The sequence below is a fragment of the Manihot esculenta genome, chromosome 3 (assembly GCF_001659605.2).
Source record: "Manihot esculenta cultivar AM560-2 chromosome 3, M.esculenta_v8, whole genome shotgun sequence".
Classification (NCBI taxonomy): Eukaryota; Viridiplantae; Streptophyta; class Magnoliopsida; order Malpighiales; family Euphorbiaceae; genus Manihot; species Manihot esculenta.
Genome location: NC_035163.2, coordinates 25,069,428 through 25,125,741, shown reverse-complemented (window position 1 = coordinate 25,125,741; position 56,314 = coordinate 25,069,428). Strand labels below are relative to the sequence as shown.

At 34.4% G+C, this 56,314-nt stretch overlaps 9 protein-coding genes across 13 annotated transcripts; 6 read left to right on the top strand and 3 right to left on the bottom strand.

Moving 5' to 3' along the window:
- The first annotated feature begins 12,992 nt into the window (after nucleotides 1-12,992).
- On the top strand, nucleotides 12,993-21,424 carry LOC110610743 (TBC1 domain family member 16). Of its 2 annotated transcripts, none has more exons than XM_043954900.1 (11): nucleotides 12,993-13,262; nucleotides 14,153-14,248; nucleotides 14,349-14,452; nucleotides 15,332-15,636; nucleotides 16,165-16,287; nucleotides 17,452-17,540; nucleotides 18,119-18,224; nucleotides 19,129-19,226; nucleotides 20,080-20,328; nucleotides 20,484-20,567; nucleotides 21,052-21,424. In XM_043954900.1, the coding sequence occupies exons 1-11, from the start codon at nucleotides 13,176-13,178 to the stop codon at nucleotides 21,064-21,066; spliced, it is 1,356 nt and encodes a 451-aa protein (XP_043810835.1). In that variant the 5' UTR covers nucleotides 12,993-13,175; the 3' UTR covers nucleotides 21,067-21,424. The 2 variants fall into 2 exon arrangements, with proteins under 2 accessions (XP_043810835.1, XP_043810834.1); XM_043954899.1 differs by having other exon boundaries at nucleotides 12,994-13,262; nucleotides 21,049-21,424.
- Nucleotides 21,425-22,314: 890 nt separating this feature from the next.
- LOC110612072 (DDRGK domain-containing protein 1) lies at nucleotides 22,315-27,697 on the bottom strand. Of its 4 annotated transcripts, none has more exons than XM_043954903.1 (9): nucleotides 27,270-27,697; nucleotides 26,911-27,044; nucleotides 26,640-26,745; nucleotides 25,239-25,346; nucleotides 24,768-24,869; nucleotides 24,520-24,681; nucleotides 23,831-23,887; nucleotides 23,470-23,506; nucleotides 22,315-22,761 (listed from the first exon to the last, which is right to left on the bottom strand). In XM_043954903.1, the coding sequence occupies exons 2-9, from the start codon at nucleotides 26,931-26,933 to the stop codon at nucleotides 22,556-22,558; spliced, it is 801 nt and encodes a 266-aa protein (XP_043810838.1). In that variant the 5' UTR covers nucleotides 26,934-27,044; nucleotides 27,270-27,697; the 3' UTR covers nucleotides 22,315-22,555. The 4 variants fall into 4 exon arrangements, with proteins under 4 accessions (XP_043810838.1, XP_043810837.1, XP_043810839.1 ...); XM_043954902.1 differs by having other exon boundaries at nucleotides 25,246-25,346; nucleotides 27,270-27,695; XM_043954904.1 differs by having other exon boundaries at nucleotides 25,246-25,346; nucleotides 26,916-27,044; nucleotides 27,270-27,695.
- Nucleotides 27,698-28,842: 1,145 nt separating this feature from the next.
- On the bottom strand, nucleotides 28,843-30,427 carry LOC110611614 (thiamine thiazole synthase, chloroplastic). Its single transcript, XM_043954901.1, has 3 exons — nucleotides 29,903-30,427; nucleotides 29,329-29,817; nucleotides 28,843-29,242 (listed from the first exon to the last, which is right to left on the bottom strand). The coding sequence occupies exons 1-3, from the start codon at nucleotides 30,323-30,325 to the stop codon at nucleotides 29,087-29,089; spliced, it is 1,068 nt and encodes a 355-aa protein (XP_043810836.1). The 5' UTR covers nucleotides 30,326-30,427; the 3' UTR covers nucleotides 28,843-29,086.
- A 2,462-nt stretch (nucleotides 30,428-32,889) lies between these two features.
- LOC110612202 (protein translation factor SUI1 homolog 2) lies at nucleotides 32,890-35,035 on the bottom strand. Its single transcript, XM_021752910.2, has 5 exons — nucleotides 34,866-35,035; nucleotides 33,724-33,805; nucleotides 33,413-33,618; nucleotides 33,288-33,341; nucleotides 32,890-33,195 (listed from the first exon to the last, which is right to left on the bottom strand). Exons 2-5 carry the CDS (start codon nucleotides 33,758-33,760, stop codon nucleotides 33,151-33,153), a joined length of 342 nt encoding a protein of 113 aa, XP_021608602.1. The 5' UTR covers nucleotides 33,761-33,805; nucleotides 34,866-35,035; the 3' UTR covers nucleotides 32,890-33,150.
- Nucleotides 35,036-35,978: 943 nt separating this feature from the next.
- Nucleotides 35,979-36,395, top strand: LOC110611613 (2S albumin). Its single transcript, XM_021752003.2, has one exon. The coding sequence runs from the start codon at nucleotides 35,979-35,981 to the stop codon at nucleotides 36,393-36,395; it is 417 nt and encodes a 138-aa protein (XP_021607695.1).
- A 903-nt stretch (nucleotides 36,396-37,298) lies between these two features.
- On the top strand, nucleotides 37,299-37,956 carry LOC110610399 (2S albumin seed storage protein). Its single transcript, XM_021750311.2, has one exon. It carries the CDS (start codon nucleotides 37,324-37,326, stop codon nucleotides 37,789-37,791), a length of 468 nt encoding a protein of 155 aa, XP_021606003.1. The 5' UTR covers nucleotides 37,299-37,323; the 3' UTR covers nucleotides 37,792-37,956.
- Nucleotides 37,957-43,246: 5,290 nt separating this feature from the next.
- On the top strand, nucleotides 43,247-43,684 carry LOC110611611 (2S albumin). Its single transcript, XM_021752002.2, has one exon. The coding sequence runs from the start codon at nucleotides 43,247-43,249 to the stop codon at nucleotides 43,682-43,684; it is 438 nt and encodes a 145-aa protein (XP_021607694.2).
- Nucleotides 43,685-44,808: 1,124 nt separating this feature from the next.
- LOC110611610 (trafficking protein particle complex subunit 3) lies at nucleotides 44,809-49,617 on the top strand. The gene is made up of 5 exons (XM_043954510.1): nucleotides 44,809-44,969; nucleotides 45,271-45,368; nucleotides 46,398-46,497; nucleotides 47,589-47,771; nucleotides 49,306-49,617. Exons 1-5 carry the CDS (start codon nucleotides 44,913-44,915, stop codon nucleotides 49,426-49,428), a joined length of 561 nt encoding a protein of 186 aa, XP_043810445.1. The 5' UTR covers nucleotides 44,809-44,912; the 3' UTR covers nucleotides 49,429-49,617.
- Nucleotides 49,618-52,836: 3,219 nt separating this feature from the next.
- LOC110612038 (protein NDR1) lies at nucleotides 52,837-53,640 on the top strand. Its single transcript, XM_021752677.2, has one exon. The coding sequence runs from the start codon at nucleotides 52,992-52,994 to the stop codon at nucleotides 53,613-53,615; it is 624 nt and encodes a 207-aa protein (XP_021608369.1). The 5' UTR covers nucleotides 52,837-52,991; the 3' UTR covers nucleotides 53,616-53,640.
- Nucleotides 53,641-56,314: the final 2,674 nt, after the last annotated feature.

Here is a 56,314-nt window from a genome sequence, read left to right as displayed (position 1 = left end):
CGGCTTAAGGCCGCCGGGACCCGTAGCAAGCCTGACACGCTAACCTGTAAACCTATTTAATCCCATACATGATCACAACATACATAAAAATTTAAAACTTTTCTTTCATACATTCTATCATACACCAAACTCAACCTGTGCATGCACTGAACATATACATAATCATAAACTTGACCCCTCTGTGGGATCTCATCAATGCCCCCAATGGGGCAATACATGCTGAGTTGGCTAGACATAAACATCAATAACATTAAGATCATGCATCAACAAGGGATTACATTATACTATGGTCAAGCACACTTCTAATCTCAATATCGTTACATTACATGTCTATACATCATTATACAATCTGTCATGTCCACATTCTAACTATTACATACATATGACTTCATTACTCTTCTTGACTTCTCTGTCTAACCCGTACCTGCAAACTTGGGGAATTTGGGAGAGGGGTGAGCTACTAGAGCCCAGTGAGCAGAATCATAAAGCATTTAAAACACATGCTATCATGGAATGCATCACATCACAACTAATCATATCAAGGATGAACTTGTCACCATTTAGCCCTTTACATAATCCAATCATGCCAGGGGCGTAGTGCAGGCCACACCTGGTCTTTCTCTTATACATAACATAACATAACATACATAATCCATGATGCCGGGGGCGTAGTGCAGGCCACATCCGGTCTTTCTCTTACATAGTGCCAGGGGCGTAGTGCAGGCCACACCTGGACTTCCATATCATATCATCATGTCATAACATATGAGGGCTAATGGATCATTCAACATTCATCCACATCAACAACATATTATGCAATGCAACATATTCGTGATTTCTAATGCAAGCATCCTAGAATATCACATGGCATCCGTGATGCATGAACATGCTCAAAACTGATTTATTTATTTATTTAAAAGCATAAGAGTCATTCCACTCACCTCTGGCTAGCTCTGACACTGACTGAAGCAGCTGACTCACTGCTGGGGTCCTCGGTTCCTCGGGTCCAAACCTACACAGGTGGACTCAAATGAGGGACCAACATACTATAACATAACTCTAAAACATCTCCCAAAAACCCCCTAAAACATCTCAAAACATCCATGCAAGAACATGCAAAGGAAGGCTGAACAGGGCACTTTCGGCGGCAGGTTCGGCGGCCGAAAGTCCCTCCAGAGCCGAAAGTCAGGTAGGTTCGGCGGCACCTTCGGCGGCCGAAACTCCCAGACAGAGACGAAACTCATGCATGTTCGGCGGCACTTTCGGCGGCCGAAACTCCCAGACAGAGGCGAAAGTCCTCTTTCGGGGGCAAGCTTCGGCAGCCGAAGGCTGCCTCCACAAGAGGGTTCGGCGGCCGAAAGTCCCTTCGGCTGCCGAACCTGGTTTCTCCCAAAAGGGCAGAAACTTGGTTCAAACATGCATAACCGCCTCAAATTCATTCCATCATGCATATAGCTCAACCAAAACAGGCACACAAGCTCCTAGGGGTCTCAAACTAACTTAAACCCCAACTACAACACACATACACAAGCATTTGCAAGCCACATTGTCCATAAACTCAAAAATCATCTAAACTCACTAAAAACCTACACATGCATTTCTACCCCATAGATCTTGCATAAAACTCATTTAAACATATAATGAGCTTAAGATCGGCTCTTACCTCTTGAAGATCGAGAGAGAGACGACATAAAACTCGAAGGTGGGAGAAGTTGGATTCTTGAACCTCCAAGCTCCAAAACTTTGCTCAAAAGCTCAAATCTTCAAAACAAAGTTAAAACACATGAAAAACTTGAAAGATCTTGAGGAAAAACATCTAAGATTGGTGAGAGACGGCGGAAAGCTCACCTTGGCCGAAAATGGGGAAAAGCTCGCCCGTTTTCGGCTAAGGGACCCTTTTATAGTGGCTGGCCAGGCCACGTTGGGGGCCGAATGTGCCTCCGCATGCATGTTCGGCGGCCGAACCTGGACTTCCCTCACTTGTGCTTTCGGGGGCCTAAAGGCGCTCTCGAAGGCATGCATGTTCGGCGGCCGAACTTGAGGTTCGGCGGCCGAATCTGAGTTTTCCTCCAAGGTTGTTTTTATTCAAAAACTCATTTCCTTTTTACTTGAAATCATCAAAAACATTAAAATATTTCATGAAAACATAGTTTTACCTATCTAGAGGTCTCCGACATCCGAGATTCCATCGGACGGTAGGAATTCCGATACCGGAGTCTAGCCGGGTATTACATTCTCCCCCCCTTAAGAACATTCGTCCCCGAATGTTCCTCAACTAGTACATGCCTAGAGTCACCACAACATACACATAACACACATAAAACATACAAGAAACTAACCTTAGAAGAGATAAGGGTACTGCTGGAGCATGGACTCCCGTGTCTCCCAAGTGCATTCCTCTAAATTGTGGTGGTTCCACAGGACTTTCACCATCGGGATTTCCTTGTTTCTTAGCTTTCTGATCTGGGTGTCTATGATCCGCACTGGCTGCTCAACATAGGTGAGATCCTCTTGGACCTCCACATCAGGCTCACTAAGAACCTTGCGCGGATCTGACACAAACTTCCTCAACATTGAAACATGGAAAACCGGATGGATTCTTTCCATTGAAGCAGGTAAATCCAGCTTGTACGACACATTCCCAATCTTTTGCAAGATTTCAAAGGGTCCGATGTATCGTGGGGCTAGTTTACCTTTCTTCCCAAAGCGAACCACTCCTTTCATAGGAGACACCTTGAGCAATACCAGATCCCCCTCCTGAAACTCTAACTGTCTTCTGCGGACGTCTGCATAGCTCTTCTGTCTGCTTGCAGCAGTCTTGATTCTCTCTCTGATTATGGGTACCACCCTGCTGGTGATCTCTACTAGCTCAGGCCCTGCCAAGGCCTTTTCTCCAACTTCCTCCCAGCAAACAGGTGACCTGCACTTCCTCCCATATAAAGCTTCATACGGAGCCATCCCGATGCTAGCATGATGGCTGTTATTGTAGGTAAACTCCACCAAAGGTAGATGTTGCCTCCAAGAACCGCCAAAGTCCAGCACACACATTCTAAGCATATCCTCGATAGTCTGGATGGTCCTTTTGGACTGTCCGTCCGTCTGGGGGTGGAAGGCAGTACTGAAATCCAATCTAGTACCCATGGCATTCTGCAGACTCCGCCAAAACCTGGAGGTGAACTGGGGCCCTCTATCCGACACTATCGAAACAGGAACCCCATGCAGCCTGACGATCTCATCCACATATACCTGCGCCAACTTGTCCACAGAGTAGCCACTCCTGACAGGGATGAAGTGAGCAGATTTGGTGAGTCTGTCCACAATCACCCATATGGAGTCCACTCTGTTGGACGCTGCCGGTAACCCCACTACGAAGTCCATAGCTATATTCTCCCATTTCCACTCTGGAATAGGTAGCGGGTTAAGCATTCCAGCCGGCTTCTGATGTTCCAGCTTCACCCTCTGACACACTTCGCAGACTGACACAAACTGTGCCACTTCTTTCTTCATCGCTGGCCACCAATAAACTTTCTTCAAATCTTGATACATCTTGGTGGCTCCGGGGTGAACGCTGTATCTTGCATTATGAGCCTCTTTCATAATGTCTCCTTTTAGCCCTATGTCATCTGGTACACACAATCGACTCCCATAGCGGAGGATCCCCTTATTGTCAAATCTAAACTCACTGTCCTTGCCTGACTGAACAGTCTTGGCAATCTTCACTAACTCTGGGTCCTCATGCTGTTTCTGAGCCACCTGCTCCAGAAACACGGGTGTTACTTTCATCTGAGCAACCAAGGCACCGGTACCAGACAACTCCAACTGTAGACCTTCATCAATGAGCTTGTAAAATTCCTTCACCACTGGTCTCCTCTCTGCCGTGATGTGGGATAGACTGCCTAGTGACTTCCGGCTTAGGGCGTCTGCCACGACATTCGCCTTACCCGGATGATACTGAATCTTGCAATCATAGTCACTCAGCAGCTCCACTCATCTCCTCTGCCTCAGATTCAGATCCCTCTGACTCAAGATGTACTACAGGCTTTTATGATCTGTGAAGATCTCACATTTTACCCCATAGAGGTAGTGCCTCCACATCTTGAGTGCAAAGATTACTGCTGCCATCTCAAGGTCATGTGTGGGGTAATTCAACTCATGCTTCTTTAGCTGCCTAGAAGCATAAGCAATCACCCTCTCATTCTGCATCAGAACACAACCCAGTCCCACACGGGATGCATCACAAAAGACTGTAAAGTCCTCATCACTAGATGGCAGAGCTAAAACTGGTGCTGAAATCAACCTCTTCTTAAGCTCTTCAAAACTCTCTTCGCACTGGTCGGTCCACAGAAACTTCTGATTCTTTCTGGTTAGTCTGGTTAGAGGAGCTGCTATCTTTGAGAAGTCCTGAACGAACCTCCTGTAGTAACCTGCCAAACCCAAGAAACTTCTAATCTCTGTCACTGAAGTGGGTCTAGGCCAGTTAGCCACAGTTTCTGTCTTCTTGGGGTCTACCTCTATACCATTCTCTGACACTACATGCCCCAAGAACGAAATGCTCCTCAGCCAGAACTCACACTTAGAGAACTTGGCATACAAGCCATGTTCCCTCAAGGTCTGCAAAACCAATCGCAGATGATGGGCATGCTCCTCTGCATTCCTGGAATACACTAAGATATCATCTATGAAGACAATAACAAAGTGATCCAAGTACTGGCTAAACACTCTGTTCATGAGGTCCATGAATGCTGCAGGGGCATTAGTTAACCCGAACGGCATTACAAGGAACTCAAAATGCCCATATCTGGTCCTGAAAGCCGTCTTTGGCACATCCTCATCTCTGATCCTCAGCTGATGGTACCCAGATCTCAGATCTATTTTGGAAAAACAACCCGCTCCTGCTAGCTGGTCGAATAGATCGTCGATCCTTGGCAAAGGGTACTTGTTCTTGGTAGTGACTTTGTTCAACTGTCTGTAGTCGATACAAAGTCTAAGGGATCCATCCTTCTTCCTGACAAACAAAACTGGAGCACCCCAGGGTGAGGTACTCGGTCGGATGAAGCCCTTGTCTACCAGCTCTTGTAACTGTTCTTTCAATTCTTTCAACTCAGCTGGAGCCATCCTGTAGGGAGGGATAGAGATCGGTCGGGTTCCAGGCATCAATTCTATCTCGAACTCTATCTCCCTAGCAGGTGGTAAACCTGGCAGCTCGTCTGGGAAGACGTCTAGAAACTCTCTAACCACTGGCACCGAGGCGGGCTCTCTAATCTGACTGCTAAGCTCTCTCACATGAGCCAAATACCCCTGACATCCCTTCCTAAGCAACCTACGAGCCTGAAGAGCTGATATCAGACCTCTAGGTGTGCCCCTCTTGTCTCCTCTGAAGACGACCTCTGACCCGTCCTGACCTCTGAACCTGACTACCTTGTCCCTGCAGTCCAAGGTAGCACCATGGGTAGATAACCAGTCCATCCCTAGAATGACGTCAAAATCTGTCAAGTCTAGAACCACAAGGTCGGCGGACAAGCATCTTCCCTCAACAAACACAGGACTACACTGGCAGACTGACTCTGCCACTGATGGATCACACTTGGGTCCACTGACCCAGAGAGGACACTCTAACTCAGAGATCATCAACCCTAACCTCTGGACGGCTCTCGGTGTAACAAAAGAATGAGATGCACCAGGGTCCATCAAGGCATACACATCTGAACAACCAATGACTAAATTACCTGCCACCACGGTGTTAGATGCATCTGCCTCCTGCTGAGTCATCGTGAAGATCCGTGCTGGAGCTGATGGACCTTCACCTTTGAAACCCGCTGAAGAAGAGGCTGCCCCTCTCCCTCTGCCTCTGCCACTGGCCTGAGTCATGGCTGGAGCTGCTGGCTGCGCTACACTGCCTGAAGCTGTCTGCTGGGACTGTGCCATTGGGGCCGCTCTTGGACAATCTCGAGACATATGCCCCTCCTGACCACATCTGTAACAGGCTGTCGTCCCAAACCGACATACTCCTCTGTGTGGCTTACCACACCTTGCACAAACTGCATTATCCGCACCAGAGCTTGGGCCACTCCCTAGTCCCAGACTGGACTTAACCTTGTTCCAAAACTTGTTCTTCTTAGACTTCCTGGGACCTTTGTCCCACTTCTTGCTACCTGAAGTTGCTGCACTCATTGAAGAAGAGCCTGGGGTCTTAGAACCAGAAGGCTGTGCCACTGATTGTTTAACTGTCCCCTGAACGATGGCACTGGCCTCCATTTTCCGAGCCATATCCACTATGGCATGGAAGCTCTCCCTATCTGCTGACTGGATCAAGGAGGAATATCTGGAGTGGAGTTTCATGATATACCTCCTTGACCTTTTCTGATCTGAGTCAAGGCTTTGCCCTGAAAAAGGCAACAGCTCCATAAATCTGTCTGTGAACTCCCTCAACTGCTCAAACTCTATCATCTTCAGCTCTCTTGAACTATCTGGGAAAGCCCAACCTGCAAACTCGTTTGCAAACTCTTCCCAAGACATGCTATCCACTTTCGGGTTCACATAATTCTTGAACCACTCTCGTGCCTTCTTGCACTTAAGTGTGAACCCAGCCATCTGAATGGCTCTACTATCATCAGCCCCAATCTCATCTGTGATCACCTTGACCCTCTCCAGATACACAAATGGGTCATCCCCTTTTTCATACTGGGGAGCACCCAACTTCATATAGTCGGTCATCTTGGCCTTGCTCCCACTGGCTGAGCTAGGTCTAGGAGGTTGGGTAGCTGGGGCTGCTGGTTCTGCTAGAGGAGGAGGAGGTGCAGCATCCCCTGGGGTAGGGTTTGTTGGATTTGGATAGTAAGGTGGAGGTGGATACATTGGGTACTGAGGGTATGGTGGATAATAAGGTGGGTATGGCATCTGTGTGGGATAAGGGCTAAAGCTGTGGTAATCCGATGTGCCTCCCATCGAATATCCAGGGTTTTGTGAGAAGGGTGGGTAGTAAGGTGGCTGAACGAATCCCGAGGCCTGAGTGCCTCCTTGGGATTCTCCCATTCCTTCTTCTGACATGCTGACTCCCAGACTGCCATCCCTTCTCTGCTCTACATCCATATCATCCGCCATGTCCTCTGACGCTCCTCCCTGAACTGTTCCTCTGACTGATCTGCTTCTTCCCAGATCCAAAGACCTTCTAGGGTCTCTTACTGCTCTTTCTCTACCAGACCTACTAGACATTGCCCTAGGCAATGCTGGAGGACGGGCGCTCGTGCCCTCGTCCTCAGGTGGTACTCCAGTCAATCTTGCTGATCGACAAGTTCCTCTCATCCTGTTTTCTGAAAAAACAGTACACATCACATAAACATTAGCATCATACGGTTCATGTGGGCACACATGAACCCGCATCACACATCATAGCATATCATTCATATCATAGCATTTCACATCATCATGTAAGACAGGACTCCACATCCTATCCTAGTGGACATGACCTTCCTATTGTGCTTGACCTTCTATAACATCTATGAGCCCGACACTCTAGGTCCGACCATATGAACCTAGGGCTCTGATACCATTCTGTAACGACCCGAAAATCGGACCGCTACCGGCGCTAGGATCCAGATCGGCTTAAGGCCGCCGGGACCCGTAGCAAGCCTGACATGCTACCTGTAAACCTGTTTAATCCCATACATGATCCACAACATACATAAAAATTTAAAACTTTTCTTTCATACATTCTATCATACACCAAACTCAACATGTGCATGCACTGAACATATACATAATCATAAACTTGACCCCTCTGTGGGATCTCATCAATGCCCCCAATGGGGCAATATACATGCTGAGTTGGCTAGACATAAACATCAAAAACATTAAGATCATGCATCAACAAGGGATTACATATACTATGGTCAAGCACACTTCTAATCTCAATATCGTTACATTACATGTCTATACATCATTATACAATCTGTTATGTCCACATTCTAACTATTACATACATATGACTTCATTACTCTTCTTGACTTTCCTGTCTAACCCGTACCTGCAAACCTGGGGAATTTGGGAGAGGGGTGAGCTACTAGAGCCCAGTGAGCAGAATCATAAAGCATTTAAAACACATGCTATCATGGAATGCATCACATCACAACTAATCATATCAAGGATGAACTTGTCACCATTTAGCCCTCTACATAATCCAATCATGCCAGGGGCGTAGTGCAGGCCACACCTGGTCTTTCTCTTATACATAACATAACATAACATACATAATCCATGATGCCAGGGGCGTAGTGCAGGCCACATCCGGTCTTTCTCTTACATAGTGCCAGGGGCGTAGTGCAGGCCACACCTGGACTTCCATATCATATCATCATGTCATAACATATGAGGGCTAATGGATCATTCAATATTCATCCACATCAACAACATATTATGCAATGCAACATATTCGTGATTTCTAATGCAAGCATCCTAGAATATCACATGGCATCCGTGATGCATGAACATGCTCAAAACTGATTTATTTATTTATTTAAAAGCATAAGAGTCATTCCACTCACCTCTGGCTAGCTCTGACACTGACTGAAGCAGCTGACTCACTGCTGGGGTCCTCGGTTCCTCGGGTCCAAACCTACACAGGTGGACTCAAATGAGGGACCAACATACTATAACATAACTCTAAAACATCTCCCAAAAACCCCCTAAAACATCTCAAAACATCCATGCAAGAACATGCAAAGGAAGGCTGAACAGGGCACTTTTGGCGGCAGGTTCGGCGGCCGAAAGTCCCTCCAGAGCCGAAAGTCAGGTAGGTTCGGCGGCACCTTCGGCGGCCGAAACTCCCAGACAGAGACGAAACTCATGCATGTTCGGCAGCACTTTCGGCGGCCGAAACTCCCAAACAGAGGCGAAATTCCTCTTTCGGGGGCAAGCTTCGGCAGCCGAAGGCTGCCTCCACAAGAGGGTTCGGCGGCCGAAAGTCCCTTCGGCTGCCGAACCTGGTTTCTCCCAAAAGGGCAGAAACTTGGTTCAAACATGCATAACCGCCTCAAATTCATTCCATCATGCATATAGCTCAACCAAAACAGGCACACAAGCTCCTAGGGGTCTCAAACTAACTTAAACCCCAACTACAACACACATACACAAGCATTTGCAAGCCACATTGTCCATAAACTCAAAAATCATCTAAACTCACTAAAAACCTACACATGCATTTCTACCCCATAGATCTTGCATAAAACTCATTTAAACATATAATGACCTTAAGATCGGCTCTTACCTCTTGAAGATCGAGAGAGAGACGACCTAAAACTCGAAGGTGGGAGAAGCTGGATTCTTGAACCTCCAAGCTCCAAAACTTTGCTAAAAAGCTCAAATCTTCAAAACAAAGTTAAAACACATGAAAAACTTGAAAGATCTTGAGGAAAAACATCTAAGATTGGTGAGAGACGGCGAAAAGCTCACCTTGGCTGAAAATGGGGAAAAGCTCGCCCGTTTTCGGCTAAGGGACCCTTTTATAGTGGCTGGCCAGGCCACGTTCGGGGGCCGAATGTGCCTCCGCATGCATGCCATGTTCGGCGGCCGAACTTGAGGTTCGGCGGCCGAACCTGGACTTCCCTCACTTGTGCTTTCGGGGGCCTAAAGGCGCTCCCGAAGGCATGCATGTTCGGCGGCCGAACTTGAGGTTCGGCGGCCGAACCTGAGTTTTCCTCCAAGGTTGTTTTTATTCAAAAACTCATTTCCTTTTTACTTGAAATCATCAAAAACATTAAAACATTTCATGAAAACATGGTTTTACCCATCTAGAGGTCTCCGACATCCGAGATTCCACCGGACGGTAGGAATTCCGATACCGGAGTCTAGCCGGGTATTACAGTATCACCTGTCGCTATCATACAAAGCTGTATGTACGGGTTTACCTGCCTGCCCCCATCTTTAAGCGGCCATTTAATTTCCTTCTGGCGCTCGTGTTGATATGGTCATGACTTATTTGGGCCTGCTCTCCTACTCCCCATCATGTCAGAGGGGTTGGATTCTTTCCTGATGAGTCCAGACCCCGGTCAGCTCGGCCTGCCATTAATTTGTGCATTAAAATATTTTGTATTTCGATCTCCATTTTTAAGCCAAAAGCACTTTGCCTGCTATTTAAGTCTAGCTTCTTCCTGCTCAAAGAGACGATTCCAATCTTCCTTTAAAGAGGCGTGAGAAACAGTGCTGGGTCTATTATCCAATTATCTCTGTATAGTCTTCTTCTTTTGCCAAAACTCTCTATTTCTACCCTTACCCCACAACGAAAGAGCAGAAACTAAATCATCACGTTTCATCAAAAGGTTGTGTGGCATAGAATTAATCCAAACTCCTTTAACAACCCTAGCCAGACCCTCATCACATAACCATACATTATCAAATCAAAATCTCCTTTTATCTCCCTTGTTATCCTTAGGAGCTGTATTAATCACCAACGATTTGTGATCCGATCTAGGAATATGAATAACCGACAGACAACATTAGTGAATTTACGAGCCCAGTCCTCGGTAGCAAGGACTCTATCAAGCTTAATTCTCCCTAACCAGATTATTTGACTCCCTACTCTTCTCCCAATTGGCGCACATTATCTTGCGATTAATATAATTATTTTGATTCCAATAAACCTTAGACTCAATAAATAATCGATTAATTAAATTAAACTCAAATCATAATTTTTCCAAAAAATTTTATAATATACTTATTATATATTTTTGATGCGACTCGAATGAAAAATTTACTAAAATTAATAATAATGGGTTCAAAAAGAAAGACGAGCTAATAATAAAATCATATTCTAAGAAAGAAAAGTTGGCATAGATTCTAAATAAATGTAATGATACGTAGACTAATATAATAAATGAAGAAATGAGTACGAGGTTTTCATTTTTCTCACATAAGTTATGATGTTTCTTAGCTTTTTCATTTTTGTGATATTAAATTTTGCTTAATTTATTTATTTTGTTGGAAAAACTGAATTTGTAATAAGCTACTAAATTATTTTAGTATAATTATTTGCCAATAACTTTATTACATTTTTCTATTGCAAATGGAAGAGCTAAGGAGAAGAGGCCTCTTCGCAATTTGAACTTTAATATATTAAAAATTCTCTGTATTTTTATAAAAAAAAAATTATTATTTAATCTTATAGAAAACTTAAAAGAGCAATTTATTGCAGGAGAGCATTGAAATTTCTTTTTTTTAAAGTGAGATCTATAAAATTTATCATCAAAATATGTTAAGTTAAAACATTAGTTTTTGAAATTTAATTCCTATAAATTTAATTTCTATAAATTTATAGGTCCCTCTCTCAAATAATTGAAAGAAAAAATATATTTTCATCCTTAAAATATTACATAATTAATAGATTTGTCATTCTATTTTTCAAATTCAACACTTTAATTTATAAAATTTTAGTTTATAAAGTTTAATTTTGTTAAAATTCACGGAGAAAATCTCAAATTCAATCTTCATAAATAAATAAATACAAATTTCAATAAATTTAATATTCAAATTGAGTAAAGGTAGTAAAAATTAAAATATATAAAATTTAAATTATTAAAAATAAAAAATTAAAATTTAATAGAAATTATTTTTATGATACTTATCGTTGTTAATCACTACTCGCCATTTGAAAAATTCATTAAAACGTGTCTGATATTTTAAAAAATCTACTAATTAATTTTTTTTTATTAATTTTAATTGTTAAGTATTATAAAAAAAATCTAAAATACCTTTGATATGGAGAGACTAATTAATAAACTTTTTAATAATTTGAAGGACCAATTAATAATTTTTTTTTAATTAAAGGATTAAATAGTAAAATATTTAGAGATAAAATTAATAGAGAAACTAACTAGCAGACCTTTTAAAATATTAAAAATATTTTAATATATTTTTTAAAATTAAAAGACTAAATAACGAGTTTTTCTATATTATAGAAATTAAATAATAATTTTTTTATTTTATTATTGATAAAAATATTTTTAAAATTATATTTATTATCTTTTGACTAAATAAAAATTATTAATTTAATAAAAATTATTTATGAAATATTAAATTTTAACGGAATTAAATTTTGAGAATAAAAGTATTAAATTTTAAAAATAAAAAAAATAAATTCATTAATTATACTATATTTCAATTTAAAAAATAATTTTCTCTTATATAAAAATAAAATTAAAAATTATTTTTACAAAAAATGTTTAATAAAAAATAAATAAAATAAATTACTCTAATTATATTCGTCATATATTTTTAAATTATATAACAAATAAAGATAAGTCCACCTTTTTGTGGAGGGCCAAATTATAATTTTACACGAGTAGATATTTCGAACCATTTCATGGTCTCGGAATATCTCAAGTCTTTCACTTGTTGGTGGGACCAGCTGAATCAGTCAAAGTCAATCCTTTACGTCTTCTCTTCTGGACCCCCACTTAAACTGTTCCCTTTTCATTTCCGTCTAATAAATGCCCATCGACATGTCCACCACTACACCTACTTGCACCTCCACTATCGGCCGCGAGTATATTCCACGCTCCACCGCAAGGCGACGTATTCCAAGCGCTTCTCCTCTTGTCTCCCGCGAAAACTGGTGCTCTAGTAACAAGTCCCTTGATCACGCGCTATTCTCGCCTTGAAGCTGAGGTAAAAATAGATAATTTACCCACAAAAAAAATAGTAATAAATTAAGAAAAAAAAATCTGAAAATGGAAATTGACCCATTTCAACTTATCCACAAAAAAGCAGTCTTATAGAAATGCAACAGGTGAACGATTAAGATTTTAATGAAATAAAATAGGTGAAATTTATTTTTTAGAAAATAAGAAACTAAAATAGTAAAAAAAAAATAAAGAGAGAGAAAATAACAAACTAATTACATAATTACAATATTAATATAGTAAATAAAAAAAGGAAAAAAAATAAAAGAGAAAACAATTGATAATATTTTTATTTATTTAGTTATTACCGGTTCTCGTTGCTTTGAAGTTGACGGTAATTCTTGTTGTTGGAAGCTTTGGTCCCCCTTTTGAACCTTCCGCTTCTTACATATTTCTTTCATCTTGAGGGGGTCCATCCAGCTCCTCGCCGCTGCTGGTTAAGGGATTTTCGAAGCTTTTTTTGTTTTTTTTTTTTTGGGTTTTGAATTCTAAGTGTCTTTGTAAATGTGGAGCTCTGGAGAACCTGCTGATTCTTACTACGAAGTCCGACCTGAGTGCACGGATGTTCCCAAATCCAAATTCAAAATCAGGGTATCTTTTTATTATTATTATTATTATTATTATTATTGATTTGGATCAATGCCTTGTAATTTTCTGTTTCATGGGTTGGTTTTGATGTTTTTTTTTTTTATAAGAATTCATATCTTTATTTTGGATCGATGCTTTATGGTTTATTTGCTTATGGCTCTATTTTGATAAGTACCCAGTTTGTTTATTTGAATAAATATGTCATCCATGTTGTTTGATTTGGATCAAGGTCTTGTAGGAAACGGTGAACATGGCCTACCAAGTTTCGATGAATCCTGCAATTAGATTGTGGATATGGAGTTCAAACAATTTTTATTTGGATCTTTGTAATGTGGTTAAAGAATATGCATATGGCTGTTATTTTAGGATCTGGGATTGTTCATGACTTTTGTATCGTTATTGAGTTTGATTTTTAAAATTTAATGGAAACATGTTCATTTGCATTTTTGGTTTAGCTTTAGAAGAAAATTAAGCATAATCATAGAATTATGTGTAAGCCCAAGGAACTTAGAGTACATTATGTATCTGAATTTGTATGGAAATAGGATTTTTTTATTACATAATTGATGTTCAAGCTTCATGCTAGTTTTATTTGTTTGTGATATTGATGAGATATATTACTGAAAAGGAGACAGAAAGATTCTAGCTTTAAGACTGGAATACACTTGTAAATTGAAATCTGACATTCAGACAATTTCTTGCCTGGTGATGCTTAAAAATCTTTACTTAGATATCAGATTGCTTTCTATTTGCATATTTAAGATTGCTGTTTATGTAAACTTGCTGCCAAATCTGTTTCAGTGAATGGACATTTGGTTAAGTTTCCTGTTTAAAAACCTAAATATATTGCTTGTTGCAATAACTGAAGCTTCTTTGATGATCTACTTACGCAGGCTGGTAAAACATTAAGTGTAAGGAAATGGCAGAGTGCATTTTCTCCAGAAGGGCTTCTAGATATAGGCAAGACTCTAAATCGAATCCAGCATGGAGTAAGTTTATATCTGAATGAAATCTTATGGTCAAACTGTAAGATTTAAAGCACAAGATTAAGTCTCTATTGCTCTCTTCCTCCTTTTTTTGTGTATTTAGGGGATCCATCCATCAATTAGAGGAGAAGTTTGGGAATTTTTACTTGGTTGTTATGATGCAAAGAGTACATATGAGGAACGAGAAGAGATACGCGAGCAAAGAAGGTAGTCTATTTTTTTACTTGTTTACATGAGTCATGCATAGTGGAGAAAAAAGTGGGAAGGATGAGAAAATATTTATTTAGGTTGTCCCTTCAAGTAATTTCATTTAGTACATTTGTTTATTATAGAATTATGATTTTAATCTTGTGACATGACCAAATTAAGCCAGTTGAAAATAAACTTTCCATGATCATCGTTTCTATCAATACAGTGACTCATTTTTGGAGTTTGGACTTGGTTCTATTGCCATGTTAGTTTGCTTTCTGGCTTTGGAGATCCTGTCTACAAGATTGTATTGAGATTCACGTTTGGAACATAATTTGGTAGTATTTAACATTTTTTAGCATTTTTTGCTGAAGTTGAGTTGAGTTCTGCAACTATTAACTACCTTTTGTGCATAAGAGTTTAAACTTCTGGTATGTCCTTCTCACCTTGTGTGAAGCTATGTTACTTGGACTCTGATATGAGTGTCAGAAATTGCTGCATATCCCTATGTTTGACTTATCAACTCTTTAAATAGAAAATATGGGAATATAGATCTAAATTTAAACAGGGGTACTTGGATATGTTATGTTATATAAAATAAACTAGAACAAAAATAATATAAAGTTATATAGTAATAATTATAGTCTAAATAGATGATCAAATACAGCTAAATACGTCATCCAAAATACAACCAAATAACTATTTTTATCTAAATCCATATTCTTCATCTTGAGAGAAAAGAATACTCTAGTCACTCAAGTTTCCGAGTACACAAACGTGTCAGACACATTTCATACCGTATCCAATGAAGTGTCGTGTGGACACGGATATAGCATAGCAAAATAAAGAGTCAGAGTATTAGAGCATTGAAGAGTTGTTCTTATGTTATGCTTTCAGGATACAATATGCTAGGTTGAAGGAAGTGTGCTGTGAAATATTTCCTGTTGTTGGAAGCGGCCGGTTTATTACAGCACCTGTTGTCACTGAAGATGGTCAGCCCATTCAGGAACCGTTAGTAGCTTTAGAGACAAATCAAGACAAGGCTTCGGCTTCACCTTCTGAAGATGGGAATTCTGCTGAAGTTGCTGGTTCATCAGATGCAGATAACATTGTTGCTACTTCTGAAATTGTGAAAGAGCTTACCAGTCATGGTCCTTTGGACAAGAAAATAATCCAGTGGTTGCTTACTTTACATCAAATAGGTTGGTGAAATAATGATAATGCAATTTTCTCATTTTTATGTGCAGATTCCATTCTCATTCTTCGATCCATGCCTTGTTATCACTTGAATTTTTGTAATAACATGAGAAGGATCTGCACCAACTGTTATATCCTTCAAGCAATCATTAATTATTAATTAGCATGGGATTTTTCTGGTTCACCTCAGATGCTCACAGAGATTGTGGCCTAAGCATTATTGATGCTCTGTCTCAAAATGCTTCATTCCAATAATCACCTTTTAAGCAGAAATCTCTCTCTCTCCTTCACTCTTGGAGATGCTAGTTTTGTGTTAAACTGGTCAACTTGCAGATTGGTTCTTATGCATGTTGATCCATGAAGCATTTTTGCATCTCTAGAGATGCACGCCTGTGCACGCCTGTCATATGCATGTCAACTGCTAATTTATATCACTTAAATCTTCTTGTGGTTCACAGCATAAATCTTATCCATGATTTATTTTGTATTTCCTGTAAATTGTGACTCTTTCTGCTTTGATTAATGTGTATTAGGTCTGGATGTGGTTCGAACAGACAGGACATTGGTTTTCTATGAGAAGAAAGAAAACTTGTCAAAACTATGGGATATTCTAGCTGTTTATGCCTGGATTGATACTGATGTTGGCTATTGTCAAGGTACATGATTAAATGAAATTTCCTCGTTATGAATGACCCAAATGATGAGATGGTTGATATGCTAGAAGTTTGTTCAATTCAGTTATGATTATTTGTGAAGATTCTCAATTTCCTTTAGCTCTGGTATTCGTCTTTCAAAGCCTTCAATATGGGACTATGGCATGGACATCATTATGGTTGGTTTGACTTGGTAAAATAATACAGGGGTTTGAGTTCAACAACATTTTTAAAATCAATTCAGCATTTGTAGGCTAATAGTAATAGCTTATTCTATGAGTAACAAAATGTGTGTAATAGGGATGACAGTAGGATAGAGCATCAACTCCTATACTCATAGCATTTTAGAGATTTTAGAAGTTTGATCCTGAATGTGTAATCCGAATGTTAAATTTTGTATGCTCAACTACCAAGTTGAAAGTACATTTATAGATCCTATTAATTTCAAACCGCATGTTTCTTCTTGCTTTAAGAGACCTTTCATGGGATGAGAGTATTAGAGAAATAACAATAAGTTTCAAATTGATAAGATCCAAGAAATTTACATGTTCATTTTCAGCAGTAATTTTTAGGGTGAATTTCCCCAAATACAATTTTTTCTTTCCTGTAGGTTTTCTTCATTTTTTGGAATTCTCCATTTCTGCTCTGATTTTATCCCGTCTTGCTTGCATGAGGAGCTAGAGGTGCTAGGACCAGCTTCTAATAACTGCAATGGTTGTTATTAGGCTAAAAGGTTAAATTTGCCCCTAAACTGTTCAGGGAAGACCAAAGATACCAAGGCCAAATTTGCCCCTTCTTGCTTGCATGACTTTTTAATGATAATTCAAGGGCATTTTTGGACAGAAAAATAAAATTTTATATTTTTAACCCTTATTGTATAATCAAGTAGCCTTTTTACCGCTGTTACCCATTTTTGTCTTTATTTTTTCTTTCTCACCATTTCTTTAAGTAAATGGAAGAACAACTTTTAATAACAGACTATAGGTCCTCTCATATTACGAAATTGTTGTGTCTTTGAGTGGTAGTTTTACAAGTGGATAATAATTATCTAGTTGCATTTATTTTTTATGATTTGCTTCCTATGAGTAGCTGAAGGTAATAATTACTATGAACCTACTAGTGCAATGATTTGAAATATCTCTGAAATCTTAACTTTATGTCATTCAGGGATGAGTGACCTTTGTTCCCCCATGATAATGCTTCTTGAAGATGAAGCTGATGCATTTTGGTGCTTTGAACGTCTGATGCGTAGATTGGTACTTATCAAAATTTTTCTTTGCTGTTTCCCATTTTTCATTTAAAGAATTATTATTTGGAGTATATTTGGTTTTGTGTAATGTTTTGCTCACCATTATTATCCAAATCCCTAGAGTAACAAAATTAAGAAAAAGATTAATTTCACTTCGGATACTTTCATGTCATCTTCATATCTTTCGTGTTGTGTGAACAGTTCTTGTATTGGAGCACAATTTATTCATAGCTGATGGTTACTTGTAATCTTACTTGCTGCCACTAGAACTTCTGTTTCAATAAAATAAAACAAAATCATTAAGAATTTCCATTGACTTACTATAACACCTTTTTCATCATTAACATTTATAGGTTTTGTTTTCTCCAATTCACTAATTGTTTTTTCTTATTCTGATGTTATTCCATGGGGATCTATCACACTCGTATGCCATATTTTTTGGTGCTTTTTGGAGATAGCTATACTAGTTTTCTTTCTATTATTTTATATGGCCAATTAGAATGTAATATAGCTGTAGCTCTATTATTTTTGTTATCTATTTCATTTCCACTTTCTTATGATTTGTTCTTATTTGAAATTTTAAAGCGAGGAAATTTCAGATGCACTGACAGCTCTGTCGGGGTGGAGACACAACTTACTACTTTAGCTTCAGTTACTCAAGTTATTGATCCAAAACTACATCAGCATTTAGGTATTTCGCTTGGATTACAAATTTTTCCTCTCTATTTTTATCTTCTATGTTTTATCTTATGTACTGAGTGATGATTCTTAGATTACCTCATTAGCGAGTGCATTATATTGGTCTGTAGTTTAGAACTTTTCATATTTTTATCAAAATAAGTTATAGGTTACCCAATAAAAGGGAAGGAAGTAGGAAAAAAAGAGGATCTATTATTTAGCTTAGAGTTTCAATCACAAGCAATGAGAAAGCCCGAGTATCACCGAATGCTGGGGTTGTTGCATAGTTGATAGAGAATAAAAAAGGAGCATTATCAATGCACAGGGCATGCAAGTTTACAGGCTTGAGGGAGAGAGTGCCGGGAAAATTTCTATAATTAGTTTTGCGTTACGGAGTGGGATTGCTATTCAAATCTGAGTTTAAGGTGGCTTGTTTGGGTTGCTGTCGGATTCTGCAAATCGAAAATTCCGGGTTTTAGGGGTAGTGGGACTGTGGGGGGACATTTCTATATTATGGTATTGTTAGGTTAAATCTATCCATCATGAAAAACTGAAAATCTTGGAATTTATTTTTATCCAATTATGTGTATGAAAGGAAAACGTTCTGAGAAGAATTCCCCAGTATGTTTCTGAATCTACAGAATGTGATATACAATCAAATACAAGACGGCCCGCCTATATGTGTATCTGAATTTGTTATTTTTTCTTTGTCACGGTGCAGTCCTGTTTTTATATTTAATAATTAACTTATATTGTGGCTTCCTGTTAGATGGCAGTTCCTCAGCTATGAATCCTTGGCATTTGATAATAATTTTAATATCTTGTGATTTCTTATTTTGCTTTACTTGTCTTGTGATACATATTCATGTTTCCTTTTGTATTTCTTGATTATTCTGTCTTTTGATCTTGTTCTGCAGATGCACTTGGTGGAGGTGATTATTTATTTGCTTTTAGAATGCTCATGGTTTTATTCCGCCGAGAATTCTCTTTTTGCGACTCACTCTACCTCTGGGAGGTATGATTCAACTTTTCTGAATTAAGTACCTTCTGAATTAACTGAAATAAAACAGAACTTAAATTCTAATTTGATAAATGTTGTGCTTAGCCTTAAAGAGTAGCTTCTGAGTTGATGATATGCATGCATATTCCTATGAAGGCTGTATTCAACTCTATCTTGCTCTTCAACTCCAATCTGTGGAGTTTATTCATACCATTTGAATGAATGACTTTGAAGACTAAAATTTAGGTTGCAGAAATCTGTCTTGTCAACTTCCCGTTCTGTCGAAAGATAGACTGCGCACACAGACCGCAACCACTGGATCCAAGTCCACACACACCTATGCACAAAAAACTTTGCGGCAAAAGAAAAACACTGAAAGCAACAGTCTACTATCTTTCAACAAAAAAAGAAACTTCTCGATCTGAATAATCTCAGGTTCTGGACTTAAAATTTGCAAGAGTCTACCAATAGGTCAGCACGTCCCCATCTTCCCTACTTGATAAGTTTCCAACACTATCCAATAGATGGCCACTATGTTTACTCAAACTGAAAACAAATACCCATCTTGAATGGGGTACGTGGGTTCACTTTCTTGGGAAATTAGGAAGAAGAGTTGAATAAATTTGTTACTTTGGCTGTGAAGTTAATGCAAGTCCTGTTTCATCTTTGGCCTATGCATTGCAGTTCTTTATTTGTCCTTGTTGCTTCTCTCATGTTCTGATTATTTTTCTTTTCACGGTCCTGCATCTTTGGAATAACTATAAAAGCACCAAGTTTTCTCTCTGTGGAATCTGCGATTCGTTGTCTTAATTCTGAACATAAATTCCGTTGCTCATGATAACTATCATTTTCTTTTAAAATCCAACAGATGATGTGGGCCCTTGAATATGACCCTGACTTGTTCATGATGTATGAAGAGGCTGATTATGACAAAGCTGAGGGATCTAAAGGGAGATCTAAGTCAATACGCCAATATGGGAAGTACGAGAGGGAAAATATGAGGAGTGGGGGAGCAGAAGCCCCACTTCCCATCTCTGTTTTCCTTGTTGCTAGTGTCTTGAAAGATAAGAGTGCAAAGCTGTTGACAGAAGCTCGAGGCCTGGACGATGTTGTTAAGGTCAGCTTAACAAGTTTGTTTATCTGGTTATGCTTTGGATGTCTCGAGATTGCAATCAAAATAGTTAGGATGATATAACATCTAGTGAAGAGCTTTACTTGTTTGTCTTCTCATTTCTTTTCTTTTCTCTGTTGTTATTCTACTATACTTTGCAGATACTGAATGACATGACTGGAAATTTAGATGCCAAAAAAGCATGCACCGGCGCTATGAAACTTCACAAGAAGTACTTAAAGAAGGTTCTTCTCTTACCTTGAGTAGTGCTGTAAATATTGCAAATCTGCAGTAAACCATAAAGGAATAAGAAACATGGATAAAGTAAAAAAAAAAAACTCATTTTAGTACGGCCTATTTCACGAAATTATTTTATTTTTGTTATGGATTTATCTATATATTATATACTTAAGAGGAAAAATATATTGACAACAACAATTGAAAATACTCTACACCAAAAGATTAGATGATTTCTGGAGGTGAGGAGTGATGTTGAAGCAGTCATCTCAGATCTTACATCTAAAAAATACGCGACAACGAGGGTTCACGAATTCAATAATTGTCTCCACCCTATTCATTTTAGTAATTAAAATTAACTTGTTGCTAGACTTTGAATTTTTTTGCCGGTTAATCTTTTCTTGGTTTCCTTGCCTGAACTTATAGTTATTTCTTGATTATCATTCTTTTGGTTATCCCACAAACTCATTTGAGTATTCTTTCCTCCAGCAGGCCAAGAAGCCTTAGTATATGATGAAAGACATAATTTTTCTCCCTCCTTTTTTGGGCTGTAGTCGAGACATGCATGATGCTGCTACATTGTGTCGTCTTGATTTGGCAAATGACAATAATCCACAAATCTTTGGTTGAAGATCACAGAATTGTACAATTCTCTCAAGCCTGCAAACTGGTCCTAGAGAAAGGAAATTGTTGTGCGTTAAAATTAGTCTTAATTTTCCTCTTCTTCATTAGTTGTGTATCCAAATTAAACGTCCTTATTCTTTGGAATTTCCTACGCAATTCCATGTTGTATTACTTGTATTGTTGTTTACAATCATCCATTGATATCAAATAGAAAGAAAACAAGTATTTTGCTTGTTGTCAATATGACTTCTTATCTATTGAGGGAAATGTTTATTTTCACGGGCTCCACAAGTGATTCTGCTGTTCTAATTAGGGCACAGCCAAATTATTTTTTTATTTTTTTATTATTGAAGGTGAAGGAAGAATTGTTTCTGTATATACAGAAAATATTGCTCTCTGAGCTCTATTACTTGCATATTTTCTTTATTTCAAAATTTTCATTCTATTTTTACAAAATGTAGCAATTACTAGAAAATTTTTATCAAATAGAATAAGTGGTATAAAATTATAATGTATACGATGCAATATTAAATTTATTATTTCGTATAGCCATATGTGGGTTATACTCATACATCAAATTAAAGTTTATTACATCGTCAATTTATTACAGCCCAATTTTGTCCAACAAAAAACATGCTAGGGAAATTTAGGACTAGAAAAATTAAGTAGATTATTTTATTAAAGGTTCAAGGATTTTTTTTTTTCTTTTTGGATTTTAAATTAAAATAATCTGAATGGTGGGCAACATTTTATAAACAATTCATACCTCAAGCTTTTCATCGTAATAACTAATAAAAATCAATATTACAAAACAGAAATGAGAATATATATCATTAAAATGAAATTGAATAAGATCAATGTGTTTTTTTCAAAAATACATATATACATATACGTTGTACTAAGTGCTTTGGTAATTTTTTTTTTACGTCAAAAGGATTTGACTATGGAACAAATACCCTCTAAAAGTAGTTAAAACTAAAAATAAAATAAATTAAACCATTAAAATCACGAAAATCAACATTCCTATTTGCGTATATTTTCCAATGGGATGCTTCAACATTACCCCACATCCCATCTTTTAAGACAATGAGACTACAAGGAAGAAGAATTGCTTGAAAAAAAAAGAACAAATTTTCAAACTTAGTTCTCTACTCCATTTAGATGAACAAAAGGAATAATAAACACCACAATTTCTTAGGAATAACCAAATTCATCACAAAACTATCCTGTAACATTCTTTTCCTATATATGGCGATCTTCGTGGCCGTCTCTTCTCTAAATGTACATGAGATCTAATGTTTATCTGTAATCTAGATCCTGCTCCATGTTAAAATTTTTGCTGATACACATGATCAAGGATCAAGGATCAAGGTCAAGTGGCAGTTATCTCCTCCATATTGCTAATTTCTTCCACGAACTGTATTTTTGGCTCCAAATCTATGAACTGGTTGGACTTGCTGGCTAGATGTGATATGCTAACCCTCCCTTGACGCTTGATATAGTCAGCAACAGCTTTCATCTCTTCCTGTGAGATGTATATATATTTTCCTCTATCATCCATTACACCTGAAAGTCTCCCTGATGCAAAATAAATCCAATATCATATATGTCTTCCCAAGAATGTTTACAAGTCTGTCTCTGAACTTGAAATCCATGCTTTCGTGTTAAAAAATGACAAAGGTAAGTAAATACAAAACTCATCCTCTGTGTTAAACCTAAATTAAATGCAATAGAAAAGAACAGACTATTCGAACGATAATGGCAGATGAGACTTAACAGTTTTTCTTCTTTTGCAAGTTACCAAAGATCAAACTGAAATCGGAAGAAATCAAAGAATTTCTTGGGAATTTTACAGGATCCCTTTGTTCTTAGGAAATCATGAATCACACCATTTATGCTTATTTCAACAAAGAAGTGCTCTTTTAACAAAAGAAGCACAGGCCTCTTTGATAGAAGAACTTTTTGTCTTGGTTCAAATTCAACACTAAACAAGCAGAAACTAATTGAATACTTGTATCCAAAATTCTCCTAATGGATTTCCGGTCCTACGGTGGTAGATTATTATTGACATCCAAAGAGTAATTTCCCAACATAAAACTAAAACTAAGTGGTGGACTATAATTGATATCCAACATCATCATCCAAATAAGCCAAAGAAAAAACTAAGTTCGCTTTACACAGGAAAGTTCAATTTTTCTCTAAGCTGCAGTGTTGCAATAAACCTTATACAATGGCAAAGAATGCTTATGAAAGAAGACGAAGAAGAAAATATGGTATAACACTTACCCATATTTTCCAGGGAGGTTATCCGATTAATACATTCCTGCAGTAGCCAAAAATGAATGGGAAATTATGAAACAAATATTTGCATTAACCAAAGAAATGAGACTATAAAAATTTATAATTATAATTACAGCTTAAAAAATAAGGTGCTCAGAGAAGAAGTGTACGGATAGAAAAAGTGATTTGAAGGAAAATTGGAACATGAAATCAGTTGTAGCATTGTTCAACTCAAAAACTTAAAAAACGTTCAACATGTAGATCCTATTCTACTACTGCATCCTGAAGAAGAAAATAAAGGGCAGAAATGAGACAAGGTAAAAGAGAAGGGAAGTGAGGAGGGTGGGGGCACAAGTAAAGAGAGTACCTGAGTCCTCAGCTTGAATTCTGCAGCAAGATCTTCCAAGGGAATGCATTTTTGTCTCTGGAAGATGAAATTTAACGAAAAGCAAAATGTTCAGCACCATAAAAATCTGGACTTAGAATGTTATCAATACGAACTATATGTTTGTAGATTCACTCCTTGTTTGGATAACTTTGTTAGGAGGAAAGAAAATAAAGAGTGAAAAATAGGGAAGTAAAATAAAAGTAGTGAAAAAAGTTATTTTTCTCCCATTGTTTGGAGGTTAAGAAGGAAAATAAGAGGGGAAAGTAACCTTTTTGAATAGTGAAATAATTGTTTTACCCTTGATATTTGTAATAAAAATAAATAATTATAGGAATAAAAAGATAACTATATTCATTTCCACCACTTTCTCTCCAAATGAATAGTAACTTTAATTTATTATTTTTCACCTTTATTTTCCTTCCTCTCCTATTTTCCTCCTATCCAAATTCCAAACAGTGTCAGAGCTAACATTGTATGAAATTGCAGATGCATGCAAATAAGATGTTTTCAAGTGCTTGTTAAAATAATTCACATTTGATGGACATGTTAATTTGATAGCAAGAATTGAACAAAAACCTGAAAATAACAGCAGCTACTGACAGAAAAATCAAGTAGTTAAATCATAAAACCCTTGATGGTAAGAGTCTGATAAGCAATGATTATAATACCTTTATGTATTCCACAAACTCGGATAGCAAATCTTGATTTCCATCTTGCACTTCATTTTCTGTCGTTCCTTCAGCATCAACTGAAAACTCCCCTTTCCATTTCTCAAACTCTAATGCAGCTGCTTCCTCCTCTTTGGCCTTTTGAGCCTTGGCTTCTTCTTCCTACATGAATCAAGAGAAATTTCATCAACCAAGAACTTATTACAAATATCCTAAAATACCACAAGAAGGAAAGAGGATCAACCAACCAGCATACGCTCCCGTGCCTCATGCTCTTCATCCTTCCTCCTCCGCATTTCTGCATAACGGTCTTGTTTGGTCTGCCTTGATTCACGTGTAGCTTCTTCAGCCTTCACAATAATCATGTCCAACTTAGTAAAGCAAATACTAACTTCCCAAAAATAATTATATATATATATATATATATACCTGAAAATAATGCAAGGATTATCTACCAAAGAAATAAAAATAATAATAAATTTTAGCTGCCCATACATTTTGGATTCTCGTATATTTTTTTAATTAGAATGTTAGGTAGTTAGTGATGAATGCTTGTTATCTCCAGGAAAGCTTAAATTTAACAAGAATTCCTTCAAAATGTCAATGTGAAGAAAAATTTTGATTCACTTAATTCCAAGGTTTTAAGGCTTATATAGTTACAATAACTTTATGCCTGAAAGAGAATAAGGAGATACAGATGGAGAACCAAAAAAACATATATACAACCTGTCTTTGAGCTTCTCGCTCTTGCCGTTTCCTATCTTTCTTTGTTGATGCTCTAGCCTCATAATGTTCACCCACTTCATCATCACTTTCATCAACCGTGTCTGAGTACAGAATTGCATTTACTCAGACTTGATACCGGTTATCTAAATATCCACAGGATTATCAATGGAATAAAGGGGAAATGTATAGTTTATGAAAGAATAATGCCGTAAAAAAACATAATTTTAACTCGAAAAACATCAGGAGATGTGCCTTATAATTATACAAGTCAACAGACAAAAAAAAATGGATTGAACAGGACAACCAGGAAGGGTAAATACCATGAAATAAGGTTTGATCCGGGATCCCGTAAATATCCATTCTAAAAAGCAAGAGAAAGTTCGAAACAATTGGGAATTTTTTGGAGATACAAAAACAGAAGAAGAAGTAAAAAAATTTAAGATATTAGTGCAATATGGATAAAAGTTTGTGAAAATCACAGATAGTGCTTATAAAATCACCACATATAATAAGAAAAGAGAGAGAGAAAGAGAATACAAACACTCCATTACCAGAGAAAGGCACTGTATGACAGAAAATTCGCATATGAAGAGGCTTTCTAGGGACAATTGATCACTCAAAGAGGATGCTTTTATATAATTCAGTTGCTATTGGCAGAAAGACAACTTGATGTCAGCCTTCTGAAATTTTTTGTTTTGCAATTGTAATTTTATGTTTTTGTTTTGCAATTGTAATTTTATGTATGTACACAAATCTTACGCTTAAGTAGTAATGCATGATTTCGAATAAAAGGGCCACCTTTCAAATATATACAAAGCAATTCCAAAGCACTTGGCCTCTAGTCCTGATTCATCCATTAATGTTCATGTGTAATATAATTTTCAATAACCCAAAACTCATTGCTATTCTAATCTAATATTAAGTACAGCTGCCTTAATACCTTTTCAGTTTATGGTACCATCAGTCTTACTCAGTGGACAATAGGAATTGATTTTCAACAAGCCCAAAGAACCATGTCCATTATAAAACTCTTCTAAAGTAACTGTCAACAATTTTCACTCGGTATTTTCCCTTGCATCAGTTTTGTATATTAAAAATAAAGATATGCAAAAGAGACTTGCAAACTTATCTAATCAACGCTCACGAACATATGCTAGTATATCTGTACTAACGCCCATACTCATGCTAATTATTCCTTAAAGCTAAATTGGGAAAAAAGGATAAAACAAAATCTAGTTCGCTAGAAGATTATCAAGATCTTTCTCAAGGATGCCAAGGACACAGCACAAATAGTTTCCAAGATTGCAACAAAAGATCATACCATTACGTTCTATAAGCAATTTATAATAATAATAATAATAATAATAATAATAATAATAATAATAATTATAAACCTTCAACGGTTGCTTCAACAGCTCTTGATGAGCTAGCTCCAGCTGCTGCTCTTCGACGCATCCGCCGAGCACCAGTGGCACGCACCACAGTTTCCTGCTGCCGAACCTGAAATTCATCCTCATAATTCAATAACCGAACACACCTAGAGGTTGAACCTTCTCAATTTGAACTAATTACACAACTCTCAGCAAAAAAATGTTACAAAAATTTAGATCTCCATCGAACAACAAAATTCCAATACTCTTCAAGCATGAAAAACTGGAGACATACCTGACCTTCTTCCTGATGTTCATCAGCTGATCGCGAATCCTGACGACGCTTCCACAAATATAATGGAATTAGAGCAACAACAAGAAGCATAGAAAGAATTGCAACAAACAATTCCTCCATGTTTCAACCCTTTTCTGCCACAATAAAAAAAAAAAATCACAGTAAGTCGTCCAAATTCGGAATCGGTTTTGTGGCTGAGAAGATAATCGAAAGAGGTATTCAATTTCATTTTCTTGAGCAAAACATTAAACTATGAGCATTCAAAATTAATTTTCCATTTTCCAGTGATTTTCTCGGCAATGGAACAAGAAAAGAGGGTTATGGAGGGTTTTTCAGCAATTGAAAGTATCGGAGCAAACCTTTCGATCCTAACGCGAGGCTTGCTCAGAATCTGACACACGATAAATTTTTTAGCTGAGAAGAAGAATTTTGAAGACAAATGAAACAGCGTCGTTTTCCTTTTTCTCCTTATTTGGGCTTGGGTTGGCCCGTTTCTGCACGAAAGAGAATAAATTTCTGTTTTCTTTTTTTACATGTTTTAGCTTATATTTTCATTTTTGTTAAAAAAATAGAAAATGTATTTTCTTTTAATTACTTAATGGTCGTATTTGCAAAATAAAACAACATCAATTATGTTTTGGCATATGTTTTTCTCTTACTTACCTCTTTCTCATTGCATCCTAATTTGAAAGTAATTATATGGTACGAACAGTAATTTTACATGGCAATTATATGTAAAAGAACAGTCCACAAAAAATAAATAATTAAATAAGTAAAATTAAACCACAAATAAAAAAGTGAACTCCAAAAAATATATTAAATATTTAAATTTAAATTTATTAATTTATATTGATGGCCATTGGATTTCACTATTTCGGACCAAGGCCAGGTCCACAATGACAGCCTATGATCTGAAAGTTTCTAAGTCTCCCACGTGAGACTGGTCCAGCCCGTCTAGTCTTAAGACCGGGCCCATTCAAATTTCTCAATCAGACCTCTTCTAATCTCAGCCTTAATCTCCTCTAAGTCCAGTCCAGAAGAAAGGTGGTCAATCCATCCGCCTGTCTCCCAGCATGCTGCCAGAGATAAATAGTCGTTACGCATAAAATAGAGATCTAATATCTTCGTATGTCCGTATTCGTATAGCAGAGACAAACAAACAAAGGAAAAGAATAAAAGGGAGTTGCATTTTCCTCTCATACTAAGCTTAAAAAAAAAATAAAAGGGAGAAACATCCTCTCAGACTAAGCTTAAATAAAAGGGAGAAACATCCTCTCAGACTAAGCTTAAATAAACCCTATTTTCTGGATATAAATAATTATTTATTTGTATAAACCAATTCTGGACAACCCAATACATAAACCCGATTTTAAACTCGAATTTATCCATATTTTATCTTAATAGAATTCATTTGAATACCATCCCTATTTTACCTATTTACAATATATATTTTTCTAATTTAAACTAAAGTGAAAAAAATAAAAGTAAAATAATTTTCTCAAATTTCCATATATTAAATCGTTGCACTATAATTGGTTACCCTTCCCCTTCCTTCCCTCACTCCATCCAACCTTACTTCCCTCACTCCATCCAACCATCCAAAAGGAAAAATGGATCTCATTTTCCATAGTGTAAAATTTTCCATTTTCATTTGGGTCGGACCGGTAATCCGGTTTAGACAGAATTTCATAATTTCTTATGATGGTTATGTTTAGATCAAGAGTTTGTCACAGATGAAGTGTACCATCAGAATTTTATCCTCCCCATTCAGATTACTCTGTGCTCTCTGTTCTAGTTTGCTCTGTTTTCCCCATTCACATAACACAGTTAGATGACTGTTCGTCTGAGTATTCCCAGGCTTTGAAGTTGGCCAATGTTTCCCCTTAGTACAGGTATTTAGCTTTCATCAATGAATGAAATTAACATAAGAGATAACCAAGCACTTGACCGATTGCTATGGTCTCGGCGCAAGAAACTGGATTGAAATAAGTAGCCAAGATGCAAGACCGAAATGGCTTTTTCACTATGAAGTTTCAACAAAGTTTGAGCTATTCAACTCTGTCAACAAAACTTACCACAAACCACCCATTCATTTTTGCCCACACACATTTCTACAGCCAGACTCATTTCTACAGTCTATTATTTATCTGATTTCTCATTTATATTTTGCCATCATTCAAGCATCTGCAGTCTCTGCAGAGTCTGCTGCTGCTAGGACAAATTCTGGGCTTCGCTTGTATGTTCCATCCAAGGCATTAGGCAGCCCCAGCGTCTTCAAGGCAAGATGAGCCGCCTTCTGCCCTGATATCATCATGGCTCCAAATGTTGGTCCCTGCAACAGAGTACACGCATGGATTCATCAGTTACAAACACTAGAGTTGTTCAATTTAATCATCAAAGAGGGAAATTGAAGTCTACCATTCTTGGAGCGCCATCAATCTCTGCAACTTCCATGCCCGTGACAATCATTCCTGGCACAATCTCTCTGGTAAGCCTAACAATGGCATCTTCAGCAGTGTTCATGTCCAGAGCTTTCATCCCTGGGACATTCTCAATCATGCCAATGCTCTTCAGCCTTTTGACTCCAGTGGCACCAAAGGGTCCATCATGGCCACAAGAGCTTACGACTACTTTGGCCTCCATTACATTGGGGTCCATGCAAGACTGTGTGTCGTGGTTCATTGACACAAGAGCCCAGTTGGTGACCACGCCACCCACTCTTCCATTCTTCACTATCAGGTCCTCGGCAGCCACTGCGTTGAAAAGCTTAACATTGGGGCGGGCTAGGAGTTTGCTCATAATTGTGGATGTGAACAGGGCAGCATGCTTGATTACTACATAGTTGTCTGCTTCATCGTACTCGATGCCTAGCTCATCAAGGAAGAGTTGAGCAGGTTTGCGAACCACCTGACCAACAAAACATATATACGAAAGATCAGTTTTAAAGAAACAAATATTTAGATTCTGCTCTGCAAAAAGGGATTTTGATTACCATGGCAGAGAAGAGCTGGCCACCGAGCCAAGCACCACCACCAGGGCTAACAGATTGCTCAACAATGGCAACCTTCACAGATGGGTTCTTGCTAAGCTCATAAGCACAAGAGAGGCCAGCAGAGCCAGCACCCACAATCACCACATCAGTATCTGCATGCGTAACCATGTCCGTCATGTACCTGCGCGTCATCTCACGGGCCACAATGGATTCCTTGATGGGGTTAAACTTGAAAGCACTCAGATCATAAGGCGGCGGAGTAGATGCTGACATAGAAACAGATACACCAGAGCTAGCTTTCGTGGGTTGCATGCGAAGGGAGGGTGCAGCCAAGGGAGTGCCACAGAAGGCGGAGGAATCAAAGAGAGAGAGCTTCTGGGGTTTGGCAGAGAGAGATGTGAGAGCTGTAGCCATGGTGGCCATGATCGGCAGAGAAACAACACTGAAAGAGGGAGGGTCTTGGCTTGGCTGAGGAAGCAGAGATGGGAAGAAGCGCAGAAAAGAGGTGAGTATTTATGGAGAAGAAGAAGAAGAGAGGTGAGTATTTATGGAGAAGAAGAAGAAGAGAGGGGGCCACTGAGAATAAGATTTTATGAGAGAAAAAGAGGAGAGCCGTCGGATGAAAGATTGAGAAGAGAAGGTGGAAATATCAAGCGAAGGTGGAAGAAATATCAGGGGGCAGGTGCAGAAGAGATAGGATTCCAAGGGCGTAGAATTAGCCTCACTCTCCAAGTGGCTTCCATGCTGCTACGGACCTGGACTGTCACTTTTTATCTCTGTCTTTTATTGTTTGCTCTTGCTCTTTCATTTTTGTGGATGTTCTACCTTTTTTACCATCGAAATATCGATTTTTAGTGACCTTTTTGTCGCTGTTTCATTACCTAAATATCTCTTTTTTATTTGCTTTCTTTGGATATGACTCATCACACTATTGGATTAGATTTAAAGTAGTGAAGTTTTTGTCAGTTAATCCATTGAATTTGACGGATATGATTTTAAATAATTTAAAATTGAATGATTTATAAATTTGACAGTGAATCCCGTGATTTGATAAAATGAATTGATTCAATTATTTTATAAATTTATTCAGCTCATATAATTTTCAAGTAAATTAAATTTGACTTGTTTCTCTCACTGGAAACTATGCGCAAACTACAAATATTAAATCAATAACTTTGAGATGAGGAGAGATATTATTTTGCTTTAACGGAAAGAAAGAAGGGAAGGAGGTTAGAAAATATATGGAAACAGACAAACAATCATGGCCTGTCAAAATAGAAAACAAAGGCTGTATAACATGTCAACAATTTCTATTCTAAAGGTTAAATTAGACCCCTTAAATTCCAATTTAATTTTAATTCGTTTTCATTCAATTTATCAGGTTCAATTATTATTTTTTTTTTTAAAAAAAAGAAATTATAGCGCTATTCTACTGCAACTTATAACAACTGTTTGTTGACTGGCCATCTTTAGTCGACCTCTTCTACTCTTTAATAAGTATTGCATGGCCTTAGCTATTGTTGACAGAACAGTCTATCATATTTGTGACCGTTAGGAATGGCATCTTGTTTTTCCAAAGAAGATTATGGCACTCTTTCTTGTGGTGCTACCACTACCAGATCAGGTGTTCAAGTCAAATTCTTTTTGCATCATAGTAGATATGGCAACGATTCAGTTTGAATTGTAAATACAATTAGATTGTCAATTTTAATTTTTGAACTGAATACTTTAAATTAGGAGATCAATTATGTGAATTAAAATTAGATTGAAATCGTTCAATTCAAACTTATAATTCAATTCAATTCAAATTTAATTTTTTATTTTTTAAATAAATCATTTTAAAATTCGTATCACTTCATTATATAGTATTAAGTTTAAATTTATTTTTAATTTATAAAAAATATTATTTATATAAAATGTAATATTATTTTATTTTTATTTTTTATGTAATATTATTTTATTTTTATTTTTATTTTTTATATATATTTTACATAGATACATTTTATAATTTACTTATTTAATAACATATATATTTAATAATATTTAAAACTTATATTTATTTAAATTTTTATTTAAATTTTTTTAAAATTGAAATCGGTTTACCGTTTATAATTTAAATTTCTAATTGAAATCGAGATTAAAACTGAAATTAAAACTGTAATTTCTAATTGAAATCGAAATTAAAACTGTAAAAAATAAAACCATAACCATTTTAAAACCGAAACATCGGTTTGCCGTTTATAATTTAAATTTCTAATTGAAATCGAGATTAAAACTGAAATTAAAACTGTAAAAATATAATTTAAATTTCTAATTGAAATCAAAATTAAAACTGAGATTATAACTGTAAAAATAAAACCGTATCCACTTTAAAACCAAAACAAAATTGAAATAAAATTGAACAAAAATGTTCAAAAATCAAAATCATTTTGAACAGTTTAAAATTATTTAAAAAATAAATTTAACTGAAATCAAATCAATTTCAATTTGATTCAAAAAATAAATCGACCTGAAATCAAACCTAAGATCAGACCGAACACTGCCCATGGCCATCTCTGCATCATATGGTCTGTATCTTGTATTTTCTTTGTTTTTTGGTTGATATCGTGCTTTTCTGAAGGCCTTGAGCCTCTTGCTTGTACTGTGGACCTGTATCACTCTTTCTAATGGACGACTTTTATCTCCAAGAAAAAGAGAATCTCCAAAAAGCCCAGTCAGGGTCCTTCAAGCCCAAACTATCATAATGTAGAGCAAGAAAACTGCTGCTAGAAATCAGATTTGGCACATGGAACTCCAGACGCAACAACTTCACCATTCAGACACAAACCTTGAGATTTCACTAATGGATTATTACTGTCCTACTCCAAATGGATCTATTACATGTCAAAAGCGGAGAACATTCCTTGGGTTGCAATGCCAAAGTCATTCATGCCTTCCACCAATACGTCGGCCATCTATCATATTGATGATATCTTTGGATAAAATGGTTATCCACAACTAGGAACAGATAATATATTCTCACAATTCAACTTCTGATAAACAGTAATCATTTGGAATGGAAGGGTATAGAGTCGCACATCCCATTATCAAACAACATAGAATCCAGAAAGCTTAAAAAGAAACAACAAAAACAGAATTATATATGCGTCTTATCAAACCAACATAACTTAGATTTTAACAACTTTAAAACATATGCTCAATTTCCAACAGATGATATGCCAACAAAAGAGGGGTTTGCACCATGCAGCTCAGAAACCATGAATTTTGATGTTCTCCTTCTTCACAATGCCAGCCTGTTAAAGAAACAAAATATATTAAAATTTCTAGTAAAGAACTTCATGCCCAACAGTTAAATTCAAAATGCAACATTGGCACCGAAAATTACCTGAACAAGGAACGTAGAGACGTTCTTCCGCTGATCACCTTGAAGCTGAATAACCTAAATAAATACACTTGCATTAGATGTAATTACAGAATAAACAGATAAATTTGTTGTGAGACTGAACACACCTGCCCTAATTCAGGGTCCTGCACCACTGTACCATTGCAGCAGAATTCCTTCTTGAGATCCTTGAGTATCTTGTTGTAGCTGAATTCCTTCTTTAATCCCTGCACAGTTGTCAAGCTCTTTCTACCATTCCGTTGCTGTATACGAATATGCACATACTCTTTTGCACCAGCACCCGAGTCCTCAGCATTTGCATCAGCAAACGGATCTACCACAACAAAACAGACAGTTAGATCGGTGCATTCAAAGCAAGATTTTGTTAGCACCAGAACTATGAATTTTAAATGTCCATTGGCTCAAGTGGCTAGCTTACCAAAAGTAGTAGGAATCTGGGTTTCGAGCTCAGACATGAAACTTGGCTGATCAAAGAAGCCTAGCAACCACAATGCTCAGACCTGAATTATAGGATACGCACAACATATCAGTTTCATCCAAATGCTATAAATTCAAACAGGTAGCAATATAGCTTTAAAAAACCTTGGCATGCATTTTTTTTTTTAGCAAAAATCCACAATCAATCTATTTTTCCATGAGCTTTTGTTTTTTCTTGGAAAAAAAAAAGTTTTCCTTGAGTGGTGCAGGCTAAATAAACTTTGCAGCAGCAAGCAGTCAATAAAACCACAATTTCGATTTCTAATGCATTATTTCTCCAAGTAACTCAGGGAAACTGGTTTCCTCCTTCCAATGAATGCAAGATCAACAAATTAGCATAACAATGTAAACACTCCAAAACACCATCAAACAACCCAAAATAAATTATCCAATGAAAAATAAATACTAATGAGTTCATGATGTAAATAAAAGCTCGTTCACCTATAAGAGAGGTACACCAATCACAACAGAAACAAGTATAAACAAGATAAATCTACATAAGCTTTCTGACCTCCATAAAATACAGACAGAAACAACAGCAAAGTATGCCACCACCACAAAAATGAAACAAGATATAGGTTATTGATACTAAGCATCAAACCATCAAAACCCATTCAAGTCGAGAAAAAATGACTTATTGAAGTCGAAAATCGCGCAAGGATTAGAACCCATATTAACACGAACATCAACGGGACATATGAAAAAATCTTCGTTTTTTCCCTCTTTTATTATAAATCAGAATTAATAAAAAATCTTCACAGGGAAAAGGAGCTATAATCAAACAACGATCGCAAGAACTTAATTTATAAAAAAAAATATATCAAACCTCATATTTGTCAAATCAAGCTTTCAATTAAATAGTCCAGTTACAAAATATTTCTCTACAAACACGAAACCATGATCAGGGGGCAGATAAAAGATCCAACGCAGCAAAAATCGAAACCGGCGTGCTAAGGCAATAGAGATCCAATTATTAACAGGAAAACGCACAATTAAAAAAAATTGATGCAAAACAAAATTTAGTTAGCACAAAACGAAATAAAATAAAATGAAATAAGAGATCTTAAGCGATTGAAGGATTACCTGATCCGAGGATTAGGGTTTGGCAATGAAGAGAATAAATTGGAAAGAAACCCTAAAATCAGACAAGTCTAAGCTCTCGGTGAAGGTGGGTCGTTTGGCTCGCGAGAAAACAAGAGAGAAATATCTGGAATGCAGATATATTAGATATAAAAGAGTGGACTCTATTTTTTGTTTCAATTTAATTAATTAATAGGTCGGTTTTTATTTTTTTTAATTGCACACACTTTAACGTAGAAGAGAGGGCGACTGTTATTGATTTGAAGATTCGGATTTTGAAGTACACGCGCTGGTTTCTTTGAGTTTGTACCATTTTGATTGGTGGAAATTATCAAGTGGTTGTTGAATAGAGAGAGTAAGGAGAGATATGAGGTGAGAGGCGAGTGGAGGATGAGTTTCAGACAAAGGGTAAAACTGTCAATAAAATAGAATTCGACGGTCGAGGAAAACGTTGTACTTTTTGTTTGGATAGACATGTCCAACAAAGGTGCATAGCGTAGAAGCAAAGCTATTAACCAAACGACGACGTTGGCAAATTAATTGATGTCAGGAACAATACTATGCATTGCCGAACGATGTCGTTCCTGTGATGTCGGAATTTAAACTGTCATTCTTCAGTGATGGATGAAGCGTAAAATCTATTTTCGCCATTTAATATAAATTTTATTAATGTAATTTGTAATTAAATAAGTGAGAATTAAGTAATCAATCAATTCGATTTCAGAAATTCAAAAATAAATTTAAGAAAACTTAAATTAGTAAAAGGTTAGGATTAAATATTATATGAGATTTTAGTTTTTTATATGTATTTAATTCCACAATTATAATAATTTGACATTCTGTCCTAAAAGAGCAACTATTCAATAAAAATCAGAACTATACTGCTTTGCCGGTCTCTATAAACTAACAAAAGCAATAGTTCGTGGAGAAATGACATGCATTTCCTATTCTACGTGTAAGATGCCCATCTTCTAAACACAAGCATTCATCATCCCTAACACACGTATTTCTCTTTGAATTCACCCTAAGCTGCCCCATATATATATATATATATACACAAACACACCACCCGGCCGTCGACCCTTTTACACATCACCCAATATTCCATTAACCACAATGACAAAGCTCACTCTCCTCGCAGCCACCTTCATAGCTTTCCTCCTCCTGGTTGAGGCCTCCCGAGTCACTACTGTGACCAAGGAAGATGACGAAAAAGGAAATCCAAAAATGAAAAGTTGTCAGAAACAGGTGCAGCGGCAGAAGTATCTGAGGAATTGCCAAGAGTATATGAAGGAAAAAGCTGATTATAACAAGCAGCTGAATCATGAAAAGGACGAAGAATACCCAGAAGAATGCTGCGAGGAGCTTCGGAAGATGGATTATAGGTGCTGCTGTGAGGGACTGAAGCAGGCCATTCTGCAACTACAGACGAAGGGAGAGCTTGAGGGTGAAGATCTCTCGCATGCTTACTGGATTGCTAGAGATTTGCCACTCACATGTGGCTTAAAGGCAGGGCAATGTCGTTTGCAGTAGATAAGTCTAATGGCAATATGGCTTCCTAATAATGCTTTTGTATGTTAAAGCAATAAACATTGCTTTTTACAACTTGTTATAGCGATCCAAAATAACAATAATGATCTCATATGAAAATAATTTATATTCAGAAAATATTTTTTAAAAAATATTTTTGAAATAATTTACTTTTTATTTTTAATTTTAATTAAAAAATAAAATATATTAATAAATTTATATATAAATTTTAATAAAGATTTCAAGTTGAGATCTGTGGCAAATAGTTGAGATCCTAGCAAAAATTTTCACACTCATATCAGTAAATACATTTAATTAATAAAAAATAATGTTAAATATAATTTTTTTAAACCTAAATATATTATATCAAATATAATTATAATAAGTTATATGTTTAAATTAATAATATTAACCGTCGGCAATACACATGTAGGATACTCTGATGCGATAAAGAAATTAATGTCCCACATGGCATCCATGTACAGCACCAAGGGGCGCTTGGTGTCAAATTATTAATTTATACAATAATTATTAATAAGTAAGAAATTAAAATAGCTATGATTTTTTTCCTCTCCGGATTAAAAAAATAATAATAATAATTAAGCGTATCATTAATTTAACTGTTTTAACTGAAAAATCAAATTTTGTTCTCTCTTTTTTTTTTACAACAGCTTTTGTCAGCAATTTTAACATGTTATATAACGCCAAGACAAACGCTATATTCCACCAAAGAAAAAAGAAAAAAAAAATTGCTATTGCATAATTTTTCTACGTGTAGCACTAAAGATGAACGTGGAACCAAACACTTACCCTTCTCTCTAACACGTACTCGCCATGCAAAGCCTTCGCCTTCCCATAAATACCACCTTCACTTCCCCCTCAATTCTCACCCATCATCAGCCCGCCCCCTGCATCTTCTCCACTTTCCACTATGGCAAAGTTCACCGTCCTCGTAGCCATCTTCATAGCCACCCTTTTCGTGGTCGACGCCTCCATCTACCGCGCCACTGTGATCTTCGACGATGTTGACGAGAATACTGATGAAAACCAGAGTATGCGACGGTGTAGCCATCAGATCCAGCAGCAGCAGAATCTTAGGCAATGCAAGGAGTATATAAGGCAAAGTGTACGCGGCTACAGAGGCCGAGGCCGAGGATTACCACCCGCTGATGAAACAGAAAACCAAAGCGACCAATTTCGAAGGTGCTGCAGCCAGCTTCAGCAGTTGGATAGCATGTGTCGATGCGAGGGTCTGAAGATCGCGTTTCAGCAGCTACAGGGACAGGGAATGCTTCGGGGCCAAGATATCCGGCAAGCTTATTTCCTGGCTCAGAATTTACCGAAGCAATGCCGTGTATCTCCGAGACAATGCCTGATCCGCTGGAGCTGGGGGTTGTAAAGAAATAGCTAGCTAGGTGGCCAATCGCACGATACATATGCAAGCATCTAATAAGATCACAGCTCTGGCATTTTAGCCGGAGACTAGATGATTAGTAATTAGTAATCTTAATTAACAATAAGCACATTATCGTGTGTATTGTTTGTGAGTTTTGGTAAATATACTTTTGAGGCTATATCATATTATATATAATATATATAATATATACGCATATGTTGTTTTTTTTTCGAGATTTATTTTTATTTAAAAACCAAGTATTTTATTTTATTTTTTTCTATAGAAAAAAATTCAAACCACTACCACTTTTCATTTTAATCTTTAATTTTAAAATTTGGATAATAAATTATAATAAAAACAGAAAATTGAATATGAAAAGTTGTTAAAAAATTATAATATAATTCTTCTTTAAAGTTTTATTTTAATAAATATATAATTTTTAATTTAAATTTTATATTAAAAATAACTTTATTTTATATTTATTATATTTAATATTACATATAAATATTGCATATTAAAATATTTTATTAAAGATTTATATTCACTATTATAAAATATATATATTTTTTATATATAAAAAAAATTGTATTTTACAATAATAAATTAATAAAAAATCAATTAATTTAAAAAGCCTAACATATGTATTTTAACTTAAATTTTTTAATTTTAATTTAATTGATTAATTTTTATAATTTTTAGTGTAATTTTAACTAATATATAAATTTTTAAATTTAATAATTATGTAAATATTTTAATTTTAATTTTTCAATTTTAATTTAATTAACTTAATTATTTAATAATTATGTAAATATTTTTATTTTTATTTTTAAATTTTAATTTAATTAACTTACTTTTTATATTTTGGTGTAGTCAATATTTAAATTTTTAAATATTTGATCATTATTATTTTTATTTGATAATTATTATTTTTTAATGATCAATTGAATGAAAAATTTTAATATTTATATTCTTTTACATTCTAATCTAAATATTTAAATTTTAAATAGATATTTAACTATAATTTTAGTAAATTTTTAAAATTAAAATTAAAATAAATAATTTAATTATAATATATAATTATATTTTAATAATAACTTTTATTTTACAGTAATAATTATAATATTTTATAATAGATATATTATTTAATTATAAAATAGTAGTATATATAAAATAATTAAAAATAATATATCTATTATAAAATTTTCATAATTATTGATGCAAAATAAAATTTATAAATTATATATTTAACAGTTAAATTAATATTATTTTTAGAATTAAATATATTATTTAACTATAATTAAATATGAGTTAATATTATTTTTATAAATATAATTTAAAAAATAATAAAATATTATGTTTGACATTTTATTGGAATGATTATATTTTTATTTTTTAAAATCAATTAAAATTACACTTAAATGTAAATATTAGATAATTAATATAAAATTTAAACGTTTGGATTACTAATAAAATAATATAAATGTTATGTTTTTTCAATCATTTAATCATTAATTTATATAAAAAATAATAATTAAAAATATACGCTGACATATCGATAAGATTATTAAATTGTAGTATAAACTATTAAATTTATTAAAATTGTATCAAAATAGAAAAGTGTGATCAATTAAATTAAAATTAAAAATTTAAACTAAAATATAAATACGGCGTAAATGTTGGGTTTTTGACCTTAATAAAATGAAATATTACATGTTTTAGTATATAAAATCTAACTCTTTTATGGTTTTTATAAGGCCAATTGATCTAAAAAGGCTACATTTGTGCATATTTATATTTTAATTCAAATTTTTAAATTTTTATTTTATTAGCTAAATCTTTGCATTTTGATTAAATTTTAATCAATTCAATAGTCTAACCGATATGTAACATGTATTATTTTTTTTTATTTAAACTAATGATTAAATAATTGAAAAATTGAACGTTTAAATTATTTTTGCATTTTAATCTAAATGTTTAAATTTTAGATTAATTAACCTAACGTTTGTATTTTTATGTAAATTTAGTTTTTTTCAAAAATTAAAATATAAAAATTCAAATAAAATATTAAATATAATATTTTATTTTTTTTAAATATAAATTAATTTCAAAATAATATTAACTCATACTTAATTATAGTTAAACAACATATTTAATTCTAAAAACAATGGTAATTTAATGGTTAAATATATATGTTGTCGACAGATTTAATGATAAATAAAATTATATAAAAATTTTATAATAGATATATTAATTTTAATTATTTTATATGTACTGCTATTTTGAATTAAATAATATATTTATTATAAATATTTATAATTATTACTGTAAAAAAAATTACTACCGTTGAATATGTAAAATACATATTTAATAATTAGATTTTTTTTTAATTTTAATTTTAAAAATTGACTAAAAATTATATCATATATAAACATTTTGTCAATTTATTCAAAATTTAAATGTTAAAATGTAAAATGATATAAATATTAGACCTTTTTAATTATTTGATCAATTAAAAAATAATTATAATAATACATATAGCATCCTAACTAAAAAAACAAATTGCAAATAGGATATCAAATTTAAAAGTTAAGCCAATTAAATTAAAATTAAAAAATTTATATTAAAATATAAATACACATAAATATTAGGCTTTTTTAAATTAATTGGTTTTTTTATAAAAATTTAAATATATTAATTATGTTTATTGTAAATTATTTGAGATATATATTTAATATTTTTATTTTGCTCATTTATAAAGCAAGCAAACTTATAATATATATTAATTTATTAACTGATATGATAAATCAGTATTTTATGTTAATAATATTAAAAAAATAAAATATTTTATATTTTATATTGTATTTTTTAATTTTAAGTTTTTATTAAAATATATATATAAATGAGAATGAAAAATAAATAATGGAATTAATAAAAAAGATATTGTTGAAAAGATATATTTTAAGAATTATTTTATTAGTTAAATAAAACTTTAGAGATTATATTATAATTTTTGAATAATTTCTAGATTCAATTTAATTTTTTTATAATATTTAGAAATTAATTTATAAAAATATAAGAATGAATTAAAATTAAAAGAACTTCTTTATTATAAAGTAAAAATTTTATAATTAAATTTATAAACATATCAACTAAATTATATGTTATAAAACTTTAAAGAATAAAATTATAATTTATTAGAATTAAAAATTATTTTTATTTAATTTTTAAATGCCACATTATAATTTATTAACAGTCATGACTTTTTTGACAAATTAAATTATAAAAATTTACTTAAAAAAGCACTAAAATAGAATATTATTGTTTACAATTAATAATAATTACTCTTTTTATATTATGACCTACTTAATTAAAATATTCTCATATTTTTAAAATTATATTAAAATATTTTTATAATCTGATTCTACTAAATCAATAAAAATCATAAGCATAAATTTATTTAATTAATTTTTTTATTATTTTAAAAAATCATAAGTAAAACTCATAATATGAATAAATTTATGTACAAAAACAGAAGAAAAAAAAGTAATACATCGTTAAAAAATCCTAACAACGATCACATGGTTTAAAAAAGAGGAGAAGTTTGAGAGAAATAGTTTTTTATTTGGTGAGAGAAAGATAAGAAGAAGAGAAGTTTGAGATAAATAATTTTTTATTTGTTAAGAGTTTGAGAAAAATAGTTCTTTATTTATTATCAAAAGAGTTAATTTTGTTTGGTGAGATTTTGAGATAAATAGTTTTTTTGTTGTTATAAAAAGGGTAATTTGGATATATAAGTATTTTTTTCATAACTTTAATTAGAAGATTAATAGTAAAGTAACAAAAATTGACCAATATCGTTTTGTATTAGCGGAATTAAATTATAGAAATGTTTTAATGTAATTTTTAAAATGCGGTGATATTTTAATTAATTAATTCATATTATAGGTACGATAATAATTATTCCTTATAATTATCCCATAAAAATATAAACATATATATTGATATTACATGAGACTCGCACAGAATAAGCAATAAACTGTTATTATAAAATGGAGTCCCATGGCAAATATATGATAAGTCTCATCTATAGAAAAAAAGACCTAAGCGCTTTAAGTAGGCCTCAAGACAGGTTGTATAAACTCGCTCTCTCAACTTCAGAACGAGACTCTATAAGAAAGTTACTATTAACGGCTAAAATTCAGCAGATCTTCTTTACGCTTGCAATCACGAGATTTTTGAGCAATTAGTCAGTGGAGATCTCTTATTAACGAGTCGGTCACATTATGGCTGAATTATCAAAAAATAATATATTTATCTTCATTCTCTTACGATATATAAGAAAGATAATCACAGAGATAAAGTTATCTAATTTTCTTATACAAATACTTTCAAACTCTTCATTCACTATTTTTCTCAAAACTCTTATTTCGCTACTTTCTCCAATACATTAATTTGAAAGTTAAAGTGATTGTTATGAACATTCATTGCTTTATATTTTTTTCTTATAAATTTAACCAATTACAATATAATTTTATTTCGATTAAATTATCAATTCTATTTCGATTAAATTATTAATTTCATTTTAGTAACATCACAATAAAATATAATTATATGTCATTGAAGATCACATTTTGAAATCTTATACATGTTATTTAAGAAACTGTTAATTATATGTATATTTATACAATAAAATAAATAATATGATATGAAACTTTATTTGTCGTTTTCTATATAATAACAATATAGGGGCTGCAATTACTTAGCTTTTAAACTAATACTTGAAATCATAATTTAAAAAAATTTTGTAAGTGAATTTTAATTTATAACGTATTATATATCATCTTTAAAGTCTCAATTTTGAATATAAATAAAAAAGATAAAATAAAATAAAATAAAATCAAAAAATAAATTTTATTTAAAAATTATTTAATTAATTATAATAAATTTTTATATAAATGATGTGAAAAACAGAAATTCACATAATGAAATAAAAGGGCTAGTAAATTGAAATTCGCTATAATATGTTAAACTTTGGTAATGAATAAAAATTTTCCTTCATATGCTATAGAATCCATCCTTGATGAGCCTGCTAAACAAAATTCCACATGACAGACAAATGAAAGCAATTGTGGAGAGCAGATGCAGCGATAAGAAAATGCGAAAATCACTCGACGCCTAAGCACTAACAGACGATTCTGTTCAGAAATCTGATCAACATCCACCTCATGAACTTCAAAACCAGACAAAACTATAAAATATTTCTCAACTTTGACAGAACTTGCATGTTTTTCTACGTGTAAGAATCTCCAGCACCTCCAAACCATTTGCAGCCACCCCATGACAGCACCAGAGGTGACTAACAATTCCATCTTCCACGTTCTCAGCATGCAAACAATAAATTGACTATAAAAACCCGCAAGACGAACATCCCAATTCAAGATCACCCCTCTGTTCAACAATGGCGAATCAAAAGCTCATTCTCATCAGTGCCCTTCTGCTCATCATAGCCTATGTATCCGCCCATAGAACAATCATCACCACTGTGGAGATCGACGAACCTGGAGTGGGAGCCGCGTCCCAGAGCTGCACTCAGGAGGTTGAAAGGAAGGACTTGAGCTCCTGCGAGCAGTACATCGGACAATCGAGGCAACAGCCAGTCTTGGCGCTGCGTGGAATTGAAAATCAGGAAGCTGACGTCCCTAGGCAATGTTGCAACCAAGTGAAGCAGTTGCGAGATGATTGCCAGTGTGAAGGGATAAGGTCTGTGATGAAGAAGCAGCTGGAGGAGGGAGAGGTAGGAAGAGAAGAATATAGACAGGCCGTGCGAAGGGCAAATAATATAGCCTCTTCATGTGGCTTGCGGCAGCCGTGCCAAATTGAAGAAGCATCTTACTAAACCATCGACGTGCAGATAAATAAAGTTGCCTAGATCATCACCGAGACCAAGTCATGGTCGTGTGAGTGATGTTTATGTATAAAACTAAGCACATGAAAGTGTGTTTGAACTCCTCTCCTTGTAATCTTGCTCCAAGTTTAATTTCCTGGTGTCCTGTAATAATAAAATCTGCGAGTTTTCCTCGGCTGATGCGATCAAACAAGTGTCTTGTAAAGAGTATTATTATGAGTTAAGCAATCAAATGCAAGTTACCTAATTTCTCTAATCAACACGCAATTATATCAGACTAATTCAAGTTTCGGCTGCAGCGGCAAGCAAAAGAGGAGAAAAACAGCCAACTGACAGAATGGAATTTGCAATTTTAATCCGTAGCTAGAACTGATTTTAGAACTCCATCCAAATTTCACCATGAAATTGATAATGGGTATCCTATTCAACAATGGAAATGATCTCTATTCTCAAGCATGCAATTTCTATCAAAATTTGAGCCTTGTTCTGGTGTCGTCGGCGGAGCTCTGGGGACGAATCGAGGGGATATGAAACGAAAGTACTGAAATTCAAAACTGAAGGGAATCGAGAATCAGCACAACAATGGATGGAATTGATTTCTACATGTGTTCAACTAGAAAGGACATCGCAGAGGAGTTGTTGATCTCAATGATTTTGGCTGGGTGCATGCAACTGCAGATAAGAATAATTCATTCTTCTTTTTCTTTTCTGTTCACAGATATTTAAGAATTTTCCATCAAGTTTAGCCAAATGCATCAATCATACGAATATGAGATGGACTTGATTTGTACATGGTTTCATAGAAATAATTTCATTATGCATGTCGAAACTATTTCAAATGAGTGATTAATTTATAATTCGGTTTAAAATCAATTTTATATATATAAAAAAAGAGGCAGTTGAGTGATTTATATATTTTTTAAATGAATTTTAAAAAATAAAAATATTTACTTATCATATTTCTACATGATTGATAAAAAAATAAATAAAAAAAAAAAACAGGGCCTTTTCCCTCTTATCTTAGCACCACAAAAAGAAAAAGGGCTTTTCCCCAAATGCATGTCTGGGCCTTGCACGAAATTTGCAGGCAGCCCATCTCAATTCCGCTAGAGAAGAATTGTTGCAATCAGCTATTGTCTATTGAGCTTACTCTGTAGATCAAGACACCAGAACTTCTCTCGTAACTTTCACAGTCGGGACTCCAGATCTCTCACTAACAATGGCTCCTGGTGCTCCCCGATCCGGTGATGCAATCTTCTCTAGTGTTGAGCGCGTGGTAAGCTAGATTTATTTTTGTTTTCCTTTGCATTTTCTCAGTAACCAAACGGAAAGCTCGAGATTCTACTTTGATATTACAGTCCTTGTCGTTTCCTCTTGTTTATTTCTGATTTATTTACAGTTATCAAAATTTGTGCTCCATGATTGTTTAATTAAGTTCCATTAATTTTTAGAATTGATTTTGATCTTCGATGCCCTTCCATTTCCTGAAATTAGGGAATTTTTCTATTGGGATTTTAGGCAGGAGTTCTATGCTGTTTTATGTTTGTTGTTTGATGTTGGCTAGTGAATATGTGTAGAATGCAGAGCTGTTTACGTTAACCTATGGGGCGATTGTGCGTCAGTTGCTTACGGATCTGGAGGAGGTTGAAGAAGTCAACAAACAGCTAGATCAAATGTAAGCGTTGGTTATATTCTGCTCAAATGACTTTGTCCTTTTGAATGTTTTAATACGAATCAAGAATGAAAAGTTGCTCAATTTTGATTTTGGTGAGAACTGGGACATTCTGTTGTGGTTTCAGTGCTGAACCATGAGGAGGTATTGCAGTCACTATAAAGGATTAGTGGATAAGTATTCCTAAAGCCATAATTATGTTAAGCTTGTCTTCAAGCATACATGGTGTTTTATGTTTTCAGTTGCATCTATATGTGAAACTCTATGAAAAGGACTGGCTTGGAGAATCAGGAAATAGTCATGTTGGCATGCAGGGGCTGGTTGCACTTATCATTGCACCAGCCAATGATAAAAACTGATAAAACTGCTTATTGCATTTGTATCGATGCATGTGAGCATGATCTTGGGGTTGGATGACTCTCGGTCATTGCAAAGTCCCAAGTTTATTTTTCATTTCACATGCAATTGTATGAAGATTAATGATAAAAAAACGTGTACCTCATTTGTTATAACCTTGAAAGTGGGAATAGGGATAGCGCATAACTGGGTACTCCCTCTATTCTTATGTCCAAAATCTTGGTCATTTTGAGAAGATTAATGACTATTAATTAACTTTTTCCAGTTCTACCCATCTCTACTCAAAAAAATAAATCTTTTTACAATTTTCTAAAGCTTATCTTATCATTGTCCTCTCTCTCTCTCTCGCTCTTAATATGAAGAGAATTATTTAGATTGGAGTAATTAGATGAGATAAAAGGTGATTTATTTAAGTTAAGGAGCATATTATTACAATTTAGGTGAATTAAGTTGGTTCCTTAATCACAGCATAAAAACCTTGAATTCCAGGTAAAATCAGATAGAGAGAGTAGTTGATTATGTTTAACATAGTACAATTTAGAACTTCCTATTTAATTTTTCCCTGCAATCAGCTTTAGGTTTTCCAAAAATACTCTCAATTAGAATTTTCTTCATGAGTTGATTACACGATGTGGGTTTGTAACTCCATCATTTTGCTATATTATTAATTTGCAGGGGTTATAATATTGGAATCCGACTGGTTGATGAGTTTCTGGCAAAATCTAATGTCACCAGATGTGTGGACTTCAAGGAGACAGCTGAAGTAATTGCAAAGGTCTGTGTGCAATGTTGATTCAGCACATACCAATAACATCCATCCTAAGTGTTCTCTTGGTTGTTTTATACGTTTGTTTCTTTCAAACTTGGCTTCTGTCTGTCAACTCATGAGTTGTTGCCAAATATTCTTGATTTATTTTCTTTCTAATAACAGATTAATGCTCTCTCTGTTATCTTTGCTTTTGTATTATTATTATTATTATTATTATTATTTGCTTTTTCTGTGGAGAGAACGAGTAGGACATGTAAAAAGATGGGAAAAGGTTGAGTTGGTAGATGAAGAACATAGTTTTATACCTTGTAGTTAAAAAATGGGTTCCCTTCAAACTTATTCCATCATATACTCAAGCATGAAAGTCATGTATATCTGCCATGTTTTTTCCTCATTGAGGTTATCTGTTAATTTTAGGAATCATTGCTCTGGTGTGGAACTGTGAATCAATTACCTGTAATCTTGCATGCAAAAAAGAAAAGAAAAACAGAAGGGTAAAAAAGAGACAAGGGAGAGGATAATCAATTGCTAAGATGAAATATAAGGGAGCAAAAGAGGTTCTTATTTGTTATCTTCTTGGATGTGCCATTTTTCATGCCAGATTTGAGAGATGCCTTTATCTGAGAAGTAAAGGCAGGATGAGATGCATGTTGGTGAGCATAGGCAACACAAAAAGAAAAAAAAGGTTTTAAGTAATCACAATATTAACCTTTTTCTGTTTCCTCTCAATTTGCTCCCATGTAACTCCTTTTTTGTCACATTACTCCTGTTTATCTTTGTATCTTTGGTTCCAAAATATTTTTTCCAGTTCCACTTTTGAAATTAAGGTAGTTGTGTAATTTTACAGAATTGTCATTCAAAACCTGCAAACTAAACGAACCATCCTGGTGGCAGTTGTATACTAATTTCTGATATTCAATTAAGGGATTACTAGTCCTAGAATGGTTGGGGTTGTGATGGAATGCATTTGTATTTTGTTGCTTTTTTACAGCAAGTGTAACTGGTGGCTTGCCAGCCATGGCATATTCATTTGTAAAGTCGTTTCTCTTTTAAATTATGGAACAGAATTTTTTCACATAAAAATGTCTGTTATACAGGTAGGTTTCAAAATGTTCCTTGGGGTGAGTGCATCTGTGACCAATTGGGATGCTGATGGGACATGTTGCAGTATCGTTTTGGAGGATAATCCCTTAGTAGACTTTGTTGAGCTTCCAGACACATGTCAAGGCCTATACTACTGCAACATTTTAAGTGGAGTCATTAGAGGGGCACTGGAGATGGTGAGTCTCTCTTCTAATCACATTGCAAGTTAACATGCTCTCTTCCTCTTTGGACTCCTCTCTTCCCCACCTTAAATTTGTAGGTTCTTTTTGAGCTGGCACAACAAATGGCCATATGACAGTAAAAACTTAGTCTCATACATGATTTGCATGTGATATTATTTTGTCAAGTAAATTTATGCAGTTCAGGGTTGTGTCAGATGATAATAATAACTCTTTATCGCGTTAATCACATCTTTTAAGGCCAAAAATGCCAGCTGCAGTGAAATTTCTTCAACTCCAAAGCAAGAGTAATCAAGTATTGAATGTAGCACAGTCGATTTTAGTTTCCTATTTTAAAGTGATGAGTATCATTGTGATCTTCTACTATATGGAAGATTCGCCTTTTAAGAAGCTTTTATTTTTAAGTGATAAATCGAGATCCAATGGTATCACCAGATACGGATACCTGGACTGTGGTTTGATTTGATGGGCAGATCAATAAATTGTGGTCGGTTTGATGAGAGGAGAATGCTTTCATGCTCGAACTTGAGGAAAAGGCCTACAAAATATGGAAAAAAAAAGTCATGGGTCTACTGGGAATGTTCCGGTGGAGACCCTCGACGTTCAAGTCAGATTTGAGACTTTTTAATGGTGGAAAGAGAAATAAAAAAGAGAGAAGAGAAGAGAAAGTTTCAAAGAGAAGAAAGAGAATGTGTTTGAGAATTTCTGTGTGTGTGTGTGAGAGAGAGTCTTGTCCATTTTTTGGGTTAGATCAGTGATATATATATCTCTGACTGTTTTGACACTCCTCATGTCGTGTTTCCATCGGACTACGTCGGAAAACTTTTTTTATAGGTGTGTCAGGCGGCACATTAATGATGGGCATGTGCCGACTGGATAATAAATACGGAGTCGGCTAGTTTGTACCTTGTCTATCGCATGCGTCACGTTAATATGTTTTACCGCATATGCATTTATGATCCCGGTGATATACCAAAGAGATGACTAGTGCGTAGGAGGTCGGCATCAAACTCCAATCTCATCAAGTCAAGTCATGCTCAGCTCACCCAATCTGTGTTGAGATGGAGTCTATTTCGCGTTTGTGATACGAGCTTTTAAGACGTTCGTCTTTCCGTTTCGAGCTTTAGTAAAGTCAACGGTATTGGTGGTTTGATTTTCGTACTTCATAGATCAGGCTTTTTATTGCCTTGTAGGACTAGATGAAAAGGTTCACACGATCCTATTGAATCTTGTGTATATCTGTTCTGATCTTAACAAGCTCTATTTTTTTTATACTTTATCACTAAGTATTCTGCTTGGTATGGTAGATTATTGTATTTATGTAGCAGCAGTAAGCATTGGTGATCTTATTAGTTGGGAAAGATAATATGATTGTTGCTTTGGGATTGAACCAGCTTGAGATTATAATAATGCTCTGGCTCTTAAAGCTTCCTTCTTTTTTACATGAAAAAAGAATAGATTTTGATACTTAACTTTCACGTCTTTTCCTTTGCCCCTTGATGTAGCAATTCATGTAATCTTTTGGCTTTAGGTGTCAATGAAGACTGAAGTGACATGGGCTCGTGATATGCTCAGAGGTGATGATGCGTTTGAGTTGCAGGTAAAACTTCTAAAGCAAGTTCCGGAAGAGTACCCATACAAGGATGATGAGTGACATCCTTTATTGGCCTTTCATGAGTCTTGTATACAGTTAATTACTTTCTATCTACACCTAAAGATAGAGTTCTAACATCCTGTTTTCTTTTAATACATGATCCACTAGAGCTTTGAATAGATTTAACTTAATAGTTAATAGTTGTATCATTTTTTTTTTTTTTTAGTATGATTGAGCACATATTTGGTATGATTGTGTTGGTTGATTGCAATTATGTTATAGGTGTGCATGGGGATCAGTTACAATCTTTTGTGTTAGAGAATCATAGCTTAGATTTATTCAGTCCGACTGGACTGAGCTTGAGCTACTGTCTTAAAATTTGATGTGTTTTTGACGAGTCATAGCTTGATGCTTTGATTTTGAAGAACTTATGAGTTGGTTGTATCTAGTGTTTGATGTGTGAAAGTTCTTATGGTGTCGATGGCGTCTGTCTGTAAATTCACTCCCTTGTGGTTTTCTAAGCTTTCGTTTGGAACAATTTCATTTTTTAAGAAAAAATTTTTTATAAAATCATATATTATTTTAATTTTTTAAAAATTAAAGAAAATTTTGAAATTTTTTTTTTTAAATACGAGAACTGGAAAGAAATCGCTTAAATGAATTACTGTGATGAAATAGAAATGTCATCATTAATTTCATTGACTTCTGCTAAAAACTGAACGCATGAAGCCATAGAAATCTATTGAAATATATACATGAACTTTAGTTTCGTGTTAAATTAGGTTAGTTATATTCGTTTACAATTACTCCATCTGAACGACATTCCTGAATAGTAATACTCACATGCATGGTTAAATATATACAAATCAAATTCAAAAAATTACTTCCACTCCTTTATAAGATTTGATTCTTTTACATTGATATTGAGCTAGATTCTAAAATGATGAGTGATTCTATACTCTCTCTCCGAGCTAGGATTTGATTGTTGCTAAATTATCAATACCTTTGGTCACAAAGGGTTGAATTAGATTTTATTTTAGATTTGGAGATAAGATTAATTTAGCAAATTAATATAGGTTTAAGACTCGTTTTCCATTTAGGTTTTTTCACATAATGAGAAACTTATTTGCCTTATGATTCAGATTCAAAATAAATTTGAACTTGTTAAGTTTTTTCAAAATATTAATAAAGTAAAATTTAATTTCAAAAAAAAAAAATTCTCATGCCGGGTATAAAAATATTATTAAGTACATATAATTTAATGAAATAAACTATTTCATCTCCACAATTCACTAGTTAATGATTTAAAAAAAATAAAAATTTAATTAATATATTACTAAAAATACGGACATTAGATAGTTATAGTTTTAAAATTATAATAATTAAATAATTATAATTTTAAAACTAATGAAACTAAATGACGATAATGGCATTTTAATTATTTAATAAATTATTAATGCTTTAAATAAATGTATAAATTCAATAGTTATTATTAAAAAAATTTAAAAATTACTTTTTTTTCATAAGTTTTATTGACTTTTTTTATTATTTTAAAACTATTTTTTATTTTTTTAAACAGTAGTAATATATAAATAGATTATTATAATCTATTTTATTTTATTTTATTTTAAAATATTTTTTATTATTTAATGAAATTTAATATATTTAAAATAAATATAATAAAAAATTATATTTTTTAATATGTGTGAAATAATAATATCAATAAAATAGAGAGAATAATAATTAATTTATTTTTAAATAATAAATCTATGAGTTATTTAGTGTCTCTAAACTGAGTTATAGTAATAATGTCTCACAAAGCGTTTTTGACACGAAGTGTGTAAATTTACAAGATTCACGGAGGCAACGGATAATGTCATTGGTCTATATAGTCATTTCCTCAGCAACTCAAATTCCCATTGGCCACAAAAGAAAACCAAGGCACACCCGACTGTAGCTTTATCATTGCTCACAGAAAGAACAAACATAATAAAAATAAAGTGAATTCTAACGTTTCCCTTTACCACAAAAGAAAATCAAGGCACACCCATTGTTGCTTTATCATTTCTCACAGAAAGAATAAAGAAAATAAAAATAAAATCTATTAAATAAAAAAAATTGAAACGTTTATTATTTTTTATATTTATTATTTTTTATATTTATATTTTAATTTTAAAATTTTAAATTACTTTTTTATATTTAACTTAATTTTAACTATTTATTTTCATTAATTTTAATTAAAATTTTATAATTTACATATTATACCACGTATAACTATTTTTCAAAGGACATTAAATAAAAAATTTAAATATTTACGTTAATTTATATTTATATTTAAAATTTAAAATTTTAAATATTAAGATTAAAATTTTTTAATTATAATTAAAAAAATTAAATTAAATTTAAAAAAATTAATGATAAATTATAATATAGTACTTAAAATTTTATATTAATAAATATATAATTTTTGAATTTAAATTTTATATTGAAAATGCATTTATTTTATATTTATTATATAAAATATTAAATAAATTATAGTGAAATACCACATATAAATATTATATAAAATATTTGAAATAATATAAAATATTATATAAAATTTATTTTATATTGAAATAATCTTTTTATATAAAATATCATATATATAAATATTATATATTAAATATTTAATTAAAATTTTATATTTATCATTATAAATTATGTATATATTTTTAATATATAAAAAATTATATTTTATATTAATAATATTCAATAAAATAAATTATTATATATTTTAATATATAAAATTATTCTCTTTATAATTTGTATAAAAATTTAAATATATTAATCACGTCTTTTATAAATTATTTAAAATATTTAAAAAAATTCATCATTTATATAATAAATAAATTTATAATTTATATTAATTTATTATTGGTTAATCTAATAAAAAATTATATTTTATATAAATAATATTAAATAAAATTAAATATTATATATTTTATACTATAATTTTTTTATATTTTAAATTTTTATTAAATTAGAATATATGTATAAAAATAATAATGGAAAATAAATAATGAGATTAATAAAAAAAAGTATTGTTAAAATAAAAATATTTATATTAAAAATTATTTTATTAGTTAAATAAAATTTTAGAAGTTATATTGTAATTTTTTGATAATTTTTTAAATTTAATTTAATTTTTTATAGTTCAGATAAAATGAAAAAAAATAATTTTATTATTTAAAATTAAAAATTTTGAATATAAATATAAATTAACATAAATATTTTAATTTTTTTATTTAATAAATTTTTAAAGAATGATCTACGTGACATGTTAAATAAATTAAAATTTTTTTATTAAAATTAATTAAAAAATAGTTAAAATTAAAATAAATATAAAAATATTAATTTTATTATCTAAAATTTTAAAATTAAAATATAAAGGCTTTAAGTTTATTTTTTTGTCAGCACAGATTTAAAAATAAATACTCAAGTCAAGTCAAGTCGTCTTCTTTCTTTAATAAAAGAAGAGAACAGAGTGGAACAGCAAAGATCTTAGGATTCTCAGCTACCAATCTAGCCTTGCACACGATTAACCTTCTTATTTTTCTTTTCTTAGATCTATTCACCGGAAGGCCATGCCGGATTCGAGTGGTGGTTGCTGCAAGTGCTGTTGCAGCTTCATATTCACTCTAGGCTTGACAGCTCTGTTCATGTGGCTAAGCCTGCGTACCTCGAATCCCAAATGCTTACTCCAAAAATTTTACATTCCCGCACTCAACAAAACCCTAAATCCTCCAAAAAATACCAGTCTCTTCTTTGAGCTCAGACTGGAGAACACCAACAAAGACAAGGGAGTCTACTACGATCCAATAAACGTAACATTTTTTGACAATCCAAACAAGAATCATTCCATAGGGAATTTCACAATCCAAAAATTTTATCAAGGGCATAAGAAGAAGGCAACCAAGGGCGGTGACTTTAACGCCAGTGGACTCGACGTGGAAGCCATTTCGCGAGCGATTTCAAACGGGTCGGCGATTTTCCGGGTTGATATTGCTACGGCGGTGAGATACAAGATTATGGCATGGAAAACGAAGAGGCATAGGATCACGGTGGGAGCAGATGTGAATATCAATGATCAAGGAACTCAGGTGAACCCCGATAAGCGTATAAAACTTTCAAATGCAGAAATGATTGGAAGCTCCTATGGGAAAACAATTGGGATTTTGTTATTTCTTTTTTATCTTAATTTATGGTAAGCTCCCCTTCTTTTTATTTTTTGAATTTCTAAATTTTCAGGTTTTTTTTGGGTATTGTTGCAATTTTATTGAAAAATGCTGTTGTTTTTAACTGACTGTTTGAGCAAATTACAGAGGAAATTTAGGAATTCTTGAAATTGAAATGGGTATTCATGTGATGAAGTATTTGAATAATTGATTTTTTTTTTTTTGTTATATAAAATTCAATTGAATAAAGGCCTTGCTAGAACCAAAGAAATAAAAGAAGTTATTAGAGATTAATGGTTTTGCTTAATGCCTTTTTTTTTTCTTAGAGATAAATGTGCTTCAAATTCAAGCTGGTTGATGTTTAAAGGAAAGAATAATACTTCTTTTTTATTGCATGAGAATGTTTTCACATGTCTACATATATGTATGCCCGAAAAGCAAATTCATGAAAATTTTTAGAATAAATTTACACTTTCATCCTTGAATTTATGTCAGAATTAATATCCATATATATATATATATAATTTTAAAAAATCAATGATTTAATCATTTTGATTTCATTTAGAGATGAGCAGTATTCGGTTCAAATCAAAAAATTTAATTGAATTGAATTAATTTAAAATTCGATTTGATTTTTTTATTCATTTCGGTTCAGTTCTGATGACCGTTGGATTTTTCCATCCCATTACGAGGCCGGGCCGATAGTAGCAGCCCACAATCAGGAAGCTCCTAAGCCCCCGAATAAGCTAGGTCCAACTCGTTCATCCTCCTGATTGGACTCCTATTTAAGTCACTCAATCAGACCGGTCCGGCCCATTCCAGCCTTAAAGCCAGCCATTTCCTAGGTTCTGGTTCTTTTCCTTCAAACCCGGTCACAAGAAGAAAAGACTGCGGGTTCTGTAATTTCGCAGCCCTGTCCACTCATACGCCGAAGGGAATTAAATGCTTGTCTGACACAGGGAAGGTCCAGGGGTTACCTGTACGTACGGACCTGCACCAAGGGATAGGTGGTCCTATAGCGGAGAGGCCATCTCGCGTGAGGGGGAAGAAAGAGGATAAAAGGGAGGAAACACTCTCCTCTAAGGCTAAGTTTTTTCTAAGTTCACAAAACTCCTGTAAAATCCTATTTATCTGGATCTCAGATCATCAATTGGCGCCGTCTATGGGAACGAAGGAGATCTTTTCATCGCCGGAGTTCCACTCTTGTAATACCCACTGAAATCCACGATGGCTAAACACAATGAAAACAACACCATTAACACTCCCAATGACCTGAGTTCTGCCCAAGAGGGGCAGCAGTTCTCTTTTTCCAGTCTTACAACTCCAAACAACCAAACACCAAACACCAATCCCCTTCAACTCCTCGCCAAGCTTGGTAGGGAACGTGCCTGGAGCTGCTCTATCGAACCAGGACCTTCAAACCATGGCCCTCCAGCTACAAAATACCGCTCACTGATTGGGGCAGATGATACAGCAAAGGGGCCTTAACACCCCGGTGAATGTGTTGCCAGTGGTAGAAGAACCCAGAACCAATGAACCTCGCCAACCTACCCTCAATCCTCCTCAAACAACCAGCCGAGAAACAGGAGAGAGAAGCAGGAGAGCTGGCGGAGAAGTAGAGCCAGAAGCAAGGGTTCACGGAAGGAGGGTGAGGGAGTTGATTGAGAATGACGAAGCCGACAGTTATTTTGTCGGAACTACCAAGTGGACGAGAAGCGAAGTGGAGGAAGAGGAGTACCACCGGGAGAAGAAACCCAGGCAGGAGGAGGAGAGTGTAGACCAAAAGCTGCAAAAGATGAGAGAGCAGCTCTTGGCCGAGTTGGGAACGAAGGATCAGAATCAAACTCTCTTGCCCACCTCTTCACCCTTCTCGAAGTGGGTGCAGCAGGAGATCGTCCCCAAAAAGTTTATGATGCCTCCTATGGCAGCGTATGACGGGGCCGGCAACCCGAGGGAGCATGTTCTCAACTACAAAACTTTTATGGAATTGCAGACTCTGTCCGATGCCTTGATGTGCAAGGTATTCCCTACAACTCTGACAGGATCAGCGCGGGCGTGGTTTAACAGCCTGGAGGCGGGGAGCATTAGGAGTTTCGGGGATATGGCCAACGCCTTCATCAGCCGGTTCATAGCCGGAGTACCAGCAGAGAGAAAGACCAGTTACTTGGAGACGATCAAACAGAGGAAGGATGAATCGCTGAGGGAGTACGTGGCCCGTTTCAACACAGAGGCCTAACAGATCCTCGAGCTGGATGAGAGTCGGGCAGTAGAGGCCATGCAGAAAGGGACAACCTCGCCCTAGTTCTTTGGTTCGTTGAGCAGGAAACCCCCGACCTCACTAGCAGAGCTCATGAAGAGGGCGGAGAAATACATAAGGCAGGATGATGTCTTAATGACGAGCAAGTTCACCAAAGGGGCAGAAGACAGAGGAAAAGCCCCCGAAGAAAAGAGGTTGGAGAGGCAGGAGAAGAAGCAAGGCAGAAGACCTGAAACCTACAGACAGCCCTGGGAGCGAAGAGACTAAAGACCCCACCCTCCAAGGGTCCCAAAACAGAAATCGCTCCCTCCGTGGATTCCAGAGAGCCTGACCCCGCTCAACGCCTCCAGAGCCGAGGTGCTCATGGCAGTACAGGACAAGGAGTTCCTTCAATGGCCCAGACCTATGAAAGCTGAAGCAGACCAGCGAGATCCTGACAAATATTGTCAGTATCATCGTACACACGGCCATGACA

What these genes read in the sequence shown, in the direction of transcription:
- LOC110610743 (XM_043954899.1), top strand. Translation starts at nt 13,176, where the DNA reads ATGTGGAGCTCTGGAGAACCTGCTGATTCTTACTACGAAGTCCGACCT. An exon ending in AATCCAAATTCAAAATCAGG is followed by an intron (nt 13,263 to 14,152) that starts GTATCTTTTTAT and finishes CTACTTACGCAG; the next exon opens with GCTGGTAAAACATTAAGTGT. An exon ending in TAAATCGAATCCAGCATGGA is followed by an intron (nt 14,249 to 14,348) that starts GTAAGTTTATAT and finishes TTGTGTATTTAG; the next exon opens with GGGATCCATCCATCAATTAG.
- LOC110611613 (XM_021752003.2), top strand. Translation starts at nt 35,979, where the DNA reads ATGACAAAGCTCACTCTCCTCGCAGCCACCTTCATAGCTTTCCTCCTC.
- LOC110611610 (XM_043954510.1), top strand. Translation starts at nt 44,913, where the DNA reads ATGGCTCCTGGTGCTCCCCGATCCGGTGATGCAATCTTCTCTAGTGTT. An exon ending in TCTCTAGTGTTGAGCGCGTG is followed by an intron (nt 44,970 to 45,270) that starts GTAAGCTAGATT and finishes GAATATGTGTAG; the next exon opens with AATGCAGAGCTGTTTACGTT. An exon ending in TTAGAGGGGCACTGGAGATG is followed by an intron (nt 47,772 to 49,305) that starts GTGAGTCTCTCT and finishes TTTTGGCTTTAG; the next exon opens with GTGTCAATGAAGACTGAAGT.
- LOC110612072 (XM_043954902.1), bottom strand. Translation starts at nt 27,030, where the DNA reads ATGGAGGAATTGTTTGTTGCAATTCTTTCTATGCTTCTTGTTGTTGCT. An exon ending in AGTTTGTGGAATACATAAAG is followed by an intron (nt 23,888 to 24,519) that starts GTATTATAATCA and finishes TTCATCTTCCAG; the next exon opens with AGACAAAAATGCATTCCCTT. An exon ending in AACCTCCCTGGAAAATATGG is followed by an intron (nt 22,762 to 23,469) that starts GTAAGTGTTATA and finishes ATTTTGCATCAG; the next exon opens with GGAGACTTTCAGGTGTAATG.
- LOC110612038 (XM_021752677.2), top strand. Translation starts at nt 52,992, where the DNA reads ATGCCGGATTCGAGTGGTGGTTGCTGCAAGTGCTGTTGCAGCTTCATA.
- LOC110611611 (XM_021752002.2), top strand. Translation starts at nt 43,247, where the DNA reads ATGGCGAATCAAAAGCTCATTCTCATCAGTGCCCTTCTGCTCATCATA.
- LOC110610399 (XM_021750311.2), top strand. Translation starts at nt 37,324, where the DNA reads ATGGCAAAGTTCACCGTCCTCGTAGCCATCTTCATAGCCACCCTTTTC.
- LOC110611614 (XM_043954901.1), bottom strand. Translation starts at nt 30,325, where the DNA reads ATGGCCACCATGGCTACAGCTCTCACATCTCTCTCTGCCAAACCCCAG. An exon ending in GCCAGCTCTTCTCTGCCATG is followed by an intron (nt 29,818 to 29,902) that starts GTAATCAAAATC and finishes TTTGTTGGTCAG; the next exon opens with GTGGTTCGCAAACCTGCTCA. An exon ending in TTGATGGCGCTCCAAGAATG is followed by an intron (nt 29,243 to 29,328) that starts GTAGACTTCAAT and finishes ACTCTGTTGCAG; the next exon opens with GGACCAACATTTGGAGCCAT.
- LOC110612202 (XM_021752910.2), bottom strand. Translation starts at nt 33,760, where the DNA reads ATGTCTGAGCTCGAAACCCAGATTCCTACTACTTTTG. An exon ending in AGGACCCTGAATTAGGGCAG is followed by an intron (nt 33,342 to 33,412) that starts GTGTGTTCAGTC and finishes GTATTTATTTAG; the next exon opens with GTTATTCAGCTTCAAGGTGA. An exon ending in TCTCTACGTTCCTTGTTCAG is followed by an intron (nt 33,196 to 33,287) that starts GTAATTTTCGGT and finishes TTTCTTTAACAG; the next exon opens with GCTGGCATTGTGAAGAAGGA.